Genomic DNA, 72089 nt, shown 5'->3' on the forward strand with positions numbered 1-72089 from the left:
TATTGAGTAGGTCTGAGAATCGGCCACTATCTATTTTTTTTTACCCCTAAGTGATAAGGGTTGTTCACCCTTAACATTTTTTTATTATATTTTATATTATATATATTTATATATATTTTTTATATTATGTGGCAACACAACGTTTGCCGGGTCAGCTAGTACATATATACTCCTATATACACATCGAGATAACTGTCTGACTAAATGAGTGAGTTGCTGTGCCAGAGATCAACGCAAAGGGAAACCGCTGAACTTAACTTAATTGAGCACTACGAGGATAAAATAGGATAATATTGCTTGAACATCTTTTGTTTTTGAAGCAGACAGCTACTATGAAACTTTGTATTTGACTTTCTGGATAAATATAAGGAAATGCCTATTTCACTGCTTTTGGAAATTCTACTTCAGCCTTATGGTGCAGTCGGGTTTTTGATTTTTTTAATTAATTACTTGTTTACAAAATACGGTTTAAATACATTTAAATTGCATCACGACATTACATTACTTCATTCAGATTGATCTACTCAATCAAAAGTTATTAAAATTTAATTTCAGAAATATTTTTTCTAACGTGACATGTATGGACCGGAGTATATCAGTATATTGGTATGGTCCGTGAGCTTGATAGATGGCGTTGTGTAATAGAAATAATAATCTGAGTCCACGCGAATGAAGTACAGGCACAGCTTGTCCTAAATAAACTAAAATAAAAGTTATGTTTAGAATTAACAATTGTCATCGTGTTCTGAATCTCTTCGTCTCGAATACGACTCGCAGACATCAGATAAATGTTGTCATTGTAGTTGGTGCGTGTGTAAAATTTTAGATCTATCAGGCGGCATGTATCTACTTGTATATGAAGTACAGTTCCGAAAGTTAACTTTAAAAAAATTAAGCGACCACAGATAAATAATGATAAAAATATAATAGTAGTTTTAAGAAGTAGTTTAAAACTTTATACCGTGAATTTCCCAAAAGTAACGCCTGATACTATTAATCATTAAATAATAATAACTAAAATTTCCAGGTAAGCCAAGGTTTCGGTAAAATTAGTAGTACTTGCTTGTAATATATATCTAACTTTTTAACCGACTTCTGTCCTATTTGGTCGGCAATTCATGTCTAAGAGTAGCAGTGACTACTGACTATTAAATAGCCTGAACGCTTACTTTCTGGTATGCAATGCTCGGCTTTACAAAAAAAAAACGCTATCAAATCCAACCACTCGTTCGTGAGCTACGATGCCACAGACAGAGATCTACGCATTCACATATTATATACACGTTAAACTTATAACGAAAATCCTTTGTGGTGTGACTACGGCACCACCATCGCCACACTGTTGCGTGTAAGCGTTGCTGTTTTCTGGTTTGAAGAGCGTGGTAAGGGAGATATACCTATCCGAGGCATTTCAACTTAGTAGGTCAGGGGTAACGCTTTGTGGGCGACCTCAGTTAAGAATCTAATTTTATCTTTTTTTTTATCATATAGGAGTAGCAGACGAGCATGCAGTCCACTTGATGGTAAGTGGCTACTGCCGCCCATGGACATCTGTAATGAACCCCAGATAGGATTAGATATTCCTACCTGAGGTCGGCCACAGATGCGCCGCTACCACTGAGGACTAAGCTGGAACGCCTCGGAAAAGTGTGTCTCCCTTACCACATCCTTCAAAACGGAACACAGCAGCGCCTAACACTGCTGTTATTCGGCAGAAATAGGTGTGGCGGTAGTGCCGCCGGAGTCGAACCACAAACGGTTCTACCACTTTCAAAAGGTATCTAAGCTTGATTCCATGGGCGGCAGTAGCCACTTATCATCAGGAGGACTGCATGCTCGTCTGCTACTCTTGTATTAAAATATATATATTTATACTTTATAAATAAAATAAATCTTCTTAGGTCGGGAGTTAAAAAGAAGACGTCCACACTCCACACTCTCATTAATTCTCTTCACACTTTGTACCTTAAAGGCTTAAAACAATTAACTAAGCACTCGAGGATAGGAAGTGACTATCCCACATCCTAAAACAACACAATTACTTTAAGGGTCTGATGGCGAAGGTCAGATTGCGGGTCAATAGATCCCAATCGTGAGTTATCTCTTGATTTTACATGGGGTTAAGCGACAGAGACGTCGCTTTTTCCTGAAGTGGCAGCGGAGGAAAATTTATTTTACAAAGATTCTATTACACTTTAAACAAAGTTTTAGGTTTATTAAAGTAGACACCACCTTTTCCTCAACTAATAGTATAGTAATAATAGTGTATGGAATTGTGTTTTCAAATATAATCTTACACTCTTAATCTTTCTCATAAAACTTTTCAAGCCAAAATTGTTTGTTAATTAAAATAAATAAGTTCAGTGATCCAGGAATCCAGGAAATTGAATTAGAGCACAAGTTGCACTTCACTCTTTGAACTAAATTTAAATATTACGATTATTTTATTTCAGGCTGCATTGATGATGATCAATGATATAATACAAAATGTCGTAATGAGGTATTTAAGGTACGTAATAAAAGTGGACGACAGAAATTATATTTATTTGTATTATTCTTAAAATTACATAAATTAAAGAAAGCTGATGTATATTAAAAGGATATTTTTTTAATATACACTTAACTTTATAATAAAACTCTATAACGATAAAGTAACACACAAATATTCATAAAATTATTTAATTTAATTATTAATATATTAAGTACAGAGAAAAGGTTATGTAGAGAGCTAGTTGATCTAATAGTTTATCCAAAAGTCTTCGGAGGTGTGCCGTTACCAAAAGGTCTTCCTTCAGGCTTTTACGAGTTCATACTAATATTATCAAAGATAACATTTCATTATTTATGATACACGATTAAAACATAACTAGGTACCGAATAAAATATACAGTCAGAGTACAGTAAACGCCCGTTCGAAATTAATTGCAAACTTGGTACTTAATATCATTATAACCAGAAAGAAGAATTAGTCCAGTCGCTTGCGCTGTATAATATAAACCTTCAAGGGTAATTGCGAGTAAATTAAAACTATTACTTCTATAAAATTAACTTCCAGATGGATCCAAAATTTTTTGAACAGATGTACAAAATGTCCGAATTCGTACGAAGATTTATTTAAATTTACACATATTAACACAAAATGGCAATGAAGGTTATTGTGTAAAACGCTTCTTGTTTAATTTTCGGCATATTTAACTTTAAATATTTTTGTAGAATTTATGTTGCTCATAATTATGCGTACAGTCAATGTCGGAGTACATAGTCCCAGTCATGCCAGTCATGAATACCAATTAATTCAATAGTAATTGAATTAATTGGTATTCATGAGAAAATGGACTGCCGAAAGTTGCCATTTTTCTATTGTTTTAATTGAGATGCAATCAAAGAGGATGTAACCAATAGTTCAGTCTATATTTATTTTCTGGTTAAATCTAAGTAAATCACAAAAAATAATATCTCGATTGAAATTTCAATAAAATCAATAATTTTCTTATCATACTACTAATACTAATTACCTAATTTCAGTTACTACGTTAGTTAAAAAAATAAGGATTATTGGTGATGTTATTATTATTATATTATTCACGAACAAAAGACCTAAAATAAATAACACTCTTTGTTTACAAATCACAATACAAGTCAATTTAAGGTAATCCCGCCTAGACTAGCTATAACTGTACAATTCCTTAACTTAGGGTGGGTTGCACCTTGCAACCGTTACAGAAGCCTAACCAGCCGTCTAATCTATAGTTGAACAACTCATGAGGAAACCCTTTTCCTTACGGTTAACACGACGTCATAACATAACTAACACTTAACGTTAACCGGTCGATTTCGGTCGGTTAAACTTGTTGTTTTTGTCAACTTCCGTATTTGTCAACATCGCCTAAAAATCGTGGTGATAGTGACACAAATGACGTTAATGACAAATAATTCGGCGCAACACAGAATTGTTAAATTCCATCGCTATCGTCAAAGTTATTGATATAGTTAACTTTAACTCAAACTTTAACCGGTCCTACGGTGCAACCCACCCTACTTTTCACATATCAATAGTTAGGTATAGGGACATATAACAGTTCGTCGTAGGGGATTGCGTCGAAGAACTTCCTAGCAGTTTCTATGGTCACGTTCATAGCATAATCGACGACTGGTTGCCCGAACTCTTCGGTCACCACACGCCAATTTTCGTTCAGAAACTGTAATACTGTGTTACCTGGAAAGCGAAATTGTATATAATTACAACTACAGAATATTATGTAGTCATGATAAAAATGTTAGGAAACTTACTTCTGAAAATAATTTGAAATAAGTTAGGATTAAAACTACTTCGCCACAATCCTCTAATGCATGCCTTTTACAGCACACATCATTTTTACCGTTGACAGCGTCACTTAACGATTAACCGTCGTAGAGTCAACTTACCCTGATGATGCTCCGTTTTGGAGCGAAATACGTGTTGGAGGTGGTATGTATGGTGTTGTATATATATTTTTGTGCATCTGCACGCATCCTTTGTGGGAGACAGGGTGGTACACTACATACTGCATGGTTAAAAATATGTACCATCATACATATTAGTAGCGGATTGTTGCGAAGTAGTTTTAATCCTAACTTTATTAAGTTAGGCGTAAATTTCAGGAAATTCATGCATAGCATGCATGCATGCATAGCATGGATTTCGTGAAAGATACAATTAACTAAGTTTGAATTGATCATTTGAAAATAATTTCTCTGTATTATATATTTGTATACTCGAGGTTTTCGAAATTGCAATAAAAACTGAGATATACAATCTTATGATGATTTATCTTAAAAGCTTTTACTAATTTAATTTCTAAAGTTTAATATTATCACATAATTAAGCAAGGACTTACTCAGCTCTGGATTTCCTTTGAAAAGGTTGTTTATACTGTAGTGGACTCTGTCTCCGTAGTCGAAAGTGTATCTGTAGCTTTTGATGCCGAAATGGTCCCGGCCGTCAGCGTCTTTGAAATATCTTGTCTTTATGTTCATTTTTATAATGGAATTTACTAAAAATAATGGAAATAAAAAAATATGAAAATGAAAATAAAAAAGGTATCAGACATGTGTTACAATTTAAACGGTAATTTTGAATACAAATGTATTATTATGTTCATTAATTGTGTGCTTCGATCACTAGTTCCTATTAGTGATAGAAGATTGTGTGGTATTATTGTGTTTATTAATGAACTTTTATCTCCAGGCTCGCTTTAACCATAATACATAATACAATGTATTTTAAAACAACACGATGGAAGTATAAAACCAAGAAATTGATGAAATTTTAAGCGGTCGTTGGCGTTCATGGACATCTGAAAGCAAACTATACTCAAAAGTAAAAAAACAAGATTGGCCTCAAGTTTATTGCAGATACATTTTTAAGGACTAAGTCTGAACATGCTAGATAGCAGTAATGTGTAAGTAGACTTCTACATTTAATTGTAATTTATAATAAACACTTCGTATAAGTTCGTATTTAGTGCTTCGTAAAGTAGTGTTTTTGTTTACTTATATATTAAGATGAAATTTTATACCAATTTTAATCTTCGAGTCTCCTTCGCCGTTTATTGGGAATAACAGGAGTCGCCCGACGGCGGTGTATTTGCCTTTTATCGTGATATTGCACCGAACTTCCAATATGAAGATGTTCTTTTCTAAGTAGGCTCTAAAAAATAATGCAGATAAATAAAAATAATGTATTTATCATTAAAAATATCCATTAATTGTATTTTAATTTGGAACAGATTAACAATAAATATGTGCACCCAAATTACAGAAGTATGATTAGAAAATATGTTTTTTTTAAATATTTTTCATACTTGCAAAATTCGGAGTAGATTAATTATTATTTCAATAATTACAGTAATTGTCTATAAAACAATCATTTGTAACGTGAGAGTTAACTCTCGTTTTGTAAGTAAAGTAATAATTATAACAATTTTTTGCCTAAGTTACTTGGTTTGCCCATAATTAATAACAAATTAAATACTTTGCCTACTATGTTTTGTATATACGAGTATTATAGGTATATAGGTCGATCTGAAACGTCCTTAACAAGTATAATTAGGTATAATAAATCGCAACCACACGTTCGTACGGCTGAAAGTTTGCTAATTAAAAATGTAAGGAGATACCTATATTATCTGATTAATGTTATAATTATTGTTAGTCTTAGTAAAATTTAATTAAAATATTTCATACCTTGCAAACCAATTTTTTTTTTTAATTTAGTAAAGGCCACTTTTAAATATTTATAAAATAATTAGGCCTTGTGCAAAAACCCAAACAAATAAGAACTTTAAATTTGATGCTTGCTCGCAATTAAAATCGTATAAAATTAGTATTTTATATAATAATAACTAGGTCATGGAAAAATATGTATAGTAAGAATAAAATTACATAAATTATAATTAATGTATTTCACACTCAATATTTTTTTCCATCACATTTATATCAATAGAAACAGGCAAATTGTATTTATTGTTTGTGCTTTAAAACATCTAATAAATGTATCACTCTCACTGCCTTACTTCTTACTGCCTTAAATACTATTATTTTATTTGGCTTCAGCTTATACTAGTCCGATATGGTGTAGAGCACAGACCTGTATTTTTTGGGTATATAAGTCTGTGGTGTAGAGTCTAGACTAAACAGATTATTAGCATGAAACCTGCTGTTTAAGGCAATGAAGCTACGAAGACTTTTATCTTTAAAGTTGGGACATTATATGAGATAAGAACAATATGTCCAGTTAACCGAAATACTCCCAACCGCAAGGCAATAAAGATAAAACGTCATTGTTCACGTTATTTTTATGACGCGTAGACGCGCCACCTTCATCTCATTCTGAGTCTTTATACACTATGTGTCGGTATTGAGCTTGTTAGTATTGTTTGCTACTGATTTTGATTTTAAATTTATTATAGAAGTAGGTATGTTAATTTGATGTTTAATCAGTTATTTCAGAAACAGATATAATTATAATTATAATTTCGTCGTAATAATCGTTAATCCTGATTCCTGACGATCCTGATGAGGTGAGCTGGATAAAATGATTTAAATCGTGTATTGTTCTTGACAATTGTTCAAAATTTTAAATTAATCGGACCCTTCAAAGTGGGTTAAAAGTCGAGTTCAAAGATTCCGTTACATACATACATACAGGTCAAGCTAATAAAAGCGTGGGAATATAATAAAGAAGACGTGGATGTATGAAAATTAGAATAAACAACATCGCAACAATCTGCTACCAACATGTGTGATGGTAGATTTTGAACCATGTGGCATGCACCACGCATCTTTCTTTCTAAACCTTATAGTGGTTTCATTGCGGTGCCAGGCCCCACCGTCACACGTTTTTCTACCTCACAAAGTTTCAAAACTAATATGAGACTAATAGAGACAAGTACAGGTCAGAGTTAGGCTGGAAGGACATTTCATCAAATTCCAACGTAAATCGGGGCAGTAATAGTAGGTACTTGAGCGCCGTAGTCCACCTTACATCATGAATCCATTCACATCATCCAGTTTCCATTGAGGTCAAGTTATAGATTTGTAAAAGCTACAAGTTTATTTATGTTCAATTTAAAGTGGTTTAAATAGCAAATGAGTTTAGGTACTACTTGTACATCCGCCTTACCGAGCACATCTCATGTAACTAGAATTTTTGTCTCCCAATTCATTAGTCTACTCATTAAAGCATAAGAGCTATTGCATGAGTAGTCATTACGTCATGAATAGGCCTCGTGGGAATAGTTTGTCATATAATAACCGTGTGACAAGGTTTTCGTAATAATTGACCCTTTTTGTATCATAATAGTATGTTATAGTGATGATTTTTACAGACCTAACTTAGGAAACCTCAGGACCTAGCTTAGGAAAACTTAAGAAGGAATATAAACGACGTTAGTATTAATGTAAATTAATGCAAATTGGAAATACAATATTTTATTATTTTTCTACTTTTATAAATATCAAAACTGAATGCAAAGCTGCACAGACCTGTATCTCAAGGCTGTTTAGTGTTATGCATAATCCAATAAAGTCATTTAATCTTTTCAAAGAATATTAATACATTGTATTTAAAAGATCACGAATAATTTACATAACTTACTTTGCTATATACTTTACGTAAAACGCCGCAATATGAAAGTGTTATGAATCATAGGCTTAAACTTATAAATCAGACTTGTTCAGAGGCTTGTGAGGTTTGAAATGCTCTTGGGAAATCTGCACTGAACTTGAAAATAAAGGTAAAGATATTTCGTCATATTATTATCCTGCGTATACTTCTTATCTTACTTCTATTCGTGCGTAAAAAAAGATGACTTCAACAGTAGTGTTACGAGTAAGTTTCATCTGATTGTTTTATAGCGTTTTCTAATAAAATGAATCCTTCGTGAATCAAGTACGGCAGTACCATCACACCTATTTCTGCCATCTTATAACAGTAGATTAAGGCGTTTTTATACCCTGGTTAGATTTAGTAATGCGTGTGTTATAATGCTGAGAAAATTATGTATAGGAGAAGTTTCATCTCAGGAGAAGCAACGAATCTATGGCAATGTGCAGGTATAACTCCACTTTTACTTGGGATGGATTATTTTTAAGTATATTGTAAATCCCATAAGTTTTAGAAGACCACTTACTCTACATTCAGCACTTGACATTTCCTCAGCCCAGTGACTTTGCCGTCCAGGAATGTGACCTTGACTCCAGGAAGCTGAATTGGCAGCTCGTCAATGATGAAGGGATCCAGTGATGGCACGCCAAGGTCAGGTAGACCCTTTGAGAAATCTGGTATCGCATCTTGGGTTGCTTTGATCAGACACGATGACTCTGTGCTGTTGCAGGGATGTATGAAATCCGCTGAAATAGTACAAAAATAATATTTCAGAATTAAAAGTGAATTGGGCATATTGTAGCTGCATTCGAATGGAGAGCCACAAATGTAGCTACCGTATTAGTATTACATCTTAAAACAGTACCATTTTATACTTCTGTATAAAATGGTACTGTTTTACTGTTTTGTTTTTCACCTGTCTCAATTCATTGTATCTAATTTCTAGGGATCAAAGTCCTCTGTCCAAGTGAGAAGAGTTATGACCGTAGAATACAATGCTTATCAAAAGCTAATTGCTAATCTTATATTATACCTTTTTACAGAATTCTTAGACATGTAGGCCTCACAATATTTTCCTTCGTAGTTAAGTAAAGTTATAATCACTTGCTTGCTTGATAGTGACATGCTATCGCCATCACCCAGGGTCGACTGGCAGAGAATGACATTAGACATTAAGTTTACCCTTGTAACCCTTAGTTTAAGGTATAAATAAATAAATATTTTTTAATACCCATGCACAGAACTTCGAAAAATAGTTTCATGGGATTCATGCATATAATTTCAGCATAAAAGGCCGTTATAACGTTAACAATCATAATAAAAAACATGCAAGTAAGTAATACCATACAATAAGTGAGGTATTGTGATTACTTCGGATACAGCGTCCAATTATTTTCAAAATAATTTGTGATATAATAATAGGTGTCTCAACAATGCCAGCAGTCAGCACAGCACGAAACGGTGTCACAGATTGTTAACGATACGATGTAGCATTTCGTTGAGCAAGCGGGGATTTCGTTGGATGCACGCGATCGCGCTCCGCTAAGGCCAATTTATACGAACCAACTTAACGAGTGATACATTTTGTACGCTGAATAGGAATTGTATACTGGCAATTGTATTAAATCCATACTGTGTTTTGTTTTGCACGTGTATAGCAAAATACATATAGATTGTAAGAAAAAGATAATTTGCTATCTATTTTACAGAAATTTTAGCAAACTATTTTTGAAGGATGATTTAATGGTATAAGTTAATTACAAACCAAGAAATAAAACCAAGAAATTTATTTTTTTGGTCTGGATCTACATCCAGACTAGAAATATTAAGGCATTAAACATAAATGACAAATTTTACCTAGTGATTAAGTTAATTTAAGTAATATTGATATGAAATATCTGGAGTACTTGTACTACTTGCTTTAGGATTTTACGAAATTTCAATCCTATTCATCAAGGTGGTTGAGTACGGCTCAGTAATAGAGTTGTGATTGTTGTTCGTGATCGTCATTGATTGTTTCCAAATCACACGTAAGGTCTCTGTAGAGATAGTAACTACTACTGTGCTGGAGTCAATTGATAAAAACCAAGGTCAATGACTTAAGAAGGTAACGTGGCCTGTAGCCACTAGCGTTTACCAATTCTACTCCCGACCGCGTTTACAGTTGCGAACTTTACTGATTTGATGATCTCAATAAATCGTGGGGTTGTGAGTTATTTTTCTATAGTGTTCTAATAACAACTATTGTCCATTTGTACCATTGCACATTTGTTAATAAGGTATCTACATATTTATATTTTGATATTATTTTATTGTAAACTCATTATTTTAGTAATCCGTTGAGTCGGAAATAAGTTGAATATATGCCTTTGCCTATTGTTGATAAAAAAAGAACAAACTTTTGGTCTATTTAAATTACTTATTTACTGACGCAAAACACTAACAGTAGCTACTTTATTTATTGACCAGGAAATTTGTTTTGATATAATCCCGGGAGGCACTCCAATTACTTCGTGGGTAATTAGGAAAGTTTTCAAAGGAAGTTGGCGTTCAACGCGTTTTGGTAACTCACCGTATTCACATTTGAGATGCTTAATTATAAATTAATGTTAACACATGTATTTATAAAGATTTTACACTTAGTTGATTTAAAATGAATGAGACAAATTACAACAGAAGTTTCATTATATCAACAAGTTATTTTATGTTACAAATAATTAAATAATTATGTTTGTAACATTTGACTCATTTTGCTGTAGTTTGTGACGTCACAGTATTCTGCAATACAATATATCTATCCTTCATTTACATGTCACAGTACTAACGCTTCCCTTGGGCTAACCACAACCTTGTCGCTGTCAGTGAAAACTTAGCCGTGAGCATAAAATACAAATATAAGAAGGTATATCTAAACGGTTAAACTTTGTACGCAGGCAGGTTACTATGAGGCGGATTTTGGGTTTATGATTGTACGCAATATTCTCCTTGAGGTAAACAGACAACATTATACTGCCTTTAAATACTCTTGGAATATTTTTATTATAACTGCTTGAGCGCCCGCCCATCTTATATGACAGAATGATAGAATAAAAAAAAACAAATCATTTTCATTTTCTGAAAACCGTTCTAGAGTTTTCTGTACTGTGTATTAGGGATAAATACAATATTGAATGGACGACCCCATAATAATTAGTAAATTCATTTAACTATCTTTCTGGTCACGAATCGAATCAGCGTCTTCTGCAAGAAGGAAATGCAGCCACTACAACGCCATACGGATCTTCAATCTACTAATATAATAATTCGTAAAAGTCACTGAAATATTAAATTTATTATCCCCTTAGTGGTCAGCTCTTGGGAATTTTCTTACCTCCAATCTAAATTAATAGAAAGCCTATGTCTGATGGGAACACATCAAAGAAAGCTTATCTGTAACGTATTCACAAAGCTTAGACAGTAACCACTTTGTTAAACATCGTATCTGCCACACCACAAGGCTTTACGGTATTTCTCACCATCAAAAGCCTACACTGTGTAACGTGTCTTAGTCTAAGATTGAAGTGCCTTCTGGAATTATATCACTTAGGTAACGTCTGAACTTCACAACTTAATTCTTGCCGCCCCTTTTCATCATCGGACATCTAGACGAACAGCGGGATACCATCAATATTTAGTTGATATTCATCTTGTGCGGACTAAGTGTTTTAGCAACTCATTCCTGCTGCGAACCGCCAAAGAATGGAACACACTTCGTTCATTGCTTCCCGATACATACGACCTGGGATTGTTCAAGTCAAGGGTGAATAGGCTACTTCTAGGCAAGCGTGTTGTATCCAAGGCTGCATCTCACTTAACATCAAGTAACGTTGCAGCCAAACGCAAGCCCATAGCAAGATAAAAAAAATCGGTACTTTTGAGTAAGTTTTTACCAAAAGTCATTCTTCCAAAAGTGAGATAACATAGCGACTATAGTTGCCAGTTTTGCGACTGCTTCCGAAAGTCGGCGATCGTCGGCGACGGTCGCGGGCTGTCACTCATTATTTAGCTTACTGTCGCTATGTAATCTCACTTTTAGACGTATGATTTTTGGTAGGGTTTTACAAATCCTGGCGATGAATGGTGACACAGTCGGAGGCAGTCGGCTGCAGTCACTAACGACGGCTTCCGATAGTCGGCGGTCGTCCACGGCAGTTATCGGCTGTCGTTAGCGACCGCCACCAGCAATTGGCGATGGTCACCGACGCCTCGATCTCACTCTTATAAGAGCCCCAAGGAACTTTAGTAGGTATCATTTTAGTTGGTAAATTGCTTTACACATTGGTTAAATTATATAAAGCAATTTATTCAACTTATGGTGTCCCCTTTAGAATTAAATAATGGGCAAAGTTCATGACTGAATGAAAGGCAAATGTCTTGAACTTTGATATAACTAGAGGTTTGATAGATTGCTTATAATTACAAAATGATTGTTGTATCATCTCTATGCCGTATACTACTGTAATTATTAGGTGATTAGACTAAAGTTTTCCAAGATTACAACACTTAAAATGTAGTCAAAGGACATATTTAGACATTAAATAAACCGTTCGCGTTCATGTTACATGAGAAAAAAGAAGCGTTGTATTTTCGGAACCGTAAAAATGGTCTCAAGTGTGTGAAATATACCAATTTGCATTTTGGCAGCGTGATGAATTATGACCTAAACCATCAGAGCCCAGTACCTACCTAGTGGACAAGTCATGTAAAAGCAATGAAGTTTTTATTTCTCGTAAGTTTAATATTTGTATGTATACTGATGTTTTGTAATTAAAAAGTCGGATTTGCAGCTATAACCGCCAAAAGCATCGACTGTAACAAATTGCCTAATACGAACAATCGCGTGATCGCTGTTTCAGCCACCAATCTCTTTAGGTTTATAGGTTACTAGTTTCGCTCGCTATACATGAATCCGCTTTCTTCATTCTTGATATTTTGAATAGAAATACCATCAATGAATAATAAAAAGTACTTATTTACGTACTTACCGAGTATGATGCGATCGGAGAGTAACCTAGCCTATCTCTAGAGTGCAGCAGTCACTGCTTTTCGGTGGAAAAGTATGTATGCAGTCTGATTTACTTCTGATCCTGATCTTAGTCCTCGTGGCCCATATGTAGTTGTTACAGTTATCCAAGGGCGGCAGTAACCACTGCCCGCTTACCGTCAGACCGAGTGCACGATCTTTTTCTATTGCAATATTTCAAAAAACGTTAATTGGTTGGAGGCAACTGAACGAAATTTGATCACCATTGATTTTTGCTAATTGTAAGCTAAGAAAGTGGAACAAACAAACAAATAAATTATTGCATTTGTAATATTACCTATTAAGTAAGGCTAGATCGATGTTGTCTATCGCAAAATACGTTCTTGGATCCTTATTTATGTTGTTATACAAGCTTTTGTTCGGACTGACCTGTCAGTGTTGACCCTACGGCTTCGCTGTGAAGGGTAGTTTGTGTAAACAAGTAAAGAGGATGAGATATTTCGTTCAGCAATAAAGGAAAGGCATAGTGCATACAAAACAGTCACTCGTCATTATCTTTTAGATAAATATTCTCTGTTTATAATTTATGTAAAAGCTTGAGCCTAACATCGGACAAAAATACATTAACATTGTGCTTACATTAAGCGATTATGATTAATTATGCCGCGAAATACAGTAAAGCGAAAATAAATTATGTATTTGAATAATTTTTTATAAGTGATAATAATAAAAAAATAAAAATTAAGTTAGGTTTATCGATACGTAAATTCCATATTTCCATGAACATACATTTCCAGGCATTGATTTATAAAAGTAGTTAAGTAGTTACGGGTTCTAATGAATCAACTTGAATCCTAATCGCTTGATCGGAACCTACTCGATTACGTCCGCCCTAATTCGATTGGGATCACTCGATTAGCATCGAGAACGAACGCTGATTGCGTTGCTTTACTGATTGATTTGAGCATTCATTTCAATCCAAATTGATATGTTATAAAAGCAAACACATGACTGACTACAGTACTACACACACTAGTGTGTAGTTACGTATTAACCATATTAAAGGGTCAAATAATGGTAAATACTTTATGTCACATTTACGAAATCCATAAAAAAACTTTATTTTGTATCAAAAAATACAAATAAATGTTTATACGAACTCTCCTGTATTTTGTTCTTGTGTGTACATGAATGTTTAAATAAATAAAATTCAAAAAATTACTATAGCAACGTACAGAAGTAATTTAGTTTTTTATACATCAGTGCTGATAACACTGTGGTAGTCCTCTATTGGAAGCAGCTCTCCGCTAAGTATGAGAGTGCTTTTTCGTCTTATATTAATGTGATTTGAATCATGAGGTACCATAATCAACTAAATGACATGTGTTTTATTCCTAGATGTAGTTCGCAGGCAAAAACTAGCAAGCATTAGTATTTATAAACAGTGCTGTTCGCGAAAAATATATGTGTACGGAAATATTTCCCACTCGGATATCCGCGGATACGGTTACCGATATGCGGCACATCACTATAAAAGCAAAATATGTTTTCGATGAAACATTAGAAAATTAATATAAATTCGAATGACATCACAAATGGCATAGTAATACATTAAATCAGTCTAAATTAACCTAGTAATTAAACCTAAATTGGTATTAGGTAATAATTATTATTTCAAAGATAATTAGACTCAAACGAACCTAATTGGGTACTGACTATAAATTATTATTAGAAATTCTCGAATCGGCAATTGAGTCATAAAGGTGTTCTTGATTTTATACTGCTCATTGGAACTAATTATTTTAATTTATATTTGATGAACAGCATGAAATTTTAATTAAACAATTCTAAGATTTTTAACTTAATCTGAATTAAAATATTGACGTTAACATTTGTTAATGTTTTCGAAATAAATTGGCCGAAATAACCCAAATTAAAGTAAGGTCAACAAAAAACTAATATAACTGTGATAAAGGCATTATTGTAAATACGTAAACGTAAAATATTTCCGTATCTTTAAAACATTTCCGACTAGAATCGAACCCGGTTCAAAAATAGCAATAACAACTTCAATGTCACTATGCCAGTTCTTCGACCTCTTATTACCGCAATGAGCTCCGTCAATAAACAGTAAAGTAATGTGTACATTACCGTCTGTCCTTGACCCAAATTAAAGTTTAGAGTAGAAATCGCAGTCATGGATCAGAAGTTCTGTTGTAATTACTCTCTAATATTATATAGCTGTAACAGAGATACGAGTATGTATTTGTATGTTTATATTTTTTTTATTATATGCGGAAATGACGAAAGCAGGAAATACTTTGGCAATACGTAAAAATAAACAAATCAGAATAGCAATGTGGTCTGGTCTTAAATCGAAGGTCTAATCTTTATAATCAAGTATTTTTGGAGCATTACAGAGCAGTAGGTATTTTAAAAAACAAAAGTATAACATTTTTAAAGTAGTTTGATTTGCAAGACATTTTCTTGTTATGAAACTTTAATACCTACGCTGTGATATCGAGTTATAGTAAATACACAATAACGTACAAAACACAATAATGTTATGAGTTATGCGATAGTGATCTTATCACTAAAAACGGTTAGTTAAATCAGGATTAATAACGTTAGCGCAATCGCTATTGAGAAATGTTGGTACCGAGACAAGACCGCACCGTTCTCTACATTTAGGGCTGGGAGCTACTTAAAGTGGTTTCGAATAAAAACTGCTAATAGAGTTATGCTAATATTTTACTTACATAACTATTATTTAATATAATGTAGGAAATTTAAATAATCAAACTTATTGTTTTGTTTTAATACTATTTGCGTTAAAGTTTTAATCAGTTCCAAAACAAGTTTATTTTATGTAGTGTAGAGACTTGTCTATTTAAATTTATTGTGTGATGACTGTTATTATGGTAATATCGAGAATACCATGTACTGGTATACTACCAGCTGATATTTGTAGCTTAGAAATGTTAAGCAGTGTTTTCTATGGGCCGCCAAGTCTTGAGGGATCGAAATGTCTCTATGAGGGGACCGTGAGGGTTCACGTGCCTCAGTAAAAATAGCCAGAAAATAGGGCTTAAAACACATTTTCACTAAGGAAATGTTATAGCACATTTTTAGGTAAGTACTTAATTATGTATTTAACCGACACTAAATTATCAAATAAACATAAATCTTGTACGATTTTTGGTCTTCAATATTAAGTGGATCGTGACATAGAACATTGAAAAACTGAAGCTTTGAAGCACTGAAAATAATAGTAAATAGTTATGTAAAATGCATAATGCGCAAATTACAGGGATGAGGGTAAACAACATAATAGAATAACTCCAATTTTCTGCACTTACAAGTAATTTCAACTGCAACAAATTGCTTGCACTAATGGACAATAATTGTTATGATTTGCATAAAAGTAACAATTTTGTAGCATTATGTTTTAGAAATCACAATGCATTTTTTTCTCTATACATTTGCGTGTAAATGCAATCGTTAGAGTTGTGACAGAAAAAAATAGATTTTTTGCAATTGTAATATAGGCATAATCGGAAAGCGCCTTAAATACGTAATATCGATATTATAGATTCGCATATTAATAAAAAACACACACACACACACTGACTAAAAGAGTATTTCTAGTTTATTAGTAAATAGTCTTAATAATGCCCTCATAAGAAAAAATTTTCTTTTTATCAATTTTTTAGAAAATAATAATAAAACAAACTCACGCGCGAGCCTCGCTGTGCAGTCGATGAAGGCCGCTACGACCACAAAAGTGAAAACCAACGCATGTCGTTCACACATCGCGGGATCCAACACACTAGCCACTAAGTTCGAAATGAAAACCACCGAAATTCTGCAGACCTATGGACACTGAGACGCAGATGACCTTTGTTGCTCTGTTCTTATGTAAATTGGAACGGGTTCTTTCTCATTTTCGGTTGCATAAATTCGGATGCGTCTTTGCCAACTTGGAGCCCGCTTTTCATGCAACAGTGCTCACTAATCCGTTCTATAAATGCGTTTGCGCCGTGCACTATGCCTCCAGCCGCGTGCATTTTAACGTGGTCCGATTCTGGTATCCGCGGTGGCGCAAACTTATATTGCTTCGCGTCTGACTGTTTCCATTATACAGTTTTAGTTTTTACGTTTAGTTTTATTTACATGAAATATGAAAAAATGTTTAGTTTGATTAGTGTATAATTGTGTATTTCTGTATAATTTATTACTAGTATAGATATTTACTACACAGTTTTTACTCATACATACAATATTTTTTATTTTTATATTTATAATACCGTATCAAAATGGTATTGTAGATATTATTTTTAAAACTCCCAGTGCCGAAAAAGTATAAAATACAAATTATACATATAAAAATAAATTGTTTCAAAAAATAAACTAACTTGTTCAAGTACAAAAAGATTTAATATAAGAATTGTCTATGGTTATTTTAAGTACAAGATAATTTACCTCAATAATTGAGTCCTTTTAAAACAAGGTCGTCATGTGGGTCTTTGACATATATTCTATTGTAGTACATACATTACACTAGCAATTAACATTATGAAACTGTGTCGTAAATTTGTAACTAACTATTATGCGCTCGGCTACTTCTTTTCCTTTGTTCTGTGAAACTACCGACAAGGTTATGTGATAATAGTTAAGTATTTATTTTAATAGATAGAAGGACAAAATCAATTTACTTATGTATAAAATTTATTTAAAATAGATGTTTCGCTTTCTATGTAATTTTATAATATTACGTTTATTAAAAGAGTTAGAGTCTTAGAGTTTTTTATAAGAAACATCGCGGGAGTTGTCGTTTTCTAAAAAATATTTTTGTCTTTTTTTTGTATACATTTTTGTATAAATATTTAAATAACTAAATACATAATATTAAAACCTACTTTAAATAAATGAATATTAACTCGGCTATATTTAATCATAATCTCATGGATCAATATTTAATTGACCTTTAAATTATTTGAACATGAATAGAAATATAAACAATTTATATTCTTATCTTATTTAACGGCATCATTATTTATGGTAAGGGGTTCCTCCCTAACACAAGGCAAGGGTTACCGGGACTACGCACGTTTGGTGTTGCATAATTAATTATACTATTATAGATAGCAATATATCACTTAATCTATCTATGATCTACGAGTTGTGATAAAGCTTTGATAGGTAAATTAGAAAGATATTTCACCGCCTTTTGTAGCAAATTGGATGAAGCCACAAAACGCTGACTTGTCAGTTATTTTGAATTATTGAAAAATAAAAAACGTTTTTAGAGAAAATGTACGTATTAATAACCAATACTACGTAAATAACGTAATAAATAAATAAGTATCAAACATTTTAGGGACACTTGAGCACGGAGACGTGGCAAATCTTTATTTACGCAACAATTTTAATTCTCAAAACTGGTTACAGTTTCTTGTTAGGAGTGATGTATCTATGTATTTTACTCATCTAAGTGATAGTCATAATATAAGTAAACGGACGCACTTCCAGAATATTACCGCCAATAACTGGTGGCGGTGTGCAACTACTGTACTGTTAAGTCACTGTAAGTGTTACAAGGTGATATTTGGGAATTTACTGTTTATTACGCGCATAGTAATAAATTTATACATTTAGAATAAGGTACTTATGGATAAGGATAATGGATAGTACTAAGATATCCTGGTTACAGTGTTGTGACAAAATACACCTTATACCTAGTTGTTATTGAAGCAAACGCTGTTTTATAAAGCAAACGAAAGACAAGTTTGCTTTAAAAATATATGAGAATTGTGTAACATGTAAAAAGTTACATAATTTAATTAGTATTATTTATATAAAAATAGTCAAAAAAGAAAACTTGATAAATATACATTGAAAAACATACAACGCTATATGCTATCATAATGAATCTTATATATAAAACTAGCTGACCCAGCAAACGTTGTATTGCCATATAAATAAAAAAAAAATTAGGGTTGTACTACCCCTAACATTTAGGGGGATGAAAAATAGATGTTGGCCGATTCTCATAGATACCGGATAAGCACAAAAAAAATCATTAAAATCGGTCAAGCCGTTTCGGAGGAGTATGGCAACGAAAACTGTGAGACGAGAATTTTATATATTAGATTCTCGTGTCACAATGTTAGTTACCGTACTCCTCCGAAACGGCTTTACCGATTTTCACCAAATTTTATATGCATATTCAATAGGTCTAAGAATCGGCTACTATCTATTTTTCATACCCATAAGTGATAAGGGTTGTTCACCCTTAACATTTTTTTATTTATTTGGCAACACAAGGCTTGCCGGGTCAGCTAGTAACTAAATAAAACAACAATACAACTGTGTGGAGTTGAAAATGTTTGAACAACAATTTGAATGACAGTTAACTTAAAGTTTTATAAACCGGAAGTTTATCACGTTAAATAACAATCACTAAAAATGGAACCTTTGAGGAAATACTGAAGTAAGTGTTACGACACAAAAAACCTTCAGAACCATTCTAAATTTTTCCTTTTTGTGGTAGCCATGAACCAACACTCAAAGTAATGTGCATTTAGATCAGAATGTATTAACAGTGTTAAGCGCTGCTGTGTTGGTTTGAAAGGTGAGGTTAGGGAGACATACTTTTCTGAGGCTTTCCAGCTTAGTCCTCAGGGGTAGCGGCGCATTTGCGGCCGTTCGCAGGTAGGAATGTCTAATCCTATCTGGGGATGATTACAAATGTCAATGGGCGGTAGCCACTTACCATTAGGTGGACTGCATGCTCGTCTGCTACTCCTATATACTATCTGCGAACTTCATATTAAATCTCTCGTCTAAGACAAAGTGGAGTGATTTTTGCAACTTAAGCATGGTAGCAAAGTAAAAAAATAGCTAATGAAGAGTAAATGTGTTTATAAACAACGTTGATATAAAAATGTTTAAGTAGACTTATAAACAAAGTATTTTCCTTATTTCATCACCACAAAAATGAAAAAGTCGAGTGGACGTGTTGGAGTAAGCATACTTATTGAAATTAAGGAGACTTAATAATGACTTATACTTTCAAAAATTAAAAAGGGACACAAACAAAAAAGTTTGGTTAAAAGTGATATACCTACTTACATTTTGTAAGATACATCAGCAGTACAGGTACCTACTAAGAGTACATAGTCAAATGAAATAGACAACTTGTCACTCGATTAGCGGCTAGCTATTTGCCGGCATACTAAACACAATACCTATTTGCCAGCACACTTCCTAGAACTAAATTGGAATGTATCAGGAAAGCGACCTTATCATACCTTGTTTTGGTTGACGACGAAAGCTTTGTTTGTTGAATGTTTGGAATTTTTACCAACTAAAACCCCCTAGTAGACCTTAGTGTTAAGTAGATGACTCCGAATTTTCAAAGGAACGCCACCAGAGTCCATCCAAGTACGATGCGCCGATGGAGCTCCACTCTGCGGGACCAATGGATGTGTACGATGGTATGTGGCGAAATATTTCGTCCTTCCTAGAGTCACTATCTGGATCATTCCCGACATCCGCAACTGCAGAAGCCCGCTTTTAGTTGACTCATATGACAGGCAGGACATACCTTAGCTTGATTCTGGTTCCGAGACTACTGGGACAAACTTTATCATACCTATTAAATAACTTGTACCATATTATAAGTATAGCGTCGCGTATAAAGTAGGGCGTCCATTCAATTTAGTGTACGTTGTATATGCCCTTGGACACAGTTTAAGTAACCACTTCTTATCGGAGGCTGTATGTCCGTTTACAACTAACTAGTCGTCCTTAACATAAACGAAACAGAAAAACATAAACTCATAAGTCATAAACGTGATAACCGTACCCTTAGTATGAGTTTTTACGTTTTTACAAAAATGACTGTTTTTGTATTTGTTTACGTATTTCCCATACATTTTCAATCGGCGCCCCTAGCAGACTGCATCAGAACTAAACAACATTACAAATACCAAAATAGTATTTTTTCTAAAAACGTAATACCTGTACTAAGGGTACAGGAAGGTGTTTTTGGACGAGAAATTTCTTTTTAATATGCTGTTGTTCGGAAGAAATTCTATACCTTACTATGCTTTTATCGATGATTTCCTCTAAAACTAAGGTTAAACATAAATATAAATTGGTGAAATTAACGTTAAGTACCTATTATGTACAGTATTTTCATTAAAAATGTAAAGTAAGATAAATATTTTTGTGATAAAAAGGTATTAGGCATAGAAGAGAAAAGCAAGGTATTAGGCATTTTAGTATATTGACATTTGTTTTGTCAAGATTTTATTTATATAATGATAATTCTGGGTTTTAAAATTATTTTATATTTTGATTATAATGTTTCAGACCAGATTCTGTTAATTTTGCATATATTTTTAATTTTGTTATTTAACATTTTCTACATCTACTAAATGCATATACACTTAGTATGCCTAGAAGTAAATATGAATAATTTTATTTATTTTGGAATATCCATGAGTAGTAAAGTTCTATAATGTTTATTAAATATATTAAGATGACAAAACGCACATTTTGATTCCACCCTAATATAGGCATTACATCTTTGTCCTCAGGGGTCCGACTTCCGAGATTAAATTCATCGTTTGTGTATTTAGGTCAGGAATATATCATATCCAGAACTTCCGAGAAAGGTCGAGCTTATTGTTGTCGAGAGCTAATATTTTTATAAAAGTCGAATCATGTAAATATAATAATAAATAATACACTTACATAAAAAATATTTTACTATAATTATCATATTTCTTACCTTCAAATATCTAAAATTAACTTTATGTAACACATTCAATACTCATTAGTAGTTTAATTTATTACTAGAAAAGACACCTCATTTTAGTAAATTTACCTTACTAGCACCAAAGCAGATGACTCGATATTCAACATAGGTAATTTATTGATTATCATTGTTATTAACATTACAATCCCTTGCTGTGGAGCCCCCTCTCCTTTCGCTATTAGAATGGTATAGATGTAGTCAAGCTCTGTAAGCTCTTTAAGCTTGGGATCGCCAGCCAATATTACGTGACGTTAATATGGTTAGGTTAGGCTAGACTGCAGATTCTGTACCGAGATCGATTAGAAGTGCAAATTGACATGTGAGAATTATAGGAGTTGTCAAGTCAAATTGTGAAGATTGTGCAGTGAGTTAATTACTTAGACAGTTGATCATCCAAAATTGTGACACGTCGTTATCAACTCTTTAATGTCCCACTGTTAGGCACAGGTTTCCTCGTAGTAAGATACTGGTTTAGGCCTACACTACTTCGCCGATGAAAATTAATCTTTCTTCAGGCATCAGGCTTCATATTATATATGTCGGAGCAAATACGGCAGTTCTCCTATTATAAAATGATGAAATGATTAAACACCTGAGGTAAAACTACCTGCATCTTAAATAGGAAAACAAGTGCACGTGCGCCGGTCCTATAAAAAGGGCCGTACTGGCGACATCGGGGCTCCCTATATGACAAGAGGTGGATGGTCAGGACTCCGGCAGTAGCTGGGTCCGCAACCTTCTCTCCCTCCAGCGAAGGTGGACGGCTTAGGGAACCGGCAACGGTGACCAAAGCTATCCCTCCCTTCCAGCCCATAGTCTTCTTGTCCCGGCTGAGCCTAAGGCTCGCCTCCCAAAACCCGGTGAAGCTGTACAGGTCGCTAGGACTAACAGTAAACTACACAAATCGAAAAAAAAAGACATCGGGGCATTACTGCTCGAGCTGTGGAACAGTGCGGACCTCCTTAGGACGTCATTACGCTGCCCGAAGAATATTCGAAGCTCAACAATTCTCGTGTGGTTCTTCGAAGGTTTCATTATGAGTCATTCAGCACTACAACAATAATTGTGACGTCACGCCTTTTAACCTTTTTTTACTCCGTTATATATGATAGTTAACCTGGGAAAATCAGTGATCAATTTTAACCTCGGATCCTAGTGTAAGAGGTTAATAGCTAATACAGAAATCTTTCATGAAGTATAATTTTAGTCACGCTAAGATTAAGAGACACTAAAAAAAGCAGAATCTTTTAAAAATGGAGTATTAGGGCATAAGAAATTAGTTATCACTAAATATAACGGTGAAGGAAAACAATATGAGGAAATATAAGCGCCTGAAACTTCTTTATGAACAAAAAGTATTTAAAGTTGTGTGAATTTGCACTTGGTCAGTATGTTGAACTTTGGCTGGACCCTTCTCACTCTGATAGGAAACCAGTGCTCAACAATGGGACTACAATGGGTTGAAGACAATAAAATTGAGACTGCATGGCAATGTGCACTGATTAAATAATGAACAGATGCCACAGTTTAACTCAATGACTGCAAAATTTGCACCGTTGTCCAATTAGCAGGCAAAACGCCGAATTAACGGTAAGTTTATTCGGAATTTAGACAGGATTAAGACGTCACTTATAATGGCGGGAACTTTTGATCTTACTGGCCTTTAGGGGCTTTCCAATCTAAATTTCATGGTTGTGACTAAGTTTTCTTGGTAGCAGAGCCTATTAGTTAAAACCTCGACCTCTCATTCAGGAGATTTTTGATTTGAATTCAAATTTGATTTGAATTTGAATTCAATTTAAAGTTGTGAATTTTTAAAAATAATCATCATTTGATTAAGTAATAAAGTAAATAAGCCAGGAAATGAGAGTTCCTAAGATACTTAAGGGTGCGTAAAGAGGTCTAAACATTATTCTCAGAAGCTAAACATTATTTTGCCCAGTACTGAATATAATAAAGCCTGTTTTTAATAAACGATCTATCCAAATTAGGAAATTTTTACTAGACTGGAATTATCAAATGCGATTTTTTATAGGAAAAACTGGGTCAATGGATTATTATAACAGACGTAAGCATAAAATACTAGGTTGACGACGTTAAACATAGAAATGATAAAGTACAATTTTAAAGCACAATAATGCACAGGAGAGGTCACAGTCATCGACCGCTACCGAAGTTAATAATGGAGGTCCAATTACACGCAACATAGGTTCAAGTCTTTCAAGAACTATCGGTGAAATTTAATAATCTAGTTTCAACTAAAAAGGAGCGAGCGATAAAGATTTTGCGCTGCTCTGAGTATGAAATTAATATAGTTTTGAGACGCCAGGGTCCCAGGGGACGAGAACCTTTTTCTTAAAGATTTTCTTCGTGATACGTTTCGTCGTTTATTAACGTTAACTCAAATACCGACTTATAACTTTATAAATTTTAGAAAATGTTTTCGGATTTTTATTTAATTAACCGTAAATGCTGTTGGCCCTTAGGAATGACGTCTTTGACAAAGTTTACGGTAATTGGTAGATTTATGATATTTTTGTTTGATACTTCTGGTATATAGCTGGGGTAAATAGTGGATAGATAGGTCTGACTTGACATGAATTCTAGGAAAGTTTAGTATCGATGTCGATATACAAGATCTTTTATCCAAACCTATCAGTACTTGGAAACTATAAAGCATAAAACATATTTTAGCAAACCAGATTAATCTGACTCGATATGAATCCTGGTAGAGTTTAGTGTTGATGTCGACACACAAGTTCTTTTATCCAAATCTATCAGCAGTCACATATTATAAGTGTTTAAGAAATTTCTTTTAGAAAAACAGATAAATCTGACTTAATCTGAATCCTAAGAAATTGTAGTGTCGATGTCAATATAAACGATTTGTTATCCAAACTTGTCAGTGGTCGGAAACTTTAAAGGATAAGGAAATGTAGTTAAGGAATCCACGGAGACGTCTTCAGAGTTAAATAACAGACGAACAATTGTATTTATTTCTGCAGATAATAAGCGCCATGTTTCCAAGGAGTATCAGAGCGTGATAGTGAAGAATCCAATTATTTGAATAACTAGACCGGTGCTGGCGTGACAAAATTATGTTGTCCTAAGAGATATTGGTTTATGTAGGTATAAAACACACATAAACAATAAAACATAACACATCCATATTTTTTTAAATTGTAGTCCTTAAGAGCTTTATGTGCTGAAGCTTTATTACTTTTGTTTTTTTTTTTTAATAATATTGGAGTAGCAGACGAGCATGCAGATCACCTGATGGTAAGTGGCTACTGCCGCCCATGGACATCTGTAATCAACCCCACATAGGATTAGATATTCCTACCTGAGGTCGGGCACAGATGCGCCGCTACCCCTGAGGACTAAGCTGGAACGCCTCGGAAAAGTCTGTCTCCCTTACCACACCCTTCAAACCGGAACACAGCAGCGCCTTACACTGCTGTTATTAGGTAGAAATACGAAAACGACAAAATAAAGACAATAATATGTAAATTAAGTCTACACAGTCTATTTTGTATGTTTAAAAAACTAAGGGTATTATCGATTTAATACTTTATAAGGCATATCCAATTAAGTACTTGTAATTATTAGAACTTTGAAATTATTAGATGTTCATGAGCTACTTCCAAGTATCATCCAGTTATAGATAGTTACACTATAATTCCTACTCCAATAAAATATATCAAAATAAATTAACGGTGAAGAGTAAGTAATTTGTCAATCACATTTTTAATTATATCATTTCCTTAATTTTTCTTGATCGTTTAGTGCCGCTGTCCCACTTTCCCCTATTGGCTCTTTCGACACGAACTAGTTCTTAGGTAATTCGTAGTGAGTAATGCACGCCTGTGCGCATGTTTGCATGTCTGACAAAGAAGGCAGTTCAAGAACCGCTCGATAAACTGTGACATGTCACGAAATATTTAGCTACACACAAATGTTTCGAACATATAACATAGAACAGCATTTCCCAGCTTTTTTTAGTCCACGGACCCTTAGGAAATCAAGCACAGTTTTCACGGACCCCTTTAATAAAATAAACAGCGAAAAAACGCAATCCCAAATATCTTTTATATCACGGCGTGCGTAAATGGACGTTTTACGCACGCTTCGCGTGCGCAAAACCCCCATTTCCGACCCCGTAATATAAAATTTTATACAACACGCGGACGAAAAATGTTTTTCTGACTCGTGTGATTGCAGTCCTCGCCTGCGGCTCGGCCTGCAAACTCACACTTGTCAGAAAAAAAATTTTCGTCCTCGTATTGTAATGTACTATTTTTTTACAGGAGAGCCAAAACAAAATTTGAAAAACCAATTTAGGTATTTTTTCTTTTTTTTTATAGATTAATAATAGTGTTATACATCATTGGATGCACCTTTTTTATTTTTTTAATATACTGTGTGCTTATATACCATTTTTCTAATAAAACTGGTTTGCTGATTTTTCGTTTTCGCGGCCCTTTTGCATTTAATGAGTGATTTATGTATGGTCCAGAGATGACACCGCGTACTCCCATACATATACTCGCGGACCCACAGGGGTCCGCGGACCACAGGTTTGGGAAACGCGGACATAGAACATACGCTCAATATTAATGAATAAGCAATACCTATCTATTTTTTGCCTTCCAATGATCGAAATTTGACATTTCTGTCTACAAGAATTATCAAATTTGGACTATAAATAACGGACGTTAATAATTTAAATTTATTTAAATAAACTTCCTCAATAACAAAACACAGTAAGTATCTGATAAATTTTAATATATTAACTTAAGTTGAATTAATTATAAATCATTTATTTTAGAGATTATGGGTATAAAGTTTATATTTCGTGGATATGCAGTATTCGTTCAATATTGAATGAAAGTATATTTTAATTTCCCAATCACAAATTCACGTCAAAACCGAAAAATACTCACTGTATTATTGTGGTTTTGAAGTGAATTGTTTATGTTTTACCATACATATACTATACCTATCTTTAAACCAGATTACAGCAGCAGTCTCTTCTCTCGTCGAAACCAGGGACAAATAAAAACAAATATTCCACTATCTTGCACTTCACAAAAATTCCACGAACCAAAAATTCGACTTTAAAAGTCATATCATTTTCATAATTATTGTTTTGAATGTTTTGTCCTCCCATTCACTGCAAAATGTATAAGCATATTGTCAGCGCCACATTTCAATATGGAAAAGATTTTACAAAACTCTATAGTGCATTTACGTGCTCAGTTGCCGATAGTATCGCTGAATAAAAACTCCGTGGAAAATGCGCTTACAATAAAAAGTTGAAATATTCTTTAATAGCTTTCAGTAGTTCTGCTCGCATTTTGAAGGAACTAGGTACGTTGAAGAGAAAAGCGGTTTATATGTCAATTTATTCAGGTCATGATGTATTTGTATTACGTTTAAAAAAACAAATTCGCCAAGCACGAGTCGAACTCGCATATGGAGGCTGCCTTACCACCAAACACCAACTATATTAATTTATGTTTTATTGCTCTTATTTGTATTTATTATAATAGCAGTTACAGTCTTCCTAGTACGGTTTAACAGTTTGATCAAAAATGCCAAAAAATAACAGGTTTGTTGTATGGGGACCTTCTTTAATTTTCAACTTTATTTTATTTTTAATATTAGTTGTTATAGCGGCCACCGTAATGCATCCTTTGTAAAAAAATCAAGTGTCTATCCTCTGTAAATATCTCTAAGTGTCTATCTATTACGGTTCCGGAGAAAGAGCTCTCAGACGGTCAGACGGCGAAGTATTAGTAATAGGTTTCCGTTCTTACTCTTTGGGCACGGGCACCTAAAAAAGCAAAGCACAATAAAATATAATTACTAAATAGGCGTTTCATCTTTTCGTAGGTTTACCAATATAACACGGTTGCTATTTACCTTTAAAAGGTTTCGTGATACTTTATATATCTACGCCTGTCATTATTTCCTAGCAATATACTCGTAACTAAACTTGTTTTATACAACTTAGCAGGCGATTTTAAGGTTATTTGAAGGCAGTAAGTGAGAATACGGTGTACTTCTTTTTAAGTAGAATATTATTAAGTATAAAACAAGATTGCAGTCCATCTGATGGTAAGTGGTCACTGCTGCCCATGGACGCCTGTGACTAACTCCATATAGCGATTCTGACCAGACGATGTGAAACAGAAGGTTAACACAGATACGTTGCTCTGGGGGACAAAGATGGTCGACTCATAACATAAAGATTACATATTTATTACCATAATTACCGGGCATTCCAGTCCTTATACTGAAACGCAAGAACTGCTTCACTAGAAGTAGGTGTGTCGATGGTATTTATATCCTCATGTTACCATCGAATATTTACTAATATTTTAGTAAGGCAGAGGTTTTCCATACTTGGTGTTCGAAAGTAGTCCTTAGGCTTAACTGGCAATAGGTATGAGTGATTTACCTTACTCCAAGTTCAACATAAAATGCTTCTTCAAAAAAAAAATTGCTAGTTGTCGATGGCTTTTTTTTTGTATTCGTAGCAGCAAGGTAGAAGGTCATTGTGGTGCAATTGCAATACTAACTACTACCGCATCCGTTTCTGTCGTATATGTTTGTATGTGTTGCTACCCGAAAGCCCTTTTAGGCAGGACTTTATTCTTACAAGTATAAGGGTTTGATTAGAATATAGAAAGGCACCGTTTTATTTTAGTTTGTAGGGCGTAGTATGTAAGATAAACTTACACCCAGCGTTTAGACTTTTTTTTTTTTTTTTTTTTTTTTTTTTTTTTTTTTTTTTTTTGTTTTCGAGGGGGAAACCTTCGAAAGGTACTCGGTACCGTGGGAGCGACACAGAGTTATGTGGGATTCTTACCGCACTAAAACCCCCCCGGTGGCCGTCCTAGGCGGAACTAAAGGACTCCGGGATCTCCATAGGAACGCAACCGGAGTCCTCTTAGCGCGTTGCCCCGTCGGGCTCCGTCCAGGTGAGCATGCCGCTCGCCGCACCGTCTGTTGTACACGACGGTATGCGACCACACATACCGCCGTCCTTCCCGGGGTTGCTGGCCGGACGGTTTGAGCTCCCACTCTTGCCGCCCGCAACCCCGGAAGCCCCTTTTAGTCGCCTCTTACGACAGGCAGGGGATACCGTAGCCCTATTCTGGTCCCGGAACTACAGGGACACCCAGCGTTTAGACTTAGTACTCAGGGGTGCTGGGGATGGTTGCGGGCGGCAAGAGTGGAAGCTCAAACCGTCCAGCAAGCGACCCCGGGAAGGACAGCGGTTTGTGTTGTCGCATATCGCTGTAATCACCAGGCTATGTGAGAGGAGAGTAAATTGCTCCCCCCAGGGCAGAGCCCGATAGAAGGGCTCCGGTTGTGTTTCATTGGAGATCCCGGAGTTCTCAGTGCGGTAAAAGTCCCACATAACCCGGCGTCACTCCCATTGTGTCGGGTACCTTTTAAAGGTTTCCCCCTCGTCAACAAAAAAAGGGGTGCTGGGGATGGTGTCGACCGCAAATTACAAAAATAAAAAAAACACTAATTTAAATATATTTTGTGAGTACTATTTAAATGAAGAACTGATATAATAAACAATCGTAGATATCAAAACACACCCGGAACTCCGCGAAAAACAACAGTTAAACTCAGAATTTGCATGCATGCTAAATTAAGAAAAATAATCGTATTCCCAAGTTCATCGGAGCTCTAAGGCTATCCGCGTCGTTCATTTTTATGATATACGAGATGTTAACCGTGATTTCACTCGTGTTAAAATACCTTTTTATTTTTCGCTATAATATACACCTAGTCTATGTTACTTCGCAAATTCTGACCAGTAGCTTATGAGTTTGTCACAAACATAAGAACACAAATTCTCACTTTAATTGTAAAATTGACAGAGTAGATATATCGATTTCAATGAAACAGTGACTAAATGTTATATCATACCGACTATGAATATAATTCTTAATCCATTGAATCCAATTAAGTAGTTTTGGTTTGATGTACTATGCAAAACAAACAAAAACAGACTGTCAAAAATTCTAAAAATAATAGAAATTGCTATTATTACTTATTCTCTCTCTTAACTTCGTTTTTGCAAGTTTATTCGATATACAGACACGCGAAGCTTACATTCTTATACGGATTGATAACATAGATATCCATTAAAAGTAATTTTTGTATACGCTACCTTGAAAACATCGTAAACAATAATGTTTTATGGTTGTCTGAATTGATATTATTATGGTTGTAATGAATGAACTTTGTATTGTAAGTCATTACTTAGTTATTCCGACGCAAAAATGTTAATAATCCTTGCTAAATCACCGTACAAATTATGTAATTTATGAACCATGTTTTGCTATTTTAGGCTGCTTATTCACTACTGATTTGCAAGGAAACCAAACTCATAGCTCGGCATATGTATTGAAGGTGGTACAACCCTTTGTGGTTCGACTCCGGCGGCACCACCGCCACACTGTGTTCCGTTTTAAAGAGTGTGTAAGTCACATCCAGTAAGGTGTGTGGAGACATACTTTTCCGAGGCGTTCCAGCTTAGTCCTCTGGGGTACCGGCGCATCTGTTGTAGACCTCAGGTAGAAATATCTAATCCTATCTGGGGTTGATTACAGATGTCATGAAAAAGATGAACATGCAGCCCACCTGATAGTAAGTAGTTACTGCCGCCCATTAACATTTGTAATCACGTGTAAGATTAGATTCCTACCGGAGGTCTAAGCTGCAATGCCTCGGAAGAGTAAATTTCCGTTACCACACTGGAAACGGGTACAGCAAAGCTATTTTGGATATACAGATGCGAGCTAAGGATCGGCGATTTAATATTTACTCCTACTGCAGCTATAATGACGTACTGTCCAATCACTGCATAGAACGTTTTAATTACCATAATTTAACAACAGAATATATATAATACGATAATTTAATGACAAAAGATAAGAAACACTACAATGTCTCTAAGTAATATCTCAAATAATATACTTAATTTGAATCAAAATTGCTTGTATGTCAGCTTCATTAATAGATGAGCAGATCAAAATTTAAAAAAAATACACCCAAATGTTCATAAGTAGCTAACCATCCCAACATCATGATTAATATCGTAAAGTGTCAAAATTAGACGAACACTAATGCATTAAAATTAGCTGAACATCGTATGTGAAAAATAGCTAACGTCACTAATATGATGTACTTATGAACATTTGGGTGAATAGGTATTTTTAAAACCTTAATGAGTTCATCTACTTTTGGAGCTGGCCGTGCCTAGGTATATTAAGTAAATAATGTTAAACTTAATTAGAATATTGTTACTCTGATGAGAATTGTTCAGTGATGTCGATGGATATTTATATGCAATTTCAAGGACTAGAATCCTATCTAAAGTCGTCTAGATTGGTTTGCTGTCTGTAGGGATTAAATGAGAACGTCTCATGTAATAGCCTTCAAATTAGCCACCGTGTGTCGGTATGTGCCGTAAGGTCTCAATGCTTTGTAAATATATATATTTTTTGTAATGTATTTTTTATAATGAAGGTAAGTGGGTCTTGCCACCCATATAAGTCTGTAATCAACCCCTAATACGATTAGATTCCTATTTAAGGTCGAGCACACATGCCTTATCACCCCTGTGGGCTGAGTTGAAACATCTAAGAAAAGTGTATTTCCTTTACCACATCCTGCAAACCAGAATACAGCAGTGCTTAACAATGGTGATATTAAACGTATTTGAATCGATAGTGTTTGAAAGTGGTAGAACTGGTCCGTAACAGGTGGTAGAACTTTTCTGAAGCCTTCTAGCAGTCTTCAGGGATAGCGGCTCATCTGTGGTCGACCTCTAGTAGGTAACTAATCTTATCTGGGATTGATTACAGATGTTCAAGGGCGGCAGTAGCCATTTACCATCAGATAGACAGCATACTCGTTTACTTCTATATTTAAAACAAAATCGATGAAAAGTCTTGTGCGAATACATTTACGCCACAAAGACGTAATTCGTAAAACGCTACATTAAACAATGTCTTAAAAAATACAGAATAATTATAAAATCAGTACACGTCTTCTAACAAGATTAACATGGAATCATCATTCATAACATACTAATTTATGCATATAACTTTATGAACTCAATTAAAATTTTATACCTAAAAATGGTATTGTCATATTTTTCCCTGAATTTAAAGATTTTTCACAGTTTACTTTATGATGATTTTTATGTATATATTTTTCGTCTGCAGGTTCATCCGTAGACCAAAGCTGGTATTTTTAATTCATATATTTAAGGTACCCTTTGTAGTTAACTGCTAAGCCAACACACCTGCAGTACAATACTTAAAGCCGTATTTTCAATATTATATTATGACTTAATTTAAATTATATATTTTAATAATAACTCCTTTTTATTAGCAAAAGGGAAATCTTCTAAAGGTACCCAGGGCCACACGAGCGACTTCCAAAGATTCCCGGTGGCCGTCCTCAGTGCTACGTGGGAAACTCGGGAGCTCTATCTGTACCCTTACCATTAGTTTTCAAAACATCTCACAATTTTACGTTACGTTTACTCAATCCATTATCTGATCCGTCTGCATAATCCGTCAGTAGACTGAATAAACGTAACAATAAGTAAGTGCTCAAGTCTGTTTGGTCTACCTTACATGTTGGCAAAAAAGAGAGACAAAACATAAAGCGCCATTTTGTCAATTTAGACATTTAATGTTACGTTACTAACACTATAGTTCTGATACAATCCGCTAGGGGCGCTGATTAGAAATTGTATGCGCAAATACGTAAACAAATACCAAAACAGTAATATTTGTCAAAACGTAAAAACTCATGGTAAGGGTATTGGTTCCGAAACTACAAGGACGAAATAATAACACGTACATGTAAGAAGAAATTGTATTTCTATTAAAATTGTTTTCAAACCCTTTGATCCCCATGAAAATTAGTATTGTATAAATTAAATGTCTGAATCTATTATTTAGATACCTACTTTACTACAATAATATTAAATAGTAAATTATTTTTTACCAACACCTTTATGATATTTTCTACGTAACACGTACAACAACTGAACTCAGATGTTATTTTTGGAAAGATAGTTAAACCTTAAATAATATTTTCATACATCCTCGTTTAATTTAAAAGGTATATTTTATTAAGTCATAAGTCAGTGTTGCAATTTCAGAGCCTTAAGTCATAGATTAGTAAAGATTACTCACTCCTAACAAGAAAATGTACCCAGTTTTGAGAATTGAAATAGTTGCGTAAAAAAGTTTTGCCACGTCTCCGTGCTAAAATGTCCCTAAAATATTTGAAATAATTATTTATTTATTACGTAAATCACGTAATTATTGCGTAAATTTGTTATTTATTCGTAAATTTTCTCTAAAAATGTTTTTATTTGTCAAGGATTCAATAAAAGAACTTACTAAAATAAGCCGTTTGTGGCTTCATTCAATTTCAAGGCGGCGAAGTATCTTTACTTATCTATGCCTTAAGTAAGTACGTACAATTACACATGATCCCCACACGATGCATAGTGTCGGAAGTTATGAAACCTGTTTTATTGTATGAATTTGATTTTAACTTTTTTGCCGGTTGAGATCTTTTAAAGTAGTATATAAAACGCTATACCAGTTATGCGTTACTTATTTGCTGTTTAATAACAACGCACTGCAAACATGTTTTTGACAAAGGGTGTATTTCTCACGTTCTTGTATTTATCTCTCTGTGAAGGCTTTGCTGGTAAGTGCAATTTAAACACTGCAATTTTGTATAATAGTTATGTTATTGTCTTATGTATAAAATTCTCGTGTCACAATGTTAGTTACCGTTCTCTTCCGAGACAGACGGCTTTACCGATTTTCACCAAATTTTATGTGCATATTCAGTAGGTCTGAGAATCGGCTACTATCTATATTTCATACCCCTAAGTGATAAGGGTTGTTCACCCTTAACATTTTTTAATTATATGGCAATACAACGTTTGTGGGTCAGCTAGTATTATTAATATTTAGGATACAAATTTACTTTTAGTTCATTGCTCTGCACTATATTTTTAAATCAATACCTTCTATTATAAACTCATCGTGCTAAATATTAATATTTTTATCTATTTTTACAGTGGAAAACTTGCCAAAATGCACTTTAAAAGACAGTGAATGCCAAAGAAGTTTATATGAAACAATCGTCGCAAAAATTGGTAAGCATGGCATGCCGGAGTTGGGCATACCTTCTTTAGATCCAATGATCCTGAAAGACGTCTCCGTGTCTGTCTTGAACACGGTGAACTTGACAATGGTGGACGGAGTAGCCAAGGGTATCAAGAAATGCATGTTCGAAAGATTCGAGTAAGTAGCGATTTTATATATGATGTGTTAAAACGTATTCTCATTAAAAATATTCCTGTTAAAATATATTCGTCCATAATGATCAACATTCACATCATACATCTTCATCCACTAATTTATCACTCTTCATTCACACATTCCATAAAATTATTCAAAAGCGACATAAGTTATTAACAACCAGCAATGATGTAGTCTGATTAGTGTGATGTGACAACAGACCTGTATTTATATAGGGTTGTGGATGTGACAGTAACACATGTAAGCAGTAAAGCTATATCGAATACTGACTGCCCCCTAGACCTGTTTACTGCAGGAATTCTACTAGATATTGATTATAAGTATTATAATGCTTATGTTATTTAACACCTGCCGCAAACTTTCTCCATCCACCCAGGGTTGATGTAATTTGCCATACCTTTCAAACTAGAACAGAAACTTTATCACTGATTTAACGAACACAGATAGTGGTACCACCTCAATAGAAATCACAAAGAGTCCTCAAAGAGTCGATGAAATTTTTACACATGTGATATGATGACCATTTTGTGCCTTATTGCTTGTAATTACTCATTAATTACATAGTACAAAACCGTAGATTATGATTACATGAATTATTAATAGCAGTTATAAAATATATACATTTTCTCTCGACTTCGTACAGACTAATTATAAAATATAGTGAAATAAAAATACAATCTTTCACAGATTCCCATTTCAGCCTGCTAGATACTCCCATATTTTCAAAAACGTGTTAAATCGTTTCTAACCAAAGTTTATTAAATTTTGCGTGTATAACTTTAAAACACAAGGATATCCATTAAAAACGCTCTACCCCCGTTTTATCCCGTTTTATGTGAAATTTACAAATAATCGGCTACTTTTCGAGGATAGGGTTGGAACATCTCGTAGAGACCCTTACACACATTTTAAACGATAATATGCGATATATTTAACATAGCCGAATAATTTGAAAAGTTCGTAGAAATTACAGCTTAGTATTGAGATAAAGATGAAGAAAAGAATAAGTTCTAAATTAATTACCGTTTCAGAATTGACATCGAGAAGGAGAGAGGGTCCCAAGCGATTACCTGCGACTTGGTAATCAAAGGGCATTACTGGCTTTCCGCTAATAGCCCGCTCGTGAAGGATTTGCTTGGAGATGGTGGCATTTCAGGCGATGGAAACGGAAAAGTTAAAATGGGTATGAATTATATATTTCTTTTACTTTGAAAGTTTTTGTTAGTAATTAAATCGAAAAATGAATTCCACTATGCAATCCTGATATTGGATAAACATGTTACTATCCTTTGGGGTTCGACTCCGCATATAAGCGTTTAGGCTACGGAGCGTGCCAAAGAATTTAATTATTAATTATTTATAAATATGTTATTAAATTTAATTTTCAGAAAAGCTCTACATGACATTTGATTTCCCATTCTACCCCGTGAAAAAAGACGATGGGGAAATATACATGAAGTGTGTTTATGAGGATATCATATACAAATACGAATTGAAGGGTAAGGCCTCATTTGCGGCCGACAGTATATATTTGGGAAAGGAAAACGTCAGTAAGTATTTTTGAGTATATTTAAGATAAGGTAAATTTATGGACCATAGTTGTAAAACTTTATAATGTTTATGAAATTTAGTGGCCAGCTTTCATAGACCAATAGGTAACCATTTTTATAAAATTGAACCAAATGCATATAGAATAAGGGTTCTACTTGAAGCCGATGAGGGATCCGTTGCCACTCCTGAGGACTGAGATGATCCCTTCATGCGTAGGTCAGCCGTACTGGAAAATAAGTTAGAAATAGGACATGCTATTTTGGTTACTGTTATATTCCAACTAGGTAATATTGCACTACCTAATTATTTTACAAACAAACATGAATTAAAATTTGAAGGTGGTAGAACCCTTTGTGGTTCGACTCCGGCGGCACCACCGCCACACCTATTTCTACCTAATAACAGCAGTTAGGCGCTGCTGTGTTCCGGTTTGAAGGATGTGGTAAGGGAGACAGACTTTTCCGTGGCATTCCAGCTTAGTCCTTAGGAGTAGGCATCTGTGGCCGACCTCAGGTAGGAATATCTAATCCTATCTGGGGTTGATTACAGATGTCCATGGGCGGCAGTAGCCACTTACCATCTCGTGGTGCATGCTCATCTCAGCTTATCCTATATTAAATAAAAAAAAGTTATTATGGTTACGGTTATATTCTAACTATGTAATATCAAAACTAACTAAATAATAACTATGTAAACAAACAACCAGATAACATCTTAATATCCCATTCACGCTACATTAATTTGCTAGGTTTTTGGCATTGAAAAAACTACATCAAGAAACCAGTTATAAGATAAAACTTAAAATTTAGAAGCGACTGAATACTAAATATCTAGATATCTAGTTTTAAATATCTGCATCGTGATATTATTGTCGTAATTATGAAATACGATACGGATGGAATTTTAAACCCGACATTATTATATGAGGTCGAATAATACTTAACTAAGAAATGTAAATAACATTTGATTTATAGCAGATACAATCGTAAGTTTAATTTTGCGATTGTATAAATTTAACAGGATAAACTAATATAATAATATTATGCTTTTAATTATTTATGTTAGGTATTTTCAGTGGATTGAACGTAAGAATAACAGTAAAATAATGCAATTATGTGATTAAAGGCCTCATTTTTTAAATTTTGTATCTAATCAATCCAAAAATAGCTGTGTATAGTAGTTATCTTATATATAAAATTCTCGTGTCACAATGTTAGTTACCAAACTCCTCCGAAACGGTTTTACCGATATTTACCAAATTTTATATGCATATTCAAGAGGTCTGAGAATCGGCTCGTCCCTGTAGTTCCGGGAGTAGAATAGGACTACGGTATCTCCTGCCTGTCGTAAGAGGCGATACAAGGCGACCATAATAAAGCTCATGAGTAGCAAGGCATCATCAATGGTAGTGAGTGACGCGGAGTATTACGGTGCTAATACACGAGGCGCAATCTACGCCGACGACCGCCGACGACGGTCACCGTCTGCTGCCGACCGTCACCAAAGGTCGCCAACAACAACTGTCGCTTGTATTAACACACGCTCACAGTAGCAGTAGCTCGTGTATCGCCAGCATAAGACATAGACATTTCCATAATTGGAGAAGCGAGTGGACCATTTTAAGCTGATATAATGCGGATTAGTGCGTAAGGGACAAGTCTGGTATTTTGAAACTGCTCATAATATTTTTAACGTGGTTTAATGGGACAGTATGGTACTGCGCTTGCAATTTAACCACCAGTGGCCACACTTTCTACTTTCAAAAACGCCCTAAGTTCTGAAGATGATGTAGATTGGTTACAATATGGACGTATTATGATATTCACAGTATGAAGAACAATAATAAATGTCTTGTATATATTTTTTTAATATCCTCCAATCCATTGTATATTTTTTGTTTACAGGTGAGTTCATTGTCAATTATCTGAATGAAAACTACAAGGTCTTAATGAAAACCTTTGGAAAGGCTTTCATTGATAAAGCGATGGAGTTCTACTTCGACTTCGCTAAGAAGTTCTTCGAAGGTGTTCCTGCGAGACACTACCTCCTGGACGATCTGACTCCTTATCTGAAGCATTAATCTCCTGGTTTACTTATTGTTTTGTGAAAACAAATAAAGATTGTTTGTGTTTTTATTATATTTTTGCAGCATTTTTCATTTCTTTCTTTTTAATATAAATGCCATAAAAAATGTTTTAAGACATAGCAAACATAAGTATTTGGTTCATCGATTTTTATCACGGCTGTTATTTCAGTTACAAGAAAATAAAATTAAAAAAAATCCTGACTGCGACTAAGAAATATATAATAGGTTCTTCTTTATTGTGACGACAACGGCACGGCAACGGCAGCGACATCAATGGACACATAATTCTATGAAATTTTTCGGCACGCTCCCCCACTGACCCGGCACGACACCGGCTTGCCTGGCCCGAATGTCGTCGTTGACAATACGTCGTCGTTTGTCGGTATCGTGATGCAACTTTATGTAATAGGTGATGTATACACGTAAATTTCAAATGAGGATATTAATTGACTAATATGTAATGAATATATTACGATTATCGTGTCGCTCGAAAATATAGCTGCCTGTGTCGTTCTGTCACGGTACCGTGCCGGTACTGTGTCGTGTTGTGTCGTCCCAATGAAGAAAAGCCTACAGATCTTTAAACAGTTGAACAAATTTTTATTTAGTCATAGTTCAGATCTACTCTTAATCAAGTAACCTAAAGTGTGCAACTTCGAATATAATTAATTCTGTGTTAATAGTAATTCGATTCTGTCGTCTTTGAATTAAAATAGGCCTATACCACAGGAGCCACAAGTTTTGCTAGCTTTGACCGAGATCAAAATTTTGCCATCACAAGTCAAGTTGATATCAACTTCATTTACACAGAAAATGTTAATACATCCATATATATAACGGAGTAACAGTTTAAAAAAAGGCGTGACGTCAGCACCGCTGACGTCATAATTATTGTTATGATGTTGATGAATGACTCGATGAAACCTTCGAAAGCAAACCACACGAGAATTGTTGAGCTTCGTTTATTCTTCGGGCAGCATAACGACGTCCTAAGGAGGTCTGCACTGTTCCACAGCTCGAGCAGTAATGTCTCGATGTCGCCAGTACTACCCTTTTTATAGGACCGGCGCACGTGCACTTGTTTTCCTACTTAAGATGCAGGTAGTTTTACCTCAGGTGTTTAATCATTTCATTTTATAATAGGAGGACTGCTGTATTTGCTCCGACATATATAAAAATTTGCATTCAGCGATTAAGCTATTCCCTCCTTTATTACACTTTCGACTAGATATTCTTAGTCAAAAATTCATGCCCATCTTTACGCTTTCCTTCCGAATCAACTAGCAGTTAATTCAGGTAGATACTATTTCCTATTTCCAAAAAAATTCGGAACATTCATCATTTATAGAACACTTAAACTTACACCTTAGTTCATAGATGAAGTTGTGAACATCCCCTATTTCTCATTTTAATAATGTGAAACATCTCATAATACACACATGCCACACAAAGAGATTCTGGATATAGGAGTAGTAACATTTGTTAACTAGAGTGCTGCACTTAGAGTAATTTATATTCTAAGTAAACAATTCCACAGTGTCTAGTTGTACTACTTTCCATTTCCATATTACTATGTGTGAACATTAAATTTATGTGTTAATTCTGATGTGTGTATTGTTGTTATGTATCTCAAAAATGTTCTTGAAATTGATAAAATTGTCGTCTCAGGCAAAAAGTTTATATAGATATAGCATATAGCGTGTGACTTAAGCAAGTAAAGCTTTTTTCCTATCATGCGACTTTGCAACCTTTGAAAACCCTAGTTTTCAAAGGTTTGGTAGTTACCTAGTTTGGTAGAACCCTTTGTGGTTCGAGTCTGGCGTCACCACCGCCACACTTATTTCTGACTAATAACAGCAGTGTTAGGTGCTGCTGTGTTCCGTTTTGAAGGGTGTGCTATGGGAGACATACTTTTTCGAAGGGTTCCAGCTTAGTCGACAGGGGTAGCGTCGCATCTGTGGCCGACCTTAGGTAGGAATATATAATCCTATCTGGGGTTGATTACAGATGTTCATGGGCGGCAGTAGTCACTTACCATCAGATGGACTGAATGCTCGTCTGCTACTCCTATATTATAAAAAGAAACCGCGAGCGCGTTAGGTCCGCATGTTACTGGGATATTTTTGTCGTGCGGGCTTGGGTCCGCGTACACACTAATTAATTTATTGTTGCAATCGGCGCGTATATATATATGAATCGATACGAGTAGTTTGTAAGTGGCAATGCAAGTAGCATGCGCGTGTGGGCGTAAACACGTGCGGCAGGTAAAGTCTTTACTTGTTTTGTAGGTTCGACGTACGCTGGCGAAAAATCTATGAAACAATATAATGCGAGTGGTACGCAAGCCTGTCAGGCAGGCCTCTCGACATAAACCAGCGTAATAAAAAGACTCCAAAGTAGCTTTGAGACACAAAATACTGCATTCGTATGACTTCAGCTGCTTTTAAGTTTTATGTTGCAACAATAATCAGTCCGATATTTAAGCTTCTTATCATAATCCTCGTATTTGTTTGCCAATATCGTTTCATGATCCCTAAATAAGTTATTACGTAAAAACACTTCCATTAATTTGATACGATATTAAATAATTTATTGGCAAACTAGCGCTGTTTGAATTTGCAAAGATGGATCAATTATCAATCCACCTAATGTTAAATAGTCACTACCATCCATTCAAACCCGTAATTAACCTCAAATGGAATTAGCTATCAGAGGTCCACCACATTATGAGCGCCAAACACTACTGTTATATACATAATAATATAATTCGACCACATGCACACCGTGAAGTGTTTTATTCAATTTATGTTGAATAATATATAGCAAAAGCAGTGATAGCCTGGTGGTTAAGAAACTCGGCCTCTCGATCGAGGGGTCCGAGGTTTAAATCCCCAGGCACGCACCTCTGATTTTTCAAAATTATGTGCGTATTATAAAATAATTATCACTTGCTTAAACGGTGAAGAAAAACATCGTGAGGACACCTGCATATCTGAAAGATTTATAAATAAAACTCAAAGGTATGTGAAGTCTACCAATACGCACTTGGCCAGCGCGGTGGACAATGACCTAATCCTTCTAGTTCTGAGAAGAGACCCGTGCCCAGCAGTGGGACAGTAATGGGTTGTTGATGATGTTGATAATTACGATTTAAAAAACTTTATAGGGATAAATATTATACCTAATCTGTGACCTAACTCTGTTATTTAGTATTAAAGACGAGCCACTCACGATACATAAAATGTGTTTTAAGTTAAAAGAGGTCAAATTAATTAACATTTGATGATAAAAATACAGAATAATTAAATCCTATCAGATTAACATTATAATATTGATCTGCACGTAACAATTTAATTATTTTTCTCATCAATAATGTTGTCTTATTTTAAACGCACGTTTTCCCTCTTTAGCGGATACTTAACATATTTTTATCCCGATCAGTCACTTTTCTAAAACTGTGAACAATCATTGTAATACAACCAAAATTGAACCAAATATAATACAATATTTTAAACACATAATTTTAAAATAGTTGTCGGAAATTCGGAATCATTATTAATCCTAATTAGGATCATCTTTAGCTCACAGATGCTCTGACATTTTAATACGCTTTTTTAAGAATGAAGTTCACACGTTTTTTTTACTGAACACTTCACGGAATGATTTATGAAAATGAAGTTACAAAGTAGCAAGAAATGTATTGAGCGTAAGTACTATTTGGCGCTAAAAGACATATTCTGTAATCAACTATAAATAGGAATAACGTTCAATTAAAAATTATTTAACAAATACACATAATAAAAGTACCATAAAAATATATATTTACACAATTCTTAAAGAACGTAGTTTTCTAATTTTCACATCTCACAATTGAAAAGACAAAGAACTATTTAAAAAATGCTTAATTCAGGGAACTCGATTGAAATTTCAACGGTTAAACTAAGTGTGCCTAATTAGGAGGGTCAGTATAAATAAAGGGTGTAATCAAGAGAAAAAAGGAATTGCAACTCTTTTAATAAGGATAACGAGGATAATGATGTAGCTTTTTTAGAAAAATGAAGATGAGGATAAGTTAAAAATGACCTGTAATTAACTGAGTTTCTTCCATATTTTTGATTCTAAGTAAGTCCACGATAATATTTTTGGTGTCAATCGAAATAATTCTTAATACCGAATTGCACACTTTTTTATTTTATTAATTATAACGGTTAATCCAATTACGCTTATTAATAAAATAATATATTAAATGAATTATCAAATTAACACGATTAAAATAAGAGAACAAGCTATTAAAATAAAGATAAAATATACAGGCAAACATTTGTTGTTAAATTTATTACTAAACTTTAATAAATTAAATTTATTTACATAGTCATACATCACACAACCCAAAGACCCATTTTTAATTGTAATGACCTGAATAGTTATTCATAAGAAGTAATTTCGGTATTCAGGCTTTAGACCTGGGTACGAATAGTACGCTTATATTTGCTTAACGTAGGAGAATAACATTTTGATGTAAAGTAACGAAAATTTTTCATTATTAGCGGGGTAATGAATTTTTGTGTAGCAAGTTTAAAAAGTTATAGATACTGTAATAAAAAAAATAACTGAAAAAACATGACTGCAAACAAGTTGGGGAAATTTCTAAATAAACTCGTCATCACACTTGGTTTGTAAATTTTAGAAATTTGCAGTAAAATTCATTGCACTGGGCCTTTGCCTCGCTTCGAGCCTATTAAACTTATGACACTCCAGAGATGATGCGTGTGTTTTCATGTATGAAACACACATGTGTTTCAACATAAAAATGCCATCCACGTACGTACGTACATGGTAGGCATAAGTAAGTATGCCAATGTATGGGAAAACAATGTATTTTCTTCAAAATTTTCGTTTTCCTTTAATTTGTCACATAACATTACTTACCAGAATTTGATCCTTATAAGCAACATGATCAGATAGTGGTATAATATAGAGGGTGTATTTTTTTTCAAAATGAACTCGTTTGATTCCCGGCTAGGAAAAAAATATTTAAAAAAAGTAATGATAGAGTTTTAGTTTTTATCAAAATCGGCCTTGTAACTCCTTTCAGCATTTTCGCTAATCCTTATAGATTGGGATTTGGCCCTAAAGGCCCGTTTGAAAAATTCACCCTGTATATAATATTCACATAGTTAGTTACAAAAATATTCCCTCTTGGGGAAGTCGGGGTTGCAAACAGAAGGTTGCAAATTTGAATGCATCTTATAATTTCTGTACGTTGTAACGTGATTTAATCTAGAATATTCTAAAAAATCTATTATAATTTCTTATATGTACAATAGTTACGGCAACGTGCATATTAATAATAATATGAATATAAGTTCATAGCAAATAATTTAATGTATACAATCTCAGGGTTACTTTGTGTAAAAAACGCGTTTTTGTCTTATTTATTTAAATGTATCATAATTTGCGGCTGTAAAAATATGTATATATAAAGCTATAGGTCTAACATTATTTGGATTGTGTGAAACGTTAGCATATCGTACAGACCGGTCGAATATAACCATGTTTGTCTTAAAAACTCTTGCTATTTTCGCATATGCCGTTTTATCTTTTAGTGAAGCTAAATTTGGTAAGTAATCGAAATTATTTCCGTTTATTTGAATTTTGTAAAATATCATTACCATGTGAGGGTAATAAGGTGTTCTAGTTACTGCATGCCCGTTAAGTACTTCAATTGAATAAAAATAGTTAAACCTTTTTGATGGGATGTTTGGATTTTACTCCTTGTAATAAGGAATATCTAAGAAGATGTAATATAACTACAGGATTAGTATAGAATTAGAAAATAATTTCTCTATTACGAGTATATTACAATATCCATACTCTTAACAAGAAAGTCTCTTCCCTATATCCATTTAAAGACACAAATATTTACGAATAAACATAACAAAACATTTTAAATATGTGGCTAACATTTAACATTATTTTATAGTGGATACTCTCAACAAATGTAGTATAAAGGATAATGACTGCCAAGTCAAGATGATTAGCTCCACGCTCAGTGCTATACAAAAAACGGGTATCCCTGAACTAGGAATTCCGCCTATAGACCCCATGGTTGTCAAAGATATAACTGTACCCATATTGGACCTAATGGAACTGCATGTAGTAGAAGGGACCGCCAAAGGAGCCAAAGACTGTGTAGTGGAAAAGTATATGTAAGTGATAGTTTAGAATATATTTTATCCAAGTTGAGGACACGAGAATATGTAACATTTATTGACTATATACATATTACAATGATTATAACGGTGTTTGATCTACTGCATTACCTTTTTATACATTAATATTATCGTTCAGTTTTTCTATTAAAACTCTTCATTCAGCAAGCCCGAAAATTCCTATCAAAGCTTCGAAATGCAGTAGTAATTTAGAGCACCAAAAGGAATATATGAAACATAGAATCCAGCATCATATTTTTTTAATTAAACTACTTTTTATGATTGTTTGGTACTTTTAATCTGTCATCGCTTACTCTGTTATATTATATTTTTGTTACAGAACTGAAATTGAAAAGGGCCATTCAGAAATGACACTCCTTTGTAATGCTTTCACCATCAAAGCAAAATACAAGCTGTCTGGTTCCAGTCCACTTCTTAAGAATTTGTTCGGTGGTGAATCTCTTAGTGGAGAAGGAAATGGCAAAGTTAAAATGGGTGTGTGTTTATTTATATTTCTTACGAATAAGTGTCCGCTATTTCACAAAGAGATGGCGCTGAACGTATCCTGAATCGCGCTATCGAAGTTTTATAAATATTATTCATGTCTATAATAAACACCAAGTTCCGGATGTCCTGTAACTAAAAGCATTGTTAATTTATAAATATATATTCCACCAAATAAAATTTACTTGCCAGATAATCATAAAGATTTCAACGCAGAACAATTACTTGTTCAATGTGGAAAATTATAACTTCGAATTTAATTTTGTTTCCTTAAAGAATTTATTTGAGTATTTTTTATTACTTTATTTTTGGGAAGTACATTGTATAAATAAATTCGTGTATTGTAACAGAAACTTGAAAAGTAAGCCTAGTAGTTAAATTCGGTTTCTGAATTGTGGGGTCCAAGATTTGAATCTCAGGCGCGCACCTTGGATTTCCTTACATACATAATATGCGTTTAGAAATTAATATTAAGTTACAAGCTTACAAAAAAGTCATCAAAGATGTGTAAAGTCTATCAATTCGCATTTGGCCAGCGTGGTGGACTTACCATCCTCATTTCGAGAGGAGACCCGTGCCGGGAAGGGGCACAACAATGTATTAATGATTATGATATTTTTTAATCGTATTTATTTTTACTTTATTGTTATAGAGAAGCTGAGACTCAAGTTAGATTACTACTATGACATGAAAAGAAACAAGGACGGAGATGTTTACTTCCACTGGAAATTTAACAAGACAATTTATACCTATGAGTTATTGGGCAAAATCTCATTTGCTGCAGATAAGGTATTTTTGGGCAAAACAGATGCAAGTAAGTATTGGTAACAAGAATTATATTTACGTCGTTTCGCCCGTATGCCTTCATAAGGTAGACGGGGTAAATCATATAAAGATCGCTGCCTTAGTGAATATTTCTTTTTAGGATTTTAACAAATACTATAATTTGTTAAAAACCGTAAAAGCCAACATATTTTTCTTTTTTCGAGATTTTATATAAGTTATCATACATATAAAATGTTACAAAAAGTGAATGAATTAAGAAATATGGTTTATAACAGTTAGCACAGGATATAAAAAAGCTCACATAGTTTTACCACTATTTTGCCACGAAATTATATAAACATAGCGAAAGTTATTAAGTTAACATACTTATTAACGCTATGCAAAAAATGTTAGTCCTTTTCATAATTTCATAATAAAAAATAACATATTCATGTTAAATATTTCCAACACTGGTCACTAACATTGAAATTTGAAAGCCAAGATCAAAGTCTAAAATATTAAAGAAAGATATATCATAAAAGATTTCTTGTGTGTTGTTAATTAAGCTGGCCTGGTGGTGATATTAACTATTAACAAACTATTAAGGCAGTATCTGATGGCCTTAGATCGAACCGCATATAGACAATGATAAGTCCTTTTAGATAGTCGACTGAAGGACAAAATTGTAACATTGTAAACTGCGGATAAATGTTAGAAAATACTAAAACGTTAAGCAAATTTAAAAAACGTTCTCAAAATTAAGCAAAGTAGGGTTTTCTCATAAGTGATCGAAGTTTTCTCATAACGTAAAAGAATAAAAAAATACGTGTGGCACTCGGAGACTGCCGCGGTAAAGCTATTGCATAGCATTTATTATCAACTTATGCAAATTGCAAGCGTGATATTTCAAAAAGTCATTAACCCGTCAACTGGCGTGTGCGCCCCGGGGCGCACAGATCGCTACTAAAAAGTGTCACCGCTGTGCCGGTCGGATTGGGGGGTGTTAGGTTTTTTTCGTTACGGAATTTCTGGATTCGGTGTCCACGCTCAAGGCCCGCGATAGAAGCTATGCAATAGCTTAAAAACATCAACATTTAAATTCCTTAAACGTAAGTTAAGCAACGGTGAGTGCGGACGAAAATTGGATGGGTGACTGCAAGTGGCAAAAACATATTAAACTATCAGTCGTAATGTACATTAAAATTATTAAAACGTACGTTAAGCAATGGTGGGCTCGGTCGAAAGTCGGATGGGTGACCGCTAGTGACAAAAATATATTAAAATAACAGTTGTAATCAACATTCAAATTACTAAAACGTAAGTTAAGCAACGTTGGTCGAGGTCGAATGTTGGATGGGTGACCGCTAGTGACAAAAACATTAAAATAACAGTTGTGATCAACATTCAAATTACTAAAATGTAAGTTAAGCAACGTTGGTCGAGGTCGGATGTTGGATGGGTGACCGCTAGTGACAAAAACATTAAAATAACAGTTGTAATCAACATTCAAATTACTAAAACGTAAGTTAAGCAACGTTTGTCGAAGTCGGATGTTAGATGGGTGACCGCTAGTGGCATAAACATATTAAACATCAGTCTTAATCAACATTGTTGTTAAAAAATAAAATTAAAAAAAAATGTGTATTACTGCCATCTGTTTTCAAGTTGACGAATTAAGGTGTTAGGAATTTTCGTTACGGAATTTCTCGATTCGGTCGCCGCGCTCAAAGCCCGCGATAAAAGCTATGCAATAGCTTAATAAATTGCCGTTGTAACATAATTACTCGTAATAATAATTTAACGAGCGTCTGTGTGTACGGTAGAACCCTTTGTAGTTCGACTCCGGCAGCACCACCGCCAAACCTATTTCTACCTAATAACAGCAGTGTTAGGCGCTGCAGTGTTCCGTTTTGAAGGGTAGTACGGGATACAGACTTTTCCGAGGCTTTCCAGCTTAGTCCTCAGGGGTAGAGCGGCGCATCCTCAGGTAGGAATATCGAATCCTATCTGGGGTTGATTACAGTTGTCCATGGGCGGCAGTAGCCACTTACCATCAGGTGGACTGCATGCTCGTCTGCTACTCCTATATAATAAAAAAAATCTCATTTATTGGTATTCAGGCCTTACAGCCCAAACGGCTTGACGAATTTAACATAATATAATCATGAGGTATCGTCAGATTCGTTTAAATAGTTTAAATAGTGGGAGTGGCTTTATGTTAAAGGTAATATTTATAAACCGTAAAATTATGTTATTTTTTACCCGACTGCCAAGGAAGGGTTATGTTTTTCGCGCGTATCTTGTATGTTTGTCTTTCTTTATTTGATCCGATCTTCCAAACGGGTGGATAAATGTCGACAGTTAAGGTGTCATTATATTTGTCTCAATGACCCGAGTGTCCTAAGACAGGAGTTAGAAAAAAAAAAATTAAAAGGGCGAATTTTTGGCGCGAAATAGTGTCACATTTAAAAAAAAAGTTAACTGAACCTATCGAGTGGGGTATCAACTGAAAGTAAATTAAACGTAGATTATAAAAACATATTTGTATATAAATAAAACAGCAAGATGACTGACTGACTGACTAATTAAATGACTTCTTCATTTTTTAGAAATCAGAGTACAGCCAAAACCGCTCAACTTAGAGTTCTGAAATTTTGCACAAAGGTTCGCTATATAGCGTAAATAAGTATTAAGAAAGGCTTTTTGGAAATTCTACCCCTAAGAGGGTAAAATAGGGGAAAACAGTTTTTTTGAAATCCTTTAATTTTGAAGCAACTGTTACAAAAATTTGTATTTGGCTTCCTGGATAGGAACAAGGACACACCTATTTATTCCCATCCGAAAAATTAACCCCGTAGAGGGTAAAATAAGGGTTAAAAGTTCATTTAAACAATTGTCAATTTTGAAGCAAACACTATGAAATTTTCTATTTAGCTTGTTGGATAAAAATAATGAAATTCTACCCAATACGAGGTAAAACAATGACCGGAACTTTGAATTACTGAAGTTATATATTTTATGGAGTGTAAATGGTGGATTGTTTTTGCGAAATAGTAACACGTTTTAGAAAAAAAAGTTAACCAAACCTATCGAGTAGGATATCGAAATAAAGGAACTTACTCGTAGAGGAGATTACACATACATTATATAATATATACATATAACTCATCGAGATGACTGTCTGACTAAATGAGTAGTGTTGCTGTGATAAAGATCAACGCAAAGGGAAACCGCTGAACTTTAGAGTGCTGGAATTTTACTCATAGGTTCTTTATATAGCGTAAATGAGCAATACGAGGATAAAATAGGATTATATTGTTAGAAAGTCTTGATTTTGAACCAGATACCTACTATGAAACTTTGTATTTGGCTTTCTGGATAAAAATAACAAAAAAACCTATTTCTCAGTTTTTGGAAATTCTACTTCAGCTTTACTAGTGCAGTCGGGTTTTTTGATTTTTAATTAATTACTTGTTACTGTAATAAACCTTCTATAGTCCAAGTGTTGTGCCGTAATTTAATCTTATAAGTGCAAGTTCAGTCTTAATTGCGGTAGTTAGGATTATCTTATGCCTGGGCTTACCTTGACCGTTACTTGTTCGTTGTTGACCGTTGTTTACTTTGTGTCACAAAGTATAACTGCAAAACAAGTTTCTAAACGATTTAAATTTCATGTCATACATTATTCTGTTTGTGCAAACACTTGCGGCGATTTATATTTTTTGTGTTTGATTTATTTTTGTTTATGACATGACTTATCGTTATCTGAATAATGTTTGAATGTGGACAGCGAAATCCTCTCTAAATTTGTTATGCGTACCTAAACTAATCTACATAAATTAAATTGGAGCAATCTTATTGGTGGATTTGATAGGCATCTATAGCTTAGCTACCTCCGTTGGAAAGGCACCTTTACGCGCCCCCTTTAAAGCATGACATAGAACCTTTTCTAGTGCAGGAATAATGGTGCAACTTCTCCAATCATCTCCAGTCTCCAGAAGAGTGTCATGATATACTAGTTTACTAATAATTGAATTATTTTTTCACAGCTCAAGTCGTGGTAGGATTTTTGAACGAGAACTCTAAATTCATAATGAATACCTTCGGAAAAACCTTCATGGACATAGCTATGGAGCTGGTGTATACGTACACGCATACGTTCTTCAATATGGTCCCAGCTAAGTACTTCATTCTAGAAGATTTATCAGAATACGTAAAGAGCTGAAACACTTATCACATCATGTACCTTAACAGTGTAAAGTTAAATTGAATATTTGAATATTAACGTTATTATATTTTCTGTATGAACCAAATAAAAATATTTTATGAATTCGTTGTTTTTGCTATAACTGAGTTTTTATACCCAGAAGTTTATACCCCAAAAAAGATAATTAAGTATAACACAAAAATCATGAATAGTCATGATTATTACTATTGTTTAAACATAAGCTGTTTTTATATAATTTATATTTTTACATTTCCGTGGTCATACACAGATTATACTGTAGTGGATCCTTATAATAAAACTATTTCATATTGATAAACCTTATGATTTCATATGCCAGCTACATTGTCTTCTTGAATGTAAATTGTTCAGTGTATAAAATACATTGTAATTTTTGATCTCCGATTAATAGTGGTAATTAGATGTGGAAGACAAATAATACATAATACACGAGTATATCCAACTCAAGTGACTTATGTCGCATATATTTAATCTTTATAAATAAAAATTAAATATATTCGATGTTTTACGTGTCAAATTTTGATTGTTGTTTACCTAAATTGTTAAAAGAACTATGGTAGGCAAAGATTGGTTGGCGATGATAAATACTAACGAGCCTAGCTCTACATGGGTGCCTAGTAATATTTAAGTTTTTAAGTGGCTTCAGATAGGAATCCTTTCTTTTTTCCTTTCGAGGGGGAAACCTTCAAAAGGTACCCGACGACGTGGTAGCGACGCCGGGTTATGTGGGATTTTTATCGAACTAAAACCCCACCGGTGGCCGTCCTCAGCGCTTATTGGAGAACTCCGGGATCTCCGACGGAACACAACCAGAGTCCTCCAAGCGCGATGCCCGGATCGGGCTCTGCCCTGGGGAAGCGTTCGCTCCTTCCACAACATCTTACGACGGATTACGACGGTATGCGGCCATACATAACGACGTCCTTCGCGGGGTAGCATACTGGACGGTTCGAGCTCCCACTCTTGCCGCCCGCAACCCCGGAAGCCCCCTTTTAGTCGCCTCCTACGACAGGCAGGGGATACCGTAGCCCTATTCTAGTCCTGGAACTACAGGGACATTCAGATAGGAATCCTGTAAATTTTAAGTCAACTATAGATTATACGTAGGTATGATTTACTAATGGATAATAAAGAATTTAAAAAAAATATTTTTTTTTTTTACTTTGTAGTGACATAGAAGTCAGTTTTATTTTTTTTTACCCTATTTAGTATTGGCATACTAATGTTTATATTAATATTACAGTTATAAATTGTATAAATGTGATCATGAATAAATGTAAGCTCTTAGTTCATACGGATTGGACCCAACCGCTCACAGGGCGCTACTGCGCCCTGCTCGCTTAGTTTTATATTGTCTAATATGTTCCAAGCTAACCTAACCAATTAAATACGAATCACTATAGGCGAGGCTATATGAAATACTACATTATTGGCTAGGTTACTTTGGAACCGAAAAGTAAATAATTCAAGCTAAGTGGTAAAACTCTGCGAGTGAGTCGGTCCAATTCACCTGTATTCAGTAGTTAAGAAAAACTACAACGTATACGTTAACCATATTTTATATTTGTAAGAAGTAATTGTCAAGTTACAGTGGTTTAGGCTAGCAGTGCCCCGAGTCATTAGGATTGAAAACTTGAAGGTCACATTTTATACCGTATGTCACTAAAAAGTTTAGCTTTGATACTGTTTATAAATATCCGAAAGCACCAAATGTATAACTCATACGGTTTAGGCGAGAAGCAACCTTGCGTTATCAGGGTTAAGACCTTGAAGGTCAAAATTTTCATCCTATATGTCTGCTTAGTGACATTAATACACATATGAAAACACAAAATGGCTAACTCCTATCGTTTAGGTTAGAAGCACAGGAGCATCATCAGGGTGAAAGAGTTGAAGGTCATTTTTTCATTACATGTATCTGCCTAAGCAGTTCCTAAGAGCTATAGAATATGTATGAAAGCACTAAATGGCTTATTCATGTACCTTAGGCTGGAGGTACTCTGCATCATCATCATCTGCAGTAGATCTAAGGCATTGAAGGTCAAATTTCCCATCATATCTATGTTAATCTAGATACTCAATGTTCACTTTAAGTTTCTTAAGAATTGGGTGGGCAGAGGGTAAGTTATGATAAAATATGTAAAAAGCAGAGGTAGTGATGATGAGTTCCACCCCATAACTCAAAGTTCTAATGATCAGACCATACTCATGTCAAGGTAGGAAAGTATCGCAATGAAACACCCTTTCATATAAAAAAAAGAAATTTGAAATTGGTTAAGAAATACTCGAGTTATTCAACTTTATAAGAAATCGGATTTTTCCAATTTTCCGGGAAAACTGGCGAAAATTTTCAAATTTGCTCGAAATTGGACCCCCTGTGAAACTAGCCGCACACAATTGTGTTTGAATCATGTCGATCGGTCGTAGATGTAAAATAACGATTTAGTTTTATATTATTTGCGGGGTAAAGCTTTTTTGTGGAGCAAGTTAAAAAAGTTATACGACTAGTTACTTTAAAATAATAAAAAAATCATAACGGAGAAAAAAGTTGAGGAAAATTTGTAAATAAACACTCGGTTTGTAAATTTTAAAAATTTGCAGTAAAATTTATTGCACTGGGCCTTCGCTTCTGCTTCGAGCCTATTAAACTTATGACACTCCAGAGATGATGTGTGTGTTTTTATGTATGAAACACATATTTGTTTTAACATAAAAAACATCCATCATATTATGTATGTACTTACGTACATGATACGCACATATTATAATATTAACATACTTATGCTTACAAGCGCTTAAGAAAATTACCCTCTTGAGGAAGTCGGGGTGATAAAAAGATGGTTGCAAATTTTAATTCATCTTATAATTTCTGTACGTTGTAACATGATTTAATCTGGAATATTCTATGTTAACATTGTAACGCGGTAAAAAATCAATTATAATTACTTAATGGACAATAGTTACTGCAACGTGCATATTATTATGTGCATAGCAAATAATTTAATGTATACAATCTCAGGGTAACTTCGTGTAAAAAACGCGTTTTTGTCTTATTTCTTAAAATGTATATAATTTGCAGCTGTAAATATGTATATATAAGGGTATAGGTCTAACATTATTTGTATTGTGTGAAACGTTAGCATATGGTACAGACCGGTCAAATATAACCATGTTTGTCTCAAAAACCATTGCTTTTTTCGCTTGTGCCGTTTTAACTTTTAGTGAAGCTAAATATGGTAAGTAATCGAAATTATTTCAGTTTCTTTGAATTTTGTGAAATGTCATTACCATGTGAGGGTAATAAGGTGGGTAAGCCAGACCATCATATTGGACTGCATGCCCGTTAGATACTTAGGCGTTTAATGGGATGTTTGGATTTTACTGCTTGTAATAAGAAATATCTAAGAAGACGTAATATGACTACAGGATTAGTATAGAATATGAAAATAATTTCTCTATTACGAGTATATTACAATTTCCATACTCTTAACAAGAAAGTATTTTCCCTATATCCATTTAAATACACAATTATTTGCTAATAGACATAACAAAACATTTTAAATATGTGGCTAATACTTAACATTATTTTACAGTGGATACTCTCAACAAATGTAGTATAAAGGATAATGATTGTCAAGGCAAGACAATTAGCTCCACGCTCAGTGCCATACACAAAACGGGTATCCCTGAACTAGGAATTCCGCCTATAGACCCCATGGTTGTCAAAGATATAACTGTATCCATATTGGACCTAATGGAACTACATGTAGTAGAAGGGACCGCCAAAGGAACCAGAGACTGTGTAGTGGAAAAGTTTACGTAAGTGATAGTTTAGAATATATTTCATTCAAGTTGAGGACACGAGAAACTCGATATGTATCATTTAATGACTATATACATCTTACAATAATTATAACGGTGTTTTATCTACTACATCACCTTTTTATACGTTAATATTATCGTTCAGTTGTTCTATTAATCTCTTCATTTAGCATGCCAGAAAATTCTTATCAAAGCTTCGAAACGCAGTAATAATTTAGAGCACCAAAAGCAAAATATAAAACTTTGAATCCAGCATATTAAACAATTAAACCCCTTTTTATGATTTTTGGTACTTTTAATCTGTCGTCATTTACTCTGTTATATGATATTTTTGTTACAGAACTGACATTGAAAAGGGCCATACAGAAATGACACTCCTTTGTAATGCTTTCACCATCAAAGCAAAATACAAGCTGTCTGGTTCCAGTCCCGTTCTTAAGAATTTGTTCGGTGGTGAATCTCTAAGTGGAGAAGGAAATGGCAAAGTTAAAATTGGTGCGTGTTTATTTATATTTCTTACGAAAAAGTGTCCGCTATTTCACAAACAGATGGCGCTGAACGTATACTCGCGCTACCGAAGTTTTTCAAATATTTTTGATGTCTATAATAAACATCAATTGCCGCACGTCGTGTAACTAAAAGCATTGTTAATTTTTTACTTTTTATTTTTTGAATAAGGAAACTTAAAAATACATATTCCACCAAATAAAATTTACTTGCCAAATAATCATAAAAATTTTAACGCAGATCAATTCACGGTCACTTGTACTTGTTCAATGGAAGATAATAACTTTGAATTTAATTTTGTTTCCTTAAATAATTTACTTGAGGAAAGATTAAAATTCAATTTCGTATTTTAATGTATGCATATTATATTTTTTTTGGGAAGTCCATTGTTAAAAACAATATACTATAACAGAAACTTAAAAATTAAGCCTAGTGGTTGAAACTCGGTCCCGGAATTGTAGGGTCCGAGATTTGAATCTCAGGCATCTTGGAATATGCGTATTAGAAATTAATACTAAGAGCTGTCAAAAAAGTCCTCAAAGATGTGTAAAGTCTATCAATTCGCATTTGGCCAGCGTGGCCAGGACTTACCATCCTCATTTCGAGAGAAGACCCGTGCCTCGGAGTGGCACAACAATGGATTAATTATAATGATAATTTTGAATCGTATTTATTTTTACTTGATTGTTACAGAGAAGCTGAGACTTAAGTTTGATTACTACTATGACTTGAAAAAAAACAAGGACGGAAAAGTTTTCTTCGACTGCAAATTTAACAAGACAATTTATACCTATGAGATATTGGGCAAAATATCATTTGCTGCAGACAAGGTACTTTTGGGCAAAACAGATGCAAGTAAGTATTGGTAACAAGAATTATATTTACCCCGTTTCGCCCGTATGCCTTCATAAGGTAGACGGGGTAAATCGTAAAAAGATCTTTAGTGAATATTTCTTTTTAGGATTTTAATTATAATTATAATTAATAATCATTTATAATTTGTTAAAACCCTAAAAAGACAAAAATATTCATGTTTTGTAAGATTTTATATAAGTAATCATACATATAAAATGTTACAAAAAATGAATGAGTTAAGAAATATGGTTTTAACAGTTAGCATTGGGCGGAAATAGAAAATTTATAAAAATAGCTCACAAAAATATTTTGCTAAGAAATCATATAAGCATAGCAAAAACTATTAAGCTAACATACTTATTAAAGCTATGCAAAAAATGTTACTCCTTTTCATCGTCTAAATAAGAACAAAAATTGTGAAAATATTTCCGACGCTGGTCACTAACATTGAAATTTGAAAGCCAAGATCAAAGTCTAAAATATTAAAGAAAGATATATCATAAAAGCTTTCTTATGTGTCGCTAATTAAGCTGGCCTCAGCAGTTTTCTTTCAGTCGAGTGGTAATATCAAACTACTAAGGCAGTATCTGATGGCCTTAGATCGAACCGCATATAGACAATGATAAGTTCTTTCAGATAGTCGACTGAAGGACAAAATTGTAACATTGTAAACTGCCGATAAATGTTATGAATATAATAAACGTTAAGCAAATTTAAAAAAAGTTTACAAAATTCTAGAGAGCATCGAAAGTACGGTTTCCTCATAACGTAAAAGAATAATATAAATTGCCATTATAACATAATTACTCCTAATGATAATTTTACGAGCGTCTGTGTGTACGCAGCCCACCTGATGGTAACTGGCTACTGCCGCCCATGAACATTTGTAATCAACCCCAGATAGGATTAGATATTCCTACCTGAGGTCGCCCACACATGCGCCGCTACACCTGAGGACTAAGCTGGAATGCCTCGGAAAAGTATGTCTCCCTTACCACACCCTTCAAAACGGAACACAACAACGCCTAACACTGCTGTTATTAGACAGAAATAGGTGTAGCGGTGGTGCCGCCGGAGTCGAACCACCTTCTTGTATTGTAAAATGTATGAACGTCTCATTTCTTGGAATTCAGGCCTTACAGTCTAAACGGCTTGACGTTTTTAAAATAATATAATCATGAGGTATCATAAGATTCGTTTAAATTGTGGGAGTGGCTTTATGTTAAAGGTAATATTTATAAACCGTAAAATTATGTTATTTTTTACTGTAATAAACATTATTGTGCCGTAATTTAATCTTATAAGTGCAAGTTCAGTCTTAATTGCGGTAGTTAGGATTATCTCATGCCTGGGTTTACCTTGACCGTTACTTGTTTGTTGTTGACCACTGTTTACTTTGTGTCACAAAGTATAACTGCAAAACAAGTTTCTAAACGATTTAAATTTCATGTCATAAATTATTCTGTTTGTGCAAACACTTGCGGCGATTTATATATTTTTTGATTTATTTTTGTTTGTGACATGACTTATCGTTATCTGAATAATATCTGAATGTAGGACATCGAAATCCTCTCTAAATTTGTTATGCGTCCCTAAACTAAGCTACACAAATGAAATTGTAGCAATCTTAATGGTGGATTTGATAGACATCTATAGCTTAGCTACTTCGCACATGTTTGTTGGAAAGGCATCTTTACGCGCTCCTTCCAAAGGACGATATAGATTATTGTCTAGTGCAAGAATAATGGTGCAACTACTCCAATCATCTCCAGTCTCCATAATAGTGCCATGATATACTAGTTTATAGATATGTGGTATATAGTATTTATTTTATCACAGCTCAAGTCGTGGTGGGATTTTTGAACGAGAACTCTAAATTCATAATGAATACCGTCGGGAAAACCTTCATGGACAAAGCTATGGAGCTGGTGTATACGTACACGCATATGTTCTTCAACGTGGTGCCAGCTGAGTACTTCATTCTAGAAGATTTATCAGAATACGTAAAGAGCTGAAACACTTATCACATCATGTACCTCAACAGTGTAAAGTTAAATTGAATATTTGAATATTAACGTCATTATATTTTCTATATGCACCAAATAAAAATATTTTATGAATTCGTTGTTTTTGCTATAACTAAATGAGTTTTTATACCCAGAAGTTTATACCCCAAAAAAGATAATTAAGTTTAACACAAAAATCATGAATAGAATGGTAGGCAAAAAATGATTGACGTTGATTAATACTAAAGGAGCCTACCTCTACATGGGTACCTAGTAATATTTAAGTTTCTAAGTGGTTTCAGATAGGAATCCTGTAAATTTGGATTCACCTATAGATTCTATGTAGATATCTTTTGCCAATAGACTACAAAGCATTTTAAAGCACATATAATGAGTACGATATTGCAAACAAAGTAAAATTTACCTAGAAAACTACATGGCTCATAATTACAGTGATTAAGCCGAGTTAATTAATCAGATATAACTACAGAATAGTAGCGACACAGGAGTATATTATTAATACACATTAACTGCATGCAAGGATGGAATTATATCGTTGAGAAGTCTATTATCAATGGCGTTTTACAATCCTATGGCATTCGTTGTGTCCTACATTAGAGTTCTTGAGGTCAAATTTTATTAGTATGTAGATTGTAGATTTTAATCATGAAAAATAATGTTTTGCACTTTGATGAATACAAATTTATTTGTCAACGGACTTTAATATCTAAATATAATATATAACTCAAAGGTGACTGACTGACATAGTGATCTATCAATGCACAGCCCAAACCACTGGACGGATCGGGTTGAAATTTGGCATGCAGGTAGATGTTATGACGTAGGCATCCGCTAAGAAAGGATTTTGACCAATTCTATCCCCAAGGGGATAAAATAGGGGATGAAAATATTACTTCGTAACGTGAGCGAAGCCGCGGGCAAAAGCTCGTCGTTAAATAAGTATCATTTACACTTAAGTCTTTAATAACTTCTAAGAAGAGCAAAGGCAACTATTTTTTTCACAAACTTTATAATAATTAAAGACCATTCACAATTTTTTTCCCAATTAGTTAATTACCAAGAGGTAAGTAACTGACATAATTATGGTTTAAGATCATCTAAAATTTCACATTTCACGTCAAAAAGTGGAAGTGTTAATTAATTTTAATGTATTGATAATAATTTCATTGACACTGTAGTTTTGTTCGAGCTTTCCTTCCTTTCTTTCAAGCATTTCGTTCTTGGCTTCGAATTCAAGTATCCAACGGCGTTCCCGTTGGATACTTGAATTACCGTAGCTATGAACATTAATGATGGCACGACTCAAGAAATCGATAAATCGTGCCACTTGGTATTGCAGCTAATTTAAGTTATTAGTTACATTATTGTAGGAGCTATAAAAATCTATTTAGATACGTTGCCAATAGGAACTGTAGGTAGGGAGGCCCAGGAAGGACACCGAACACCGCATCTTTAACAATCGGGTAGAGCACCTTAGCATGGCCCGGTAGTGTTGTACCGGAGATCTCGGAGTCCTTCACGGAACACTAAGTACGTCCACCAGGTTGTTAGTCGGTAATAATCCCACATAATCGGGTGTCGCTCCCAGCGTACCTACTGAGTTGAAGGTTTCACCATGTCACCATGTCAACTTGCTTGGAATAGTAATGATAGCACGTCTGATTGATATCATGGAGCGTCCATATAGCGTAACATCGGTCCTGTAGTAAATTCGCGATATTTGCTAAATTAATGACATTATTGTCGAAGCCATTATAGTCTACAAAGTTAAGAACTTATCCTACATTGAGAAAACTAATAATGTTACCTATATGTATCTTATTTAGTGGTGTGGCTGGCATCGATCACTTGGCGAGATGCCCATTTGCTCGCGCAACATCTTGAGCCTCTCTCCGCAATGTTAAACTTCTTGACTTTCCACCAACCTTGACACGTTGGCTGGTCAAACTCGTAAGAGTAGATAACAATAATATACCAGTAGACATTTTGTGCTCGCTGTTTTTGACATAGGAAAAAATGACCTATCCGTCCATACGAATTACCTTGAGGTATACTGGTTATTTACGTAACTGTTGTAAGAATTAATCTTGGGAACTAAATTGTATGATATTTTATTAATAAATCCTCTGTATCACTAGAAATTCACATGTTTTTTACACCTTGAATTCTACTAGACAGACGTAAATTAATGAAAAATGTATGTACAAATACGAAGAAGGATTATTTGATTTTTGTGCCATCAGTCTAACATAGAATCTTCGATTGCAACCAACAACCATAACCTATGTTTGTTTGTTTGTATATTTTTCTAATGTGCCACATGAATTATATACATTTATTTAGTCAAAAATTGTTAAAGGCTTTTGAAGTGTGTGGTAACACAGAGTTGCCAAAACTGTATTAGAGGTCAAATTAATGTATAAATCAACAATTTTTCATTATTCAATATTATGATAATACAATAATTACACAATAATATTGTATGTAAAGATTTTATCATGTATAATAATATTGTGTATAATTATTATGTACACATAGCAATTATTTTAATTAATGTTAAATGTTTATTTATATTTACTCAAAAACTTTGTATGAAAAAATAATTATTATAAACATTAACTCGTGCCGAACCAGCTTATAAATATAGTTATAGGAAGTAAGATTTTTTTGCTTCATTTATTTTTTTACTCTTTTTTAAATCTCGGTTTCGTTGGTGTACCAAAAAGTTCATTGTTATAATTTTTTTCATATGTTTTGTTCAGTTTTGTCTTAAATGTAAGAAGCAGTAACCAAAGCTATAAAAGACTCAGAATAAAACAATTGCGTTGCTATTTATAAGAAACAATTGACAATTGTTATACTGCGTCAGTGCACTTTATTCAAATGTATGAGGTTGCGAATAGCAATCAGAATCATGATAAAACATAGCCAAATGCTTAAAAAGAACTGCCCAGACCATTGTGAAGCCATGCATGCCATTTCATTTTAGAAGCCTGGCAACCCTACTTCCAACCACCCACGTTACTACAACAACACATAAATTACGTATTTTATTTTACGCTTGATGTGTTCAGCATACATTTTTCATTTCCGTCGTTTTTATATGTAACTGTCAAGTGGACACGCTTTTTACATGTTTGTTTCCCACGATTTATTGTTTCCACATATTTGTTGTTGAATCTTTTCTTTGAGGTAATTGTTTTAACGCGGAACGAGATGGAAAATCACGTTATGTTCGTATTTGGCCTTTACGACGTAATACAAGTAGTAAATGGAAATTTTCTTTGTTTAATGATGTCAATAGCAAGCATACTGCTCAACTCTTATTAAATGCGAATCATATGCATCTATAAATTACACCTTAAAGATACGAGTCCTATCTGAAGTCGATCAAGGATGCATTGCTGTTTAAAAGGACTAACTTGAAATGTCTCATAATAGTATCACGGGCGACGGACCACGTCGACAATCATCGCTGGTAGTCGCTGGCAACGGGCGGCAGCAGGCGACGGCGATTGCTGGCTACACAGGCTGCGGCCGACTGTGATGTAAAGATAAGTTGTATTTATATTTATCATACTAATAAAAACCTCGTCAAGAAATTATTAAAAAACCAACTTGTTATAAGCCGATAATCTTAACTTTCCTGTATAAATTAACAGAAAAACCAATTAAACGCAAATTACCAACAAAAGTGGCAGAGTAATGTTCTTTACAAAGATCGGAAAATAACCTCTTAGTAGACGATCTACAGTGCCCTTTTATACGCCCACTTTTAGTTAGTACCCACATTGGACGGTTAAATTTTCTTACGTTTACCTTCATTCCTAACAATACAAATATTACCTCCTAATGCTCTTTATGGCTGAAATAACTTTACACAGCTAACCATATATTTACGCTCGCGTGTCGCGCATTTGTGGGCGGTTTCGGCTTGCCTCTAATGAAAACTCTGTAACCTTTCATTTGATTTATCTGTGTATAAAACACGAAAACAAACTAACGCCACTTTAATCACATTGATGGTTAGAATATGTTAGCAATATTCCTTTTATTGTTAGAAGTGGAACTCTTGAAAAACGTCGAATCTCTAGGATTACGTAAGTATTGAAAAAAATATATGTTAACTTTTAATAGAATTAATTTGATTTTCAGTAAACATACTCGGAATATTTGTAGATAATATCCTTAATACACTCTAGTATTAACGCATTGACGTTATTTTTCGAGACATGTAATAACCTTGGATATCTCGGCTTATGAAAAAGATGTCGTCATTTAGATTTCCGCTTAGCCGGAAATCGAATCTGGGATCCTCTGTTTAACAGACTGACATGACCATTATATATTCGAAGTTATAATTTCAGTGCCAAACATCTTATATATAAAATTCTCGTGTCACAATGTTAGTTACCGTACTCCTCAGAAACGGCTTTACCGATTTTAACCAAATTTTATATGCTTATTCAGTAGGTCTGTGAATCGGCTACAATCTATTTTTCATACCCCTAAGTGATAAGGGTTGTTCACCCTTAACATTTTTTATTTATATGGCAACACAACGTTTGCCGGGTCAGCTAGTAACTTCATAAATTACTCAATTGGTCTGACTGCTTGGTATAAAATTATCAAAGTTTTAGATTTTGCTTAATCGTACTAAAGTAAATAAATAGACAGACAGACGATTAATTTGTAAGACATTCGAATGAAACAATTACGACACGATAACCCTTAAGAAGAAAAGTTAAGACACAGAGCGAATGTCAAGTTGCTGAACATAATGTGTGGTATCGATTTTGTAAAATCTTATGCTTGAGTCAGAGAGCGCTCCGATTTATCTTCCTTCTCCACGGCCATCGCGAATTTGAGGCCAAGGGTGTGAAAACCTACGATAAATTCCTAAGAAGTCACAATCATTAGAAATAACAAGAAATAAAATAATAGCAATGCCATTCGTACTCTATAATACATTATGGTATATATTTCTATTATACATTATGGTATTGATATAACTATCTTTTAAATTCTTGAAAAATTATTTATTTTCGATGTATTAATTATTAAGTATTTATTATTCATTTTGGCACATGTTTATTTTCGATGAATTTGATGGAATCGATAATTTTGCACCGGAATCTGCGTAAAAGAAATTCCACGCACTTATATTTATTGACAATACATTTTCATTGTAAGAAATAATGACCTACTTAATAATCGATTAGAAATAGCCAATTTTTCTTCGAAAGCAGCCAAAAAATATGACCTAAAAATCGGTCTAAAAATTAGGTTGCTCGGAGTTTGAATGTTCATGGACTGAAAATGTCAGCAATTTGTTTCATCTTGGATACTGGTGTCAGGTTTAACGCCTCTGGGGCTCTGCGGACAATTATGAACTTTTCAGTCATAACTCACGAAATTGCCTAAACTCGTAATTGCTTTAGATCTGTACCTGATACCACTTAATTGAGGTAAAATTAGCTTTTAAATGAATGTTGTCTGGACACAGTTTCCTACTCGTATATCAACCTAGGTGTTGTCTAATTTCATTTAATAATCTATATAGAAATATTCTTCTTTAGAAGTAGGTATCCTATTAATCCCCATAAAAATTACTGCCTGTCGTTGAACAACTTTTTAACTCGTTAATGAGTTATCGATCCGTGCCCTATCTGTAGCTTTCTCTGAATCCCCGATTTCGTCTTCATTTATAATTAGCTCATAAAAATACAAAAAATATCAAATTATACTACAGTTGAGAAGATTCTACTAACATTTTCGAGTATGTATATTTGGTTCCACATGTTTATTATTTAATCTCCTCCACAAATTGCCAACTTGAAACTCAGGTAGTCGCTGGCTTCACGCCAGAGGACATCTCTGTTAAGTCGGCTTCAGGTGTCTCGACAGTTGTGCTAAAAATATCTTGTTTACGCCTCAGTGAGACACTTGTGAGTTAGCAACAAAGGTGAGATTAATTGAATATTTCTAAGTAACTGAAGTAACGGTAATAATGTCATTGTCACTGTTAATACGCTTCTGTGTTCTGGTTTGAGGACTGCCACCAGGTGGACTGCATGCTCGTCTGCTATTATTATATTCAAGTATAAAATAATCCGGAATATAAAAATCTGAGGCTTTGAAGCCTGCTAATGCATTTCTTATTTCATTCACATTCATGATTTTACTTTCAAACATGTCTGATAAAATTTAAATTGTGAATCGTCATATTTGTTTCAGCTGAATACATAAAGTCATGTTCAAGAAACGATCCCAAGTTAAACGAATGTGCTCTACAATCGCATGTACCTGACTACTAAAATATATACGTTGCTTTTCACAAGGCGATGCAATAACCTATTACTCCAATATATCGTTGGAACACCACTAAAATGTTAAGGCTTATTATATTTCGTTAAAATAATCAGTCTTTCGAGTTGTGGTGAATTTAATGACAGCGAAAACATTAGTAAGGCTTCAGCGGAAACTTAACAATGACGACTGTAAACTTGGACTTGTGAGCTAATTTATTTCTCAACTTAGGTCGTCGTCATGCCCATGCAAACCAGAAGCCTCTGTTATTTGCTTTCTTCAAAAAGTATCATAAATAATATTACGATTAAACTTCAAATATAACGTTATTTTATATTGATAATTTAAAAGTATTAATGTACATTAGACAATGATGATTACATACAGCACCAGCATAATTAAAACAAAACTTGAAAAATATATTTGTAAGATCTTGTCAAATTTAAATTGTTTTTGTCGATCTGTGGTAACAGATAGAAATTATTTACTATGTAAATGCAAAGACATAGAATTATCTACATTTTAAAATGCTAATTCTAGGATTTTACAAGCAATCTGCCCACTAATCATGTCAATTGTAACTTAAAATATTCCTGGCTTTAAAAATATTTTGAATCAGTAGCCATTCTAACTACCAAAATCTAGTCTAATTATTCTAACTATTTATTGCACGAATTATTGCATAAATTCCACGAATCTTGACAGAGAGCGTGGTTTGTTTAGAGCACAGACATGAGCAAAATACAGGTCTGTGGTTTAGAGCTTTAAAAATAGATTTTCTGACGGTTCGAGGCTGTAATGAACTATGCTATTATGGCGGCGTCGTGACTCACGGACAATTAGCTTTTGGCCTTTTAATTACGGACAATATTATGACGCTCTCGCCTTAAGGCCGTTCATATAATTAGGCAAGGGATGATTCCAGCACAAAAGGAGTAATGGCGTGCGAAACCATCACCCACCAATCTCTTTGTAAATTTATGTAACAATTGATTAATGTTTTTGGAAATAAAATTCAGGTTCTGGGGTGAAATTATCTTTTTGTACCTATGACAAAGGAGAAATGTTTCTTTGATTATGATTACCGTGAAATCCTAACGTTACCTTCAGATTTTGCTAATTTCGTAAGAGATTAAAACAGTGTATTTCCAATCATAGTTTAGTAGTACAAACTAAAGTTTAGTACAATGCGGCTGTGAACGCTAGAGCAAAGCACGTACATAGTTTTGCGGCTCTAACGAATTTAAAGCAATCGGCCTAGTTGAGCAAAACCGAGCGCCAAAAGCAATTTGTCCCACTTATTTTACACGTATCAAACGTTATACTTTGACGGCTTTAAAGTTGGTTGAACAACTATTGACATTTAAGTGGAAGTAATCGAAGGTTTGGAGTTAATCTATAAATATTTCCAATAGGAAAGTATGCTAACAATGCAAAAATCCACGAGAATTTTACCGTCTTTTTCTCGAAAATGTCATCATGAAAACGCTGAAATAAGGCTACAAGCTTTGACTTTAATCGTAGAAGTTGAAACGTACTCTTTGTTTCTTTAACCGCTCTTTGTCGTCTTTACAGCTGCCATAAAGTGAAATGCAAGAGCAAGGGAATTTTTATTGTCCTTTTATTTCTGTGAAAATACATATTAAATGAGCTTAACAAAGAACTTAAGCTGTTTGGAGATTACAAATCAAACTGAAGTTAAGCTAAAATATTCTTCAATTATGTAGGTCAATAGGTATAATTAGACTCCTGTGTTACTCTGTAAGAAATGAATTCCAATTTCAGTACATTACAATCTCAATTTCCTTGAGATAAGTGAAATTAAAATAAGTGAATTAAGACAAGTATTTTCGAAGTAAAGTTTTTTTTATTTTTCTTCTTAAATTCAATATTTAATAAAACTAACTATTCAAAACGCTAATCAAATACACGGAAGGTAATTATTACTTATATAAAAGAGTTTATCTTTTTCTCATTCTCAAAAGTAAGAGCAAGAGAAAGTAATAGCACTCATGAACTGAATTTGATATTTCTATGCAAATTCGAGATTTACCTAAACGAATTATATAAAGAATATCATGGCGACTCTAAATCAGAAAATTGGAGAGACTATTTTAATCTTTATTCTAGGTAAGTGTTTTGTTTCAGATTCGACCTAAACAAAAAGTTAATCTCCGCCGATGCGTTGGTGAATTTGGACGTAAAATGCCAATACGACCTCAGCGGCAAAATCCTTTTAGTGCCGATTAAATCTAACGGGGACGCTTCAATAAAACTAAGTAAGTTACTCCAATCGTCTTAATCATTGTAAAAGTTGGATCATTCACTTTTATCTTACTCTAAACGCAAGCCTAAATTACAGATAGGTCTTTATGAACCGAAACATTCAAGAAACTGCTGATCATCAGATAGAGGTATTGATAAAATTGAAGAAATCAAACTTAGATTTGGCTTTTTCAGATCCTTTGTAGTGACTGTTTTGGTGTGATACGCGAGAGTTCAGAGTCCATTCTGAAGAAGAAATCTGTATAATGAATGTATATTTTAGTTTTGAATTTGGTCACGTCGGCAGCTAAGTTCACGCCATTTTTTTAGGTTGTAACATTGAGCATTCAATATTTACAACTTAATGTTTCAAATTATTCAAAAGGGTACTTATAGTTACATATTTATGTTATTTTTTAAATTATCCTTATCGACACCTCCTTCAAGGTCATATTAATCAAGGTTCTAAGGTTGTAACAGTTGAAAGAATTGGTCATAGTTGTCCTGATTTAACATCAAAGGTTTACATTTTGAAACTCCTAATGCAATTCGTGGAAATCTATTTAATACTGAAGTAGATGGATTAAATATTACGTACGGATCGTAACCGGGAGTTTTCTGCCAACTAAATGAAAAAAAATGATTACTTACTTGTTATTTATGGTTTCAAAAATCTTTCAAAAATGAAGAAAAATGGCAGGCTTACAAGTTACATGGTGACTTACATGCTAAACATAGTTGTCAACTTGTTTGTGTACATCCATGATACTCATAACACGAGAAATTCTAGTATAGGTTTTAGTAAAGGAAGAACTTATAGATAAACCCTCGTGTTACACATGTCCAATGCCAATGTGATGGAAAGTAATGAAGAAATAAATAAGTATTCAAATTAAATATTACTATCCGAGACTTTTTTTATAATATAAGAGTAGCAGATGAGCATGCAATTCACCCGATGGTAAATGGCTTCTGCAGCCCATGGACATCTGTAATCAACCCCAGATAGGATTAGATATTCCTACCTGAGGTCGACCACAGGTGCGCCGCTACTCCTGACTACTACGCTGGAACGCCTCGGAAAAGTCTGTCTCCTTTACCACACCCTTCAAAACGGAACACAGCAGCGCCTAACACTGCTGTTATTAGGTAGAAATAGGTGTTATTAGGTAGAACTTAGATATGTCGCCATATCTTAGTGTTATTGCGAAATAATAAAACAAATATTTACATAATATAATGTTGTAATTAATGTGTTATACTGTAGGTAAGCATATTTATTAAGCGTAACGCGTAGCGAAATAATGGCGGAACAAAAAACTAGCTAATTAATTATTCATTAAGATATCCGCATAATTACAGATACTCTTTAAGAGTTTCAGTTCTAACAAGTTAAAAGAACACAGCACTTTAAATGCAAGGCACACATACATTCAGTAATGACTAAAGTCATAAAGACTTGTGTTCTTCTGTCCCTGCGAAAACCTGTAAATATATAAATTATGGCCATCAAATTAGACATATTCTTATTCTTTTATCGTGTAATTATAATGGACGAAACATCAATCAACTGGATAAATAAATAATAAGATGTAGAACTACCCGACCATACTATATAAACTTTGACAATTAAATTCAATACCATTATGTATAATTTTCGAAGCCTTATTTATAAAATTCCTTTTTATTGGCACTTGGCAATTTCCTTTTCGATACGATATGATACAATACGCTAGGTTTCATATGCATGTTTTTTTTTCATATGTTTCATTTCACACACATGCATGCTTGTGTACATACGATATATGTACTCTTTTTTTGTTAAATACGTCAAGGAAATATAACTTCTTACGTGCGCACATAAGTACATACATGCGTTTTTTGTATAACATAATCATGTTTAACATATATTTGTAACGGAATACACGTTTTCTATACAATATTTCAGAAAACACAATGCTTCACATCAGAATGTGGTACGAGCACGTTGAAGGGGATGACGGTAATATCCACTGGAAGATCTACAAACATGACATCAAGTATGACGTGGAGAGGGCGATATTCAGGCTTGAGAACTTGCTCAACGATAAAAATATAGGTTAGTAGGTAATATTGCTGTATCACTTTTATGTCTATACGCTATATTGACCAGCGAATGAAATTGAATATAGTATATCGGTAATTTAAAAAATCTGATATATTCCAATATTTTACTACTGTTAGAATTGCTAGCAATTTGCTACATTTTTTTAGCTTCTATGTCGGCTAGTGTAGTGGATTTTCAAAGATTTTTTAATAATAATAATAATCATTATTAGTAGGAACCAAATACTTTTTTAAATTACTATTGGAGTGTGTGTGTTTTTTTTATAATATAGGAGTAGCAGACGAGCATGCAGTCCACCTGATGGTATGTGGCTACTGCCGCCCATGGACATCTGTAATCAATCCTAGATAGGATTAGATATTCCTACCTGAGATCGGCCACAGATGCGCCGTACCCCTGAGGACTAAGCTGGAACGCCACGGAAAAGTCTGTTTCCCTTACCACACCCTTCTAACCGGAACGCAGCAGCGCCTAACACTGCCGTTATTAGGTAGAAATAGGTGTGGCAGTTGTGCCGCCGGAGTGGAACCACAAAGGGTTCTACCCCTTCCAAGTTGGATATTTATAACATGAAACAACAAATAGAAACCTCTTTAAGGATTTCGAACGTTTAAGGACGTTTACATTAATTTTGCTACACAAATATTATATGACATATGTATATACGAAAGATCTTAAGATCTAAATACTTATACATGTAGACGTTTCAAATAAAAAGTGAGGAAATATTTGTGAGCATTTAATCCTTTGAAATCGAATCCTTGCTATACTATACATATGACACTGATTTACAAATGGGTCTAAACCCGATGTATGCCAACAAAAAACATTTTATGATTCATCGGGGCCCGGAAACGCTTTGAGAACAGATAACAATAAATTTAACAATTTACGATCTCATTGGTCGTGTGAATACAAATAACCGCACGTCTGTAAAGCTAGAAAGGTCAAGTCGGCAGAATCACTCGTTTTATATCTCAACATTTAGTGCTCATTTAGTGCTAATTTAGTGCTGATAACAGATATTTGGTGCTGTGATAGGGGGACTAAAAATGAGAACACTGCTAACTTTACATTAAGCTAGCAGTGTACCATTCGTGACCGCGCTATGATACGGCAGAATCACTCGTTTTATATCTCAACATTTAGTGCTCATTTAGTGCTAATTTAGTGCTGATAACAGATATTTGGTGCTGTGATAGGGGGACTAAAAATGAGAACACTGCTAACTTTACATTAAGCTAGCAGTGTACCATTCGTGACCGCGCTATGATACGGCAGAATCACTCGTTTTATATCTCAACATTTAGTGCTCATTTAGTGCTAATTTAGTGCTGATAACAGATATTTGGTGCTGTGATAGGGGGACTAAAAATGAGAACACTGCTAACTTTACATTAAGCTAGCAGTGTACCATTCGTGACCGCGCTATGATACGGCAGAATCACTCGTTTTATATCTCAACATTTAGTGCTCATTTAGTGCTAATTTAGTGCTGATAACAGATATTTGGTGCTGTGATAGGGGGACTAAAAATGAGAACACTGCTAACTTTACATTAAGCTAGCAGTGTACCATTCGTGACCGCGCTATGATACACTTGGAGCGAGAGGCACATCAGCTAATAATTTAGTGCTCAATTAGTGCTGCCTGTACAAGCGAACAGATTTTAAAAAAAAAAAAATTTCAATTTTTAAGTATAGATAACTGCTGACATAACGATAAGAGCAATCATAGAGCTGAAAGATGACTTTAAAATCGGTATTGGTGAAATTGAAAAGAGTTACAAATTAGTGCTAAATTAATGCAACCGGTGAACCCAGAAAAAATTTTAGGAAAATCATTATTCAACTGCCCGCTAAAAAAATCGAAGATTTTCAATAATCGAAAAGTTATAGGTATTATTCTGTATTGCAAATATCGAGTTTTCATCAGATCTCAACGTTATAAGGTCACAGGAAACGACCCTGACTCCCCTAGCGATGGAGCCGCTGTGTGTGTGTGTGTGTGAAAAAATTTTTTTTTTCAAATCAACTACTGCTAATATAACGACGCCAGCAGTCTTGAGAGCTATAAAAAGACTCGAAAACGAAAACAAATGGAATCAAATGACGTCACTATTTAGTGCTCAATTAGTGCTGTCAGTACAGCAAATAATTTTTGAAATATTATTTTTTTTTATTTTTTTTCAAATCAACTACTGCTAGTATAACGACTCCAGCAGTCTCAAGAGCGAGAAAAGTACTCTAAAACGGAAACTACTGAAATTGAAAGGCGTCACCATTTAAGATTTGTAATTAGAAAATATTAAGATAATTTATATTTAACGATGAGTAATAATAATTAAAAACATGTTAAGAAAAATAAATTACGCATTTGTTGTTGTATTGTCAAACAATATAATAATAATAATAATAATAATAAAATCTTTATTTCATAAAATATCACAATTTAGTACACAATGTTATTAGGTGCAGGGTAACATTATAGTAAGATTGGACATTACATTTATCTTCAGTTGCCTAAACTGGGCGTAAACCTGTAATATAGGCAACCGATCTCTCCCGGTGTGAATCTAGCATACTATAATAGACTAAGGAACTCTATGTACAAAGTTAAGGTACAGAAACAGTGCAAGTAATCTTAAACATAATGGCAATATATAGTGTAACGTTCTTTTATTGTATAAAATATTATACAATAAAAGAACGTTTAGTGAGTTAGTGTTTTTATGTGTGAATGTATGTGTGCGTGTGTGTGTGTGTGCGCGTGTGTGTGTGTGTATGTGTGCGTGTGTGTGTTTATTGTGTGTGAGATGTGCTTACGCAGTGTGATGAAGTGAGGATGTAAGGTAAGTAAACAAATTATATCTACGTGTCATTTTAGAACTGATTTTATCAATCTTAATTTCCATTTTTGTGTAGATAACAAGTAACAGAATAAGTGTAAAAAAAAATTTGAAAGCGTTAGTCATACCTTCATATAGAAATATTTTTTTTTAGAAAAGCTTAAATTTTAGGCCGCTAGACCATCGGGTCCCCTTAAATAATATAATAGAAATGTTACGGATAACCTGCAAATTTTTGAGATTTAAGACTTTAAGAATTTAAGACTAATAATTTCAAGTTTACATTTTTATATAAGGAAAAAATTGTATTAACTGTTGAAGTATGTATAATGTCACTCTGTATACTTCTAGATACATAATATAGTTTTCTTTCTATGAAATTCATCTGTTGTATAAACCACTTCATCAACAATTCAATTAACAACAATCAAAGTTAAATACGCGTTCTGAACTATTCACCTTTACAATAATTAATTCCACGATTCATGAATTACGTGATTTAAGGGTTACATAGGTTTGGGAGCTTCAGAATAATCAAATCTTTTTAATTGAGCTTATGAAATTTTACAATATGTTTACAATATTCGTTCAAATTTTCAAGTCGATCGGCGTAACAGTGTAGGAGATAGAGCTTAGGAAATTTTGCTCTCAAGCTGAATTAAACGTAAACTAAAAATTCTAAACACGTTTTTTTGAAACGATGTTATCAAAATTGGTTGACAAAATTTTAGCGAAATTTATTACATGTGTTCGAGATACTATTGATAAGGACTCGAATAAACGGTTTTTTTTATTACAACTATTTTTACAATATCAAAGTTTAGAGCAAGTTTTAGAGAAATTTGAGGTTTTTTTTAAACTACCGAAAATTCAAATTATAATTTTTTTTCTTCGTCGAATTTCTAATTTGAGGATTCAACTGAAAGATAAGATTCAATTTGATTTTTTCTGTCATGAGTTATGCTGCCAACACGATAACATTTTTTTTAGTAGGGTCACTGGAAATGACTTCGCAATGACTAAATTATTAAAATTTGTCAAAAACTCAACGCATTGAAAATCTCTATCATAATACCCCAAGGTAACAGAAGGACAGAATATTCCTGACATATAATCCCAAAAAAGTAATTGGAACCATAAGATAATTCTTAGGATAGTGACTATTTCCCAATTCTAATCAGTTATTTATACGGTCAAATGGTACAATAATCTACATAATTAAAAGTAGTACTATTGCTATTATACCGATTTTAAAGTCATCTTTCAGCTCTATGATTGCTCGTATCGTTATGTCAGCAGTTATCTATACTTAAAAATTGAAAAAAATTTTTTTTGAAATATCTGTTTGCTTGTACAGGCAGCACTAATTGAGCACTAAATTATTAGGTGATGTGCCTCTCGCTCCAACTGTATCATAGCGCGGTCACGAATGGTACACTGCTAGCTTAATGTAAAGTTAGCAGTGTTCTCATTTTTAGTCCCCCTATCACAGCACCAAATATCTGTTATCAGCACTAAATTAGCACTAAATGAGCACTAAATTTTGAGATATAAAACGAGTGATTCTGCCGTATCATAGCGCGGTCACGAATGGTAC

General features: G+C 34.0%; 4 protein-coding genes across 4 annotated transcripts in view; 3 read left to right on the forward strand and 1 right to left on the reverse strand.

Annotated features, from left to right (window-relative positions):
* Positions 1-3284: 3284 nt before the first annotated feature.
* LOC140744838 (circadian clock-controlled protein daywake) lies at positions 3285-17237 on the reverse strand. Its single transcript, XM_073076528.1, has 5 exons — positions 16907-17237; positions 8673-8892; positions 5559-5689; positions 4878-5033; positions 3285-4216 (listed from the first exon to the last, which is right to left on the reverse strand). Exons 1-5 carry the CDS (start codon positions 16980-16982, stop codon positions 4050-4052), a joined length of 750 nt encoding a protein of 249 aa, XP_072932629.1. The 5' UTR covers positions 16983-17237; the 3' UTR covers positions 3285-4049.
* A 16367-nt stretch (positions 17238-33604) lies between these two features.
* On the forward strand, positions 33605-49815 carry LOC140744840 (uncharacterized). Its single transcript, XM_073076531.1, has 8 exons — positions 33605-33765; positions 34145-34370; positions 35420-35571; positions 35777-35938; positions 44009-44234; positions 44578-44732; positions 45394-45555; positions 49556-49815. The coding sequence occupies exons 1-8, from the start codon at positions 33702-33704 to the stop codon at positions 49729-49731; spliced, it is 1323 nt and encodes a 440-aa protein (XP_072932632.1). The 5' UTR covers positions 33605-33701; the 3' UTR covers positions 49732-49815.
* A 3016-nt stretch (positions 49816-52831) lies between these two features.
* LOC140744839 (uncharacterized) lies at positions 52832-57056 on the forward strand. The gene is made up of 5 exons (XM_073076530.1): positions 52832-52988; positions 53346-53571; positions 53915-54069; positions 54775-54936; positions 56776-57056. The coding sequence occupies exons 1-5, from the start codon at positions 52922-52924 to the stop codon at positions 56949-56951; spliced, it is 786 nt and encodes a 261-aa protein (XP_072932631.1). The 5' UTR covers positions 52832-52921; the 3' UTR covers positions 56952-57056.
* Positions 57057-60993: 3937 nt separating this feature from the next.
* an-0895 (juvenile hormone binding protein an-0895) overlaps positions 60994-72089 on the forward strand; it is a 13990-nt gene continuing 2894 nt past the window's right edge. Inside the window, exons 1-4 of the mRNA XM_073076915.1 lie at positions 60994-61063; positions 63201-63261; positions 65421-65551; positions 67486-67635. Of these exons, the coding sequence (XP_072933016.1) occupies positions 60997-61063; positions 63201-63261; positions 65421-65551; positions 67486-67635 (409 nt within the window). The 5' untranslated portion in view covers positions 60994-60996. The remainder of the gene's footprint in view (positions 61064-63200; positions 63262-65420; positions 65552-67485; positions 67636-72089) is intronic.

Source organism: Epargyreus clarus, unplaced genomic scaffold, assembly GCF_041222505.1.
Source record: "Epargyreus clarus isolate Ecla_fem2 unplaced genomic scaffold, WU_Ecla_fem_2.2 ptg000009l, whole genome shotgun sequence".
In the NCBI taxonomy this organism is placed as follows: domain Eukaryota; kingdom Metazoa; phylum Arthropoda; class Insecta; order Lepidoptera; family Hesperiidae; genus Epargyreus; species Epargyreus clarus.

Coding starts and splice junctions, on each gene's coding strand:
- LOC140744838 (XM_073076528.1), bottom strand. CDS start 16,982: ATGTGTGAACGACATGCGTTGGTTTTCACTTTTGTGGTCGTAGCGGCC. Junction 5,690..8,672: donor TGTCAAGTGCTGAATGTAGA/GTAAGTGGTCTT, acceptor ATTATTTTTTAG/AGCCTACTTAGAAAAGAACA. Junction 4,217..4,877: donor CAAAGGAAATCCAGAGCTGA/GTAAGTCCTTGC, acceptor TTCGCTTTCCAG/GTAACACAGTATTACAGTTT.
- LOC140744840 (XM_073076531.1), top strand. CDS start 33,702: ATGTTTTTGACAAAGGGTGTATTTCTCACGTTCTTGTATTTATCTCTC. Junction 34,371..35,419: donor TGCATGTTCGAAAGATTCGA/GTAAGTAGCGAT, acceptor TTACCGTTTCAG/AATTGACATCGAGAAGGAGA. Junction 45,556..49,555: donor TTTGGGCAAAACAGATGCAA/GTAAGTATTGGT, acceptor ATTTTTTCACAG/CTCAAGTCGTGGTAGGATTT.
- LOC140744839 (XM_073076530.1), top strand. CDS start 52,922: ATGTTTGTCTCAAAAACCATTGCTTTTTTCGCTTGTGCCGTTTTAACT. Junction 53,572..53,914: donor TGTGTAGTGGAAAAGTTTAC/GTAAGTGATAGT, acceptor TTTTTGTTACAG/AACTGACATTGAAAAGGGCC. Junction 54,937..56,775: donor TTTGGGCAAAACAGATGCAA/GTAAGTATTGGT, acceptor ATTTTATCACAG/CTCAAGTCGTGGTGGGATTT.